Source organism: Hypanus sabinus, chromosome 10 (assembly GCF_030144855.1).
Source record: "Hypanus sabinus isolate sHypSab1 chromosome 10, sHypSab1.hap1, whole genome shotgun sequence".
Taxonomy (NCBI): domain Eukaryota; kingdom Metazoa; phylum Chordata; class Chondrichthyes; order Myliobatiformes; family Dasyatidae; genus Hypanus; species Hypanus sabinus.
This window is the reverse complement of record NC_082715.1, coordinates 144700475-144772563: the sequence shown is the minus strand read 5'-3', so window position 1 is coordinate 144772563 and position 72089 is coordinate 144700475. Positions and strand designations below refer to the sequence as shown.

At 43.2% G+C, this 72089-nt stretch overlaps 1 long non-coding RNA gene across 2 annotated transcripts; it reads right to left on the bottom strand.

Moving 5' to 3' along the window:
* Positions 1-20645: 20645 nt before the first annotated feature.
* On the bottom strand, positions 20646-66603 carry LOC132401196 (uncharacterized). 2 transcript variants are annotated; one of them, XR_009514527.1, is made up of 4 exons: positions 66397-66603; positions 54003-54104; positions 26749-26875; positions 20646-22967 (listed from the first exon to the last, which is right to left on the bottom strand). It is a non-coding gene; the product is annotated as an uncharacterized LOC132401196 (long non-coding RNA). The 2 variants fall into 2 exon arrangements; XR_009514526.1 differs by lacking the exon at positions 54003-54104.
* Positions 66604-72089: the final 5486 nt, after the last annotated feature.

The window sequence follows — 72089 nt, the reverse complement described above, 5'->3', positions numbered from 1 at the left end:
CAGCCCATATCAAACTCGCCCCGAGAAAAAACAGCTTCCATCTTCAGCATCTTCTCCACTAGCCTGCGTTTCCACTCCAGCGACACTGGAGAACCCCAAAGTTAAAGGCTTCAACGGTCAGCTCCTTTCGATGCTCCAACCCCTCCCTGTTAGGAGTCCTCACTGGTGTGCTAGACTTTACCATCACCAGGAACAGATGTGCCAGCGGCATTCCTCTCTTAAAGGTGATTTCTCTTGCCGTAGTGTTCCTGACACTTATGGCTATACGCCTCGCATGTACCACCCCAGTCTCTGCACTTTGGGCCTTACCAGCGCCCCTGCCGGAAATCATGTCTCCCCTTCAAGATCGTCCGGGGCGTCTACTAAGAGGGCTTTGCCCATCAGCTCTCTTGGGAATCTGGGGGTCCCCATCACGAGTGCTACCTCCCCTGGTTGGATCACCTTGGACCTCGCCTGCATACACCACACCATCCATCGTTTACACTCCGGGTCCCACCCTCGGGAGGCAACCCCTTCTTTGAACACCGCTCGAAACACTGGATGTACTGAGAGGGTCTCCAGAAAGTGTTCCCCCCCCCCACTTTCTCCTTACAAGCTCCCAGGAGCAGTCGCACAACGGGGGAGTTAGTCCCCACCAGGAGGACAGCACCATTGGTTTCCACCAGGTCAGGACACACCAACACCAAGGTCTCAATAGCTTCAGTCAATTTAGTGTACAACGTTAGTGCATGTGTGTTGACTACAGGACTTTGAATCGGCAAACTGTCCCTGATCAAGATTCTGTCCCGAGGGCCGAGGACGCGTAAGCCGTTATTGATACGGGATCGCAGGTGACCTTATTGTACCGGTCATTCTACAACCAATATCTAAAGCATTTGCCCGTAACCTCATTTGATGCCCTGCAGATTTGGGGTGTGAGCAAATGCAACACTCACCCAACAGGCTGGTGTATGTCTAGGGGAAAATGAGATCCAGCCACACACCACACCCACGCAGGTGCTGTGGGAATTAAGTTTATGCCTCACGCATGCACACAGTATCAAATTCACACCAGATACTGTTATGAAATACACTTTAAAGATTTTACTAAAACTAAAGGAGTATTATTCAATACAATATATATATATATATATATATATATATATATATATATAAAAGAAAAGAAAAAGCAAAAGGCGCCAGCTTATCAAAGTTCAGTCAGCTTAGTGCACAACGTTGGAGCTCAACCATCGAACCATTCGACCCCTCGTCACTTTCCTCCAACCTCCATGTCCTTGCACCTGAGACCACCCCCGGTGGTCGACTGAGCAGTGCAGCGCATGTCCACCTTCCTCGGCGTCTTCTTCCTGCCTCCCCTGAAAACCCGCGAAAACCCCCCAAGCTCCCAGCCTCACAAGACAAAATAACATTCCCCATTGGTTAACAATGAATACAATCCCCATATCAGCAAGTCTAAAGCTAAACAACTGTGAGGGAAACACTTATCAGACAAAGAAGCATTCCTATTCTTAACAAGCCAAAGAAGCCATTTCGAGTAACATTGGCAGGACATTGTACACTTAACAAATTAAGAGACCATGGCATTACAGAAAGATACTCACATTAATAGAGCAGTGCCAGACAGGCCAGAGGAAAAGAGTTTTCTGGTTGGCTGCCAGTGGCTGGTGGTTTTGGGAGCACTTCTTTGTACATTATATGTCAATGATTTGGATGACAGAATTCAATAGGTTCAATAGCTACGTTTAATGTCAGAGAAATGTGTATAGCATATATCAGGAAATTCTTTTTCTTTGCTAACATACATGAAAACAGAGGAGTGCCCCAAAGAATGCATGACAGTTAAACATTAGAAACCCAAAGCCCCCCAACTCCCAGCTCCCACGCTCAAGCAGCAGCAAGGCAATGACCCCTCCCACACCCACCAACAAGAAAGCATCCGTGCCCTCCACTGAGCATTCAAGCATGCAGCAAGCATCAATAAAGACACAGATTTGCAGTACCCCAAGAATTGATAGCATTGTTGCCAAGTTTGCAGACGATATGAAGGTAGGTGGAGGGGCAGGTAGTTTTGAGGAAGTAGAGAAAGACTTAGACAGATTCAGAGAATGGACAAAGAAGTGGCAGATGGAACACAATTTCAGGAGGTGTATATGCACTGTGGTGGAAGAAATAGAAGTGTAGACTATTTTATAAATGGAGAGAAAATCCAAAATTGTGAAGTGTAAAGAAACATAGAAAATCTACAGCAGAATACAGGCCCTTTGGCCCACAAAGTTGTACTGAACATGTTTTTAACTTAGAAATTACTTGGCTTACCTATAGCCCTTTATTTAACTAAGCTCAAAAAGCCTCTTAAAAGACCCTATTGCATCCGCCTCCACCACCGTTGCTGGTAGCCCATTCCACACACTCACCACTCTCTGATTAAAATACCTACCCTTGACATCTCCTCTGTACCTACTCCCCAGCACCTTAAACCTGTGTCCTCTTGTGGCAACCATTTCAGCCCTGGGAAAAAGCCTCTGACTATCCATACGATCAATGCCTCTTATCAACTTGCACACCTCTATCAGGTCACTGCTCATCCTCCGTCACTCCAAGGAGAAAAGGCCGAGTTCACTCAACCTGTCTTCATAAGGCATGCTCCCCATTCCAGGCAACATCCTTGTAAGTCTCCTCTGCACCCTTTCTATGGCTTCCACATCCTTCCTGTAGTGCGGTGACCAGAACAGAGCACAGTACTCCAAGTGGGGTCTGACCAGGGTCCTATATAGCTGCAACATTACCTCTTGGCTCCTAAATTCAATTCCACGATTGATGAAGGCCAGTTCGCCATATGCCTTCTCAACCACAGAGTCAACCTGCACAGCTGCTTTGAGTGTCTTATGGATTCGGACCCCAGGATCCCTCTGATCCTCCACACTGCCAAGAGTCTTACCATTAATACTATATTCTGCCAAAGAGACTTAGAATTCCTTGTATATGATTCTGTAAAGGTTAATTTTCAGGTTGAGTTGGTGGTGAAGAATGCAAGTGCAATATTAGCATTCATTTCAAGACTAGAATATAAAAGCAAAGATGTAATGTTGAGACTTTTTAAATCATTGTTGAGTCCTTACTTGGAGTATTGTGAGCAGTTTTGGGCCCCTGATCTAGGAAAGAATATGCTGACATTGGAGAGGTTTCAAAGGAGGTTCATGAAAATGATTCCAGGATTGAAAGGCTTGTCATATGAGGAGAGTTTGATGGCCCTGGGTCTCTACTCACTGGAATTCAGAAGAATAGGGGGTGACCTTATTGAAACCTATGGAATGGTGAAAGTCTTTGATAGAATTGATGTTGGGAAATGCTCCTATGGAAGAGGAGTCCAAGACCAGATTACCTAACCTCAGAAAAGAGGTGTATATTCTTAGAATGGAGATGAGGAGGAATTTCTTTAGCCAGTGAGTGGTGAATCTGTGGAATTCATTGCAATATGCAACAGTGGAGGCCAAGTCATTGGGTATTTTGAAGGCAGAGTTTGATGGATTCTTGATTAGTCGTGGCAAGAAAGGATAGAGGGAGAAGGCAAGAGATTGTTGAGAGGGAAAATGGATCAGCCATGATGAAATAGGTGAAATGGTCTTCTATCTTATGGTCTGTTCTTACTTGAAGGCACTGATGCAGATCAGGACATGAGAAGCACAGTGGAGCTGCTGGTGGAGATGGTGCCTCTCAGTACCAGAGACCTTGGTTTGATCTTGACTTATTAGTGCTGTCAAGGTTGAAAGTTTAATGTAAATTATATTATCAAAGTACACATATGTTAGCATATACTGTACTAACTTGAGATTAATTTTCTTGCAGGCATTTATAGGAAAATGAAGAACTGCAGTACAATAGAATATATGAAAAACTATAATTAAAGATTGACAAACTAACATGTAAAATCATGCAAATAAAAATAATGCTGAGAACATTAGTTGTAGAGTCCTTGAAAGTGCATCTTTCAAAAAGGGACTGTATTGGTTCCCTTACTGTTTACCCTATATATCTCGGATTTTAGATGCAACACTCAGTCATGTCATCTGCAGAATCTCTGATGATGCTGCAATAGCTGGATGTATAAAGGGAGGATGGGAGGATGGATACAGGACCCTGGTGAAGAACTTTTTAAAATGGTGCAGGCTGGACCATCTGCAGCTCAGTCAGTGAGACAAAGGAGATGTTAATGGACTTTAGGAAGAATAATCCTACACTGCTTCCTGTTACTATTAATGGTGAGGATGTGCCTGTGTTGAGGACCTACAAATATCTGGGGGTGAAGCTGGCTGACAGGCTTGAGTGAAGCACCAACACAGAGGCAGTGTACAAGAAGGGCCAGTGTTCCCTCAACTTTCCGGGGAGCCTGAGGTCCTTTGGAGTATGCAGGCCTCTCCTTCGCATGTTCACCAGTACAATCGTTTATGTGGTGGTGTGCTGGGACAATGGCATCAGCATAGGTAATACCAACAGGCTCAATAGACTGATTAGAAAGGCTGGCTCTGTTATAGGAGTCAAATTGGACACACTGAAGGCTGCAGCATAACGAAGGACCCTACGGAAAATGCTGGCAATTCTAGACAATGTTTCTCGCTCTCCGCATGCCACGTTGGCTGAACAGAGGAGCCCTTTTAGTAATAGGCTATGACAACTGCAATGCTCCAAAGAGTGCTACATGAGGTCATTCTTACCCTCAGCTATTAGGCTCCATAAGGAGTCAACCTATAGCTGGGGAAGTGATGACTCCTTCCTGTTAGACTGTTTGTGGTAACTTATTTTTTATTCTTTCTACTTCTCTTCTAATATTTATATCTGTGAACTTGTAATGTTAGTGTGACACTGTAATTTCCTTTAAGATCAATAAAGTACCTATCTATCTATCTGTAGTTTTTAGAATCAGTCAGTGTAGTGATGAAAGAAGTTATCCACGCCAGTTCAGGCAATAACTGTTCCTGCATATGCTGGTGTGGGACCAATGACTTTTTAACCTCCAGTGTGAGTCTGTGTGAGGTTTGTACAGTCTCCCTCATTGGATGCTGACGTTTTTGAGCCAAGGTTCTTTGGAAGTCAAGAAAGAGGCATAAAACACTTTCCTTACAATAATTTATTAAGCCTTACAAGAACAAAATGAGGGGAAATAAAAGAATGAAGCATGAGTGTGAGAGGGAGAGTGCGAAAGAGGAAAGAGAAAAGAACAAAGAGTCCAATCCAACATGGTTTTGTCCTTTTCTACCAGGTTACCAATTCCATTGAATTTCCATAGATACTAGCTAACTAATGAGATAGTCCATATTCAAGTAATGCGATACCCACCATTGAAACTAAATGGTTACGAAGGAAACTGGAATCTCTACAAAACACATAGAAAACCTATATTCTGCCAAGTTTAAGGTGCTGGGGAGTAGGTACAGAGGAGATGTCAGTGGTAAGTTTTTTACTCAGAGAGTGGTGAGTGCATGGAATGGGCTGCCGGCAACGGTGGTGGAGGTTACTACCTTTGCGGTCCTGCTTTTCAACTTCCTTCCTAACTCCCTGTAGTCTGTTTTCAGGACCTCTTCCTTTTTCCTGCCTATGTCGTTGATACCAATATGTACCATGACCTCTGGCTATTCTCCCTCTCACTGCAGGATATCGTGGACACGATCTGAAATGTTCCAGACCCTGACACCTGGGAGGCAAGCTACCATCCGAGTTTCTTTCCTGCGTCCTCAGAATCAACTATCTTACCCCTTAACTATAGAGTCCCCTATCACTACTGCCTTCCTGTTCAATTGCTCACCTTTCTGAGCCACAGGGCCAGACTCTGTGCCAGAGGCACAGCCACTGTTGCTTCCCCACGTAGGCTGTCCCCCCGCAACAGTACTCAAACAGGAGGACTTAATGTCAAGGGGTACAGCCACAGGGGCACTCTCTAGTATCTGACTCTTCCCCTTCCCCCTCCTGACTGTGACCCAATTATCTTTCTCCCATGGCCCCAGTGTGACCACCTGCCTGTAAATCCTTTCCATCACATCCTAACTCTCCCTGAGCAGATGAAGGTCATCGAGCTGCATCTCCAATTCCCTAACTCGGTCCCTTAGGAGCTGTTCTGTGAACAATTACATATATACAAGTGAATATAGAAAAACACAGAACAAGCATAAGTAAGTTAAACTACAAGGAAGGGAACAATTATACAGTCCAATCCATTACCTTGTTATTGCTTCAGTTTTCCTCCCACATCCCGAAGTCATGTGGGTTAAGTGGCCGTTGGTGAGTGGCAGAGTCTGAGGAGGAGCTGATGTAAGAAGAATAGACTGGGATTACTGAAAATACATTGTTTATAGTCAGTGGGGGCTTAGTGGGCCAGGGATCTTGTCTCTGTGCTGTTTCTCTCGATGACTATAAATTTAAATATGAGTGATAACGTTTTGGTTTGTTTGAAGAGGAAATTAAAATACGATATAGATCTCTAAGTCAAGTCAAACTGAGTTTATTGTCATGTGCACAAATACAGTGAGGTAAAGATACACGGAGAGTCTTGCTTGCAGCAACATCATCAGTCGATACAGACAAAAGATAAATTATACAAGTCATGGAAGAGAGAGAGAAAGAGAAATAAGACTGTACAAAAACAAGAACAATATAACACGCAATCAATGACAAGGCCAGGGTAATGCAATGGTTGGTATAATGTTATTCTGTTATGTAAGCGTAAATTTGCCGGATCAAATAATGACAGCACATCAGTTTATTTCTTCGAGCTCAGCCAACGAGGGAACTTGGTCCCGACATCAGTGGGGAGAAGCGTTCTCATCCCTCCAGCGGTTCAACAAGTTCACTGTTGGCCTTCCAGAACTGTTACAATTTATAAGGCCACCAATACAAATGACAATCAGTTTGATAAGCATTCCAGCCAAATTAATGGACTATTGATACAAAACAACAATCAGTTTGATAGACACTCCAGCCACTTTAATTAAAGAAAGAATTGTCCTACCTGGTTTGTTGGAGCAAGAACTTAATTACAAACATAAGAACATCCACCAATTTATGCTTCAATCAAGAAAGAAATGTCCTGTCTATAATTTCCATCAGGTACCACCTTTTGTCGAAACCAAAAGGTGTAAAAACTCAGGAGACATCATATGTGGATCTGTGTGAACTCGCTCCAAAGAAGCAGCTGTGAGACATTATTCAAACACACTGCAGTCACTCACAAAATACACAGACATAGTTTGTACTTAACCCATTATTTACAGGAATCTGAGAGTCCCCCAATTTCTTTAAACTTTATCACAATGATGATTCGAGCGATCAAGACTACAGTTGAGAGTAAACACTTAAGTTACTTGGAGTATTTACAGTTACAGAGTAATTTGGAAATAATGAAAGTTTGATGTTGTGAGCAATATTTTGAGCCCTGTATCTAAGTAAAGATGTTCAGGCCCTGGAGAGGTCCAGAGCAGATTCACAAGAATCAACTCAGTAATGAAAAGCTTGACTTACACAAAGTGTTTGATGCCTTTGTATTTGATGTAGTTCAGAAGGGTGACCATGAGATCTTATTCAAACCTAGCATATACTATAGGGCCTGGGTAGACTAGATGTGGAGAGAATGTTTCCATTAGTAGGAGAATCTAGTATCTGAGGGCACAGCCTCAGAAAAAAAGGGATGTCCCTTTAAAATTGAGATGCAGAGGAGCTTCTTCAGCAAGAGGGTGGTGAATCTGTGGAATTTCTCGAGACAGAGGACAGTGTCATTGGGTGTACTTAAGGCAACAATTTGGGATTTTGATTGATAATGAGGTTAAGAGATTCAGAGAGAAGGCAGGAGACAAGGTTTGTGAAAAATCAGCCATGATTGAATGGCAAAGCAGACTATGGGCCAAATGGTGTAATTCTGTTGCAATATCTTATCTTATGAGACCAGACATTGTCCTTGTGTCTGCATGTGGTGATGCTGGAGCTGACAGTCCCATGGGAAGATCACATGGGAGAGGCCTTTGAAAAGAAGCTATCTAAGTTTGTCGGACTGGTCAGCAACTGCCAGCAGGCTGGATGGAGAGCGAGGTGTCTCCCAGTGGAAGTTGGTTGTAGGGGATTCGCAGCCCATTCCTCAGCCAGACCCTACAGCAATTTGGGCATCGAGGGAGAGAGGAAGAGGAGAGCCATCCGCAGTACCACCGATGTGGTAGAGAGGGCCTCAAGGTGGCTATGGCTCGAGAGAGAGAAGCCATGGAGTCAAGTGTAGCTAGCCATCTGGACACAAGCTGGGGTCTGATCAGCCCCGGCTGGGTCACCCGGAGAAGGGTGTATGATGTTGAAAGACCCGAAACACCCAATGATTCCAGGAACATCACTGATGATGTGTCCAGAAGCACCAGCAGATGTATGCACACAGCATCTTATGATGGTGGTAAAAGTCTATTTCATCTTAAACACAAGAGATTCTGCAGCTGCTGAAAACTTTGAGTAAGGACGGTAAAGACTTAGGGACTGATGACCAGTGTATAGAACTTAGAAGAGGAAAAGACAGGCTGGCCACTGAAAAGACATAAACATAGAACATGGACCCTTTAGCTCACAATGTTGTGCCGAATCAAAACCCCCCATAGCCTAATGCCTCCTACCTACACAATGTTCATATTCCTCCATACATCCATGTGCCTATCCAAAAGTTTCTTAAAAGCCTCTAATGTATTTTCTCCTACCACCATTTCAGACAGCGCATTCCAGGCGTCCACCACTTTGAGTAAAAAACTTACCTGTCACATCGCTTTGAACCTACCTCCTCACATGGTCAATACATGCCCACTGGTATTAGACATTTCAACCCTGGGAAACAGATACTGCCTGTCTACTCTGTCTATGCCTCTCATAACCTTATAAACCTCTATCCGATCTCCCCTCAGCTTCTGCTGCTCCAGAGAAAACAACCCAAGTTTATCCAGCCTCTCATGATAGCACGTGCCCTATAAACCAGACAGCATCCTAGTAAACCTTTTCTGCACCCTCTCCAAAGCCTCAACATCCTTCCTATAGTGGGGTGACCAGAATCGAATGCGATACTCCAGACATGGCCAAACCAGTGTTTTAGAAATCTGCAATGTAACCTCTTGAATTTTGAACTTAGTGCTTTGACTAATAAAAGCAAACATTCCATAAGCCTTCTTAAACACCTTGTAGCCACTTTCGAGGAGCTACGACCTTGGATCCCAAGGTCCCTTTCTTAGCAACGCTATTAAAGATTTTGCCCTTAACAGTGTACTGATTTGTAGTATTTGCCTTACCAGGGTGTAACACCTCGTATTTATCTGGGTTAAACTCCATCTTCCATTTCTCTGCACATAGCTGCAAATGATCTATATCACACTGTATTCTTTGTCAGTGTTCAACATTATCGACAACTCCACCAATCTTGATATCATCCACAAACTTAGTAAGCCATCTATCTACATTTTCATCCAGGTCACTTATATACATCACAAACAGCAAAGGTCCTAGCACAGATCTCTGCAGAACACCATTAATTACAGACCTCCAGCTTGAATAAGTCTCTTCAACCACTACTTAGTGTCATCCATGTGCCAGACAGTTCAGAATCCAAACAGCCAATTTGCTGCAGATCCCATGCATCTTACCCTTCTGGATTAGCCTCCCATGAGGGACTTTGTCAAACACCTTACTAACAACAGCGTAAACAGCATCCACTGCTCTACCCTCATCAATCTCTTTCGTCGCCTAGTCAAAATACTCAATTTGTTCATAAGACACAACCTACCCCACACAAAGCCATGCTGGCTCTTCCTAATTAGGCCATAGGTTTCCAAATGCTCATATATTCTAGGTCTAAGAATATTTTCCAGAAATTTCCCTATAACTGACATGAGTCTCACTGGTCTATAGGTCCCAGGATTCTCCCTTGTTCCCTTCTTAAATAGAGGCACAATATTAGCCTCTCACCAGTACTCTAGGACATCACCTGTGGCTAAAGAGGACATGATGATACAAGTCAAGGGATCGGCAGTCCTGTCTCTTGCTTCTTTAATAAGCTGGGGTAAATCCCATCAGGGCCTGGAGACTTACCCATCTTAATACTCTTTCTCCTCTTTGACCTCTTAAATGCCCTAAATTATTCATGCATTCAGCACTGATCTCCTGGTCCTCCTTTTCCTTGGTAAACACTGAAGCACTCATCTGTTACCTCACTCACATTCTCCACATCCATGCATATGTTCCCCCCTTTATCCTTGAGTGATCCCACCCACTTTCTAGTTATCCTCTTTCTCTTGATATATGTATAGGTTGCCTTGGGATTCAACTTAATCTTATTTGCCAATGACTTTGCATGGCCCCTCCTGGCCCCTCCTCATTTGCTTTGTTTGATCTCAACTTCTGAAGTTTTACATACTTTCCATTTTCTTCTTGACTAAATTCATCACCCTCTGAACATCAAAGTTCTGTTATCTTTCCAACCCCATCCTTCCTTCTAACAGGAGCATACCTTTCCTGTACTAAAAACCCTCCACATGTCTGATGTGGACTTGTAAGAGAAAAGATGTTCCAAATTAATTCTTCTTAATTCTGCCTAATTCCCTCATAATTTGCCCAACTCTAATTTGAAACTCTCACACAAGGACTATCCTTTTCTAAAGATTACCCTGAAAGTTAAGGAGTTGTGGTCACTGTTCTCTAATTACTCACTCACTGAATGGTCAGTCACCTAGCCAGATGCATTATCCAACACCTGGCCCTGTACTCCTCTCCTCTTGTTGGAGTCCACATTTTGGTTTTAGAAACCTTTCTTGATACACTTAACAAATCCTGCCCCATCTAAACCCCTTGCTCTAAGGTAGAACCCAGTGAGGGAAGTGGGATGATGGGATGATGGGCAGACAAAACCAGGTGGGGAAGAGAGAAATGGGAGAGTTGAGACAGAGGCTGATGGGTGAAAGGGGGAACACATGGTGTGAGGTGGACTGGTGGGTCGATGGGAAGATAGAACCAGGTGGGAAGGGGAGAATGGGGTCTCTTGTGGTAGAGGCTGGTAGGTGAGACAGGAAGACATTAGCTGCATGCTGGAAGTACGAAACTGTCAGGGGGCAGATGTGTGTGAAGTTGCCATTACACTGGAGAAGGTTGTTAGGAAACTGAGAGCTGAAGGTAGATAAGCCACCTGGACCAGATGGTATACACACCAGGGTTCTGAAAGAGCTGGCTGAAGAGATTGTGGAGGCATCAGTAGTGATCTTTCAAGAATCAATTGATTCTAGCATGGTTCCAGAGGAATGGAAAATTGCAAATGTCACTCCACTCTTCACGAAGGGACAGAACCAGAAGAAAGGAAATTAAAGGCCAGTTAGTCTGATCTCAGTGGTTGGGAAGATGTTGGAGTTGATTGCTAAGGATGTGGTTTTGGGTATTTGGAGGCACATGATAAAAGGGGCATTAGTCAGCATGCTCTCTTCAAGGGAAAATATTGCCTAATGAATCTTTTGGAATTGTTTCATGAAATACCAAGCAGGATTAACAAAGGAGAATCAGTGGATGTTGTGTACTTGGATTTTCAGAAAGACTTTGAGAAGGTGCCATACATGATATTGCTTATGTACAATGTCCTGTGTATGTTACTCAAAATGGCTTCTTTGGCTTGTTAAGAGTAGGAATGCTTCTTTGTCTGATAAGTGTTTCCCTCGCAGTTGTTTAGCTTTAGACTTGCTGATATGGGGATTGTATTCATTTGTTAACCAATGGGGAATGTTATTTTGTCTTGTGAGGCTGGGAGCTTGGGGGGTTTTCGCGGGTTTTCAGGGGAGGCAGGAAGGACACGCTGAGGAAGGTAGATGTGCGCTGCACTGCTCGGTTGACCACCGGGGGTAGTCCCAGGTGTGAAGATGTGGAGGTAGGTGATAGGTGAAATGAGATAAAAGTGAACAGCTGACAAATGACTACAGATTGACAAAGGAACAGAAAAGACTGCATAACAACAAAGAAATCCAAATAGACAGGTATGTGAGTGATAGTGATAGGCAGATGAGGGATGGTAATGAGAGGGAAGCTGTGGAGAAAGAACCTGGCTGGGTGGACTGGTTGTATGTTGTCCCCTGAAGATGGGAAGAAGGAATCAGCTCACATTCTTCCATACCCACTCCTTGTCAGTTCATTTCCTGATTCCAACCTTAATTAAGAGATTCTGCAACTGGAAGGCATAGATATGTTCAGTGTTAGAAGGATGAGAATGCATTTAGAAAAGAAAATGATTTCATTCAATGAGTTACAGGGCCAAGAAATACACTAGTCATGGAGTCACAGTGTCATTGTATCATAGAGCTACACTGCAGGGGAGCAGTTGGTCTAACTCGTCCATGCTAACTAAAATATCTATCTACTCTAATCTCATTACCTGTGTTGGCCAATATCCCTCTGAACCATTTTTATGCAAGTGACTGTCCAAATATCTTCGAATTGTCTTCCTCTGGTAGCTCGTTCCACATACCCATCATTCTTTGTGTGAAAAAGTTGCCCCTCATGAATCTTTACATCTTTACCCCTCTCATTTTAAACCTGTGCCTCTGGTTACAGACTCTCCTCCATTGGGGGAAAGTAGTGCAGCGGGTAGCACAACACGATTATAGCTCAGGGCGTTCTGGATGTGTGGGTTTTCCCTTCATGCTCCAGCTTCCTCCCAAAGACATACCAGGTAGGTTAATTGGTCATTGTAAATAGTCCGATGATCAGGTGGGGGTTAATCGGTGTTGTGGGGTTGATGGGGCAGCATGGTTGAAAGGGCCAGAAGGGCCTACTCCACACTGTATTGCTAAATAAAAATAAACAAATTATCTTATGAACCCAGGTTTATATAAACCTGGCGGAGCAGACTCGATGGGCTGAATAGCTGACTTCTGCTCCTTTGACTTATGGTCTTACGTATAACGTCAGCCCTCAGTCTTCTATACTCCAGCTGAGAGTTGTGAGGCGAGAGTAACTACAAACTGAGAACATAGAGCAGTGCAGCAGATTCCAGGCCCTTTGGCCCATTATGTTATGCCAACCTATATCAACCTGCTCCATAATCAATCTAACCATAGACATAAGACATAGGAGCAGAATTAGGCCATTTGACCCATCAAGTCAGCTCCGCCATTTTACCACAGGTGTTTTATTATTCCCCATTCTTCTGCTTTCTCCTTCTAACCTTTGACACCCTTGCTAATAAAGAACCAATCAACCTCTGCTTTGAATATATCTAATGACCTACAAAGATGTCTGTGGCAATGAATTCAGTAGATTCACTATTCTCTGGCAAAAGAACCCTCCCTGACCGATGTAAACCTGTTCCACAATTAATCTAACCCTTCCCTCCTACACAGCCTATAACCCTCCATGTTTCTTATATCCATATACTGATCTGAGAGTTTTTAAATTTCCCTATGTATCTGGTAGCACATTCCAGGCAACCACTGCCCTCTGTGTGAAATAACTATCTCTGATATCTCCCTTAAACTTTCCTCCACTCACCTAAGTTGAAGACTATTTTTAGCTAGTATATGAGTATAATGAGCTGAATGGCCACCTTCTCCGAGAATAATTATTATAAATGTTTTGCTGGCAATGCAGAACAAATTTTGAGTTTATGTCTGCATGATTACATAATTTGTGCCTTTCATGTACAGTATTGTTCGAGTTGCGTTAGACTCTGAAGCCATTTGGTCACTAGCTGGCTTCTCCTCTACAGCTTATATCTTCTCAGCTCCTCCCGTAATGTTTCCAAATTAATTCTGCTGCAATCTGCTGCCTTTATTTTATCATCCCAGACTTCAGTGTAGAACCTGATGACACTGCGATTGCTTCTCTTCAAGTATTCCCTGCTCTCCAATTTGTCCACAGGCTCATTACACTACTAAATATTAAATGAAGTACATTTCCTTTATTGTCCATTCTTTTTATTAAAGCAGTCAGCAGCAGAAAGCATTCCTGTATGAATTCATTTCTCCTCCTCCTCTTCCTTCACCAAGACACTGCAATCATGGAGAAACAGTATCAGTATGAGGAGATATCAGGGGTAAGTTATTTACTCAGAGAGTGGTAGGTACATGGAATGGGCTGCTGGCAACGGTGGTGAAGGCAGATATGTTTGGGTCTTTTTAAGAGACTCCTGACAGGTATATGGAGCTCAGAAAAATAGAGGGCTATGGGTAACCCTAGGTAATTTCTAAGGTAATGACATGTTCAGCACAGCTTTGTGGGCCGAAGGGTCTGTATTGTGATGTAGGTCTTCTATGTTTCTATGATGCTGGCTCAATTGGAAAGCATATCTGATATGGATAGATTGAGCGAGTTCGGGCTTTTTTCTTTGGAGCATAGGAAGATGACGATATAGGTGTGCAAGATTATGAGAGACATGGAAAGAGCGGATTCCAGAGACTTCTTCCAAGACTGAAATGGCTAAAATGAAGGGGCACATTTGTAGGATGAATGGAGGAACATATGGTGGGAATGCCAGAGGCAGGGTTTATACAGACAGAGTGTTGGGTGTGTGGAATGTCCTGCCAGGTAGTAGAGGCAGATACATTAAGAGACTCTTAGAAAGGCATATGGATGACAAAAAAAATGGATGGCTATGTGGGAGGGAACTATAGGAATCGGTTAAAAGGTCAGCACAACCAATGAACCAAAGGGCATGTATTGTGGGAACAGAAGATGCTGGAAATTCAAGCAACACACACAAAATGCTGGTGGAACACAGCAGGCCAGGAAGCATCTATAGGAAGAAGTACAGTCGATGCTTTGGGTCAAGACCCTTCATCAGGACTAACAGAGAAAAGAGATAGTAAGAGATTTGAAAGTGGGAAGGGGAAGGGGAGACCTGAAATGATAGGAGAAGACAGGAGGGGAAGGGATGAAGCTAAGAGCTGGGAAGTTGATTGGCAAAAGGGATACAAGGCTGGAGAAGGGGAAGTATCATAGGACAGAAGGCCTTGGAAGCAAAAAAGGGGGATGGGAGCACCAGAGGAAGAGGGAGGGCAGGAAAGGAGTTATTCTGAGAGGGAGAGAGAGAAAAATTAAAAATTAAAAAATAACAATTAGGGATGGAGTAAGAAGGGGAGGAAGGGCATTAACGGAAGTTAGAGAAATCAATGTGCCTGCCACCCCACTAAGGATAGGGTTCCTCTTGTCCTCACCTACCACCCCACCAGCCTCTGTGTCCAACATATAATTCTCCGTAACTTCTGCAATCTCCAATGGGATCCCACTAGCAAGCACTGCTTTCTGCAGGGATCGCTCCCTACGTGACTCCCTTGTCCATTCACCTCCCCACCATCCCTTCCCACCGATCTCCCTCCTGGCACTTATCCTTGTAAGCAGAACAAAATGCTACACCTGCCCTTACACTTCCTCCATCACCACCATTCAGGGCCCCAGACAGTCCTTCCAGGTGAGGTGACACTTCACCTGTGAGTTGTCTGGTGTGATGTACTGCGTCCGGTGCTCCCGGTGTGGCCTTTTATATATTGGTGAGACCCGACGCAGACTGGGAGACCATTTCGCTGAACAGTTATGCTCTGTCCGCCAGAGAAAGTAGGATCTCCCAGTGGCCACACATTTTAATTCCATGTCCCATTTCCATTCTGATATGTCTATCTATGGCCTCCTCTACTGTCAAGATGAAGTCACAATCAGGTTGGAGGAACAACACCTTATATTCTGTCTGGGTAGCCTCCAACTTGATGGCATGAACATTGATTTCTCTAACTTCCATTAATGCCCCTCCTCCGCTTCTTACCCCATCCCTAATTTTTAATTTCTAATTTTTTTTCTCTCTTTCCCTCTCACAATAACTCCTTGCTTGTTCTCCATCTTCCTCTGCTGTTCCTCTTGCAAGGCCTTCCGTCCCATGATGCTCTCCCTTTTGCAGACTTGTATCCCTGTTGCCAATCACCTTTCCAGCTCTTAGCTTCACCCCTCCCCCTCCTGTCTTCTCCTATCATTTCCGGTCAACCCCTCCCCCTCCCACTCCCACTTTCAAATCTCCTGCTATCTCTTTTTTCCGTTAGTCCTGACGAAGGGTCTCGACCCGAAATGTCGACTTTACTTCTTATAGATGCCTGCCCGGCCTGCTGCTTTCCACCAGCATTTTGTGTGTGTTGTGCTATATTGTTCTATGTTCTACCCTATCTTTCTAAAGAATCTTTTACAAAGTTCCTTTATTTAAATTAGTCGAAATGCCTCCTTTATTTGTTGGCTCCTTTCTCTTTAGATTCCACGCTATTGACAATTTGTTTCCTTCCCACTTTAATCACCTTCCTATTGTGCACCTGTTACCACATGAGAAGACTCTCCTGTCCTAGGAATGGGTTAATGAGCATAAAGACCCCATTACCCTTGCAATTCTCTCTACTTCCTCTCCCACTGGGTAAAAGATAAAAACGACTGAAAGCACATGCAGGTTCAAGGCAGCTTTTGTGCTGCTGCTTTAAGACTATAAAATGGTTCCCTAGTACAATAAGATGAACCCTTGGCCTCACACTGTTGATGTCAAGGTCAAGAATGTTCACCAAACCCTCTACTTCTTCAGGAGGCTATAGAAATTTCCCATGTCCCCTTCAACTTTTCCCAGCTTTTATTGATTTACCATTCTGTCTGGATGTATAATTGCCTGGCATGGTAGCTGGCCTGAACATGACCATGAGAAACTGCAGAGTGTTGTGACACAGCTCAGGAACGAGTCTCCCCTCTGTCTAAACTCCTCACTGTCTCAATAAAGTAGGCAGCATCATCAAAGACCCCACCTACCCCAGACATTCTCCCTTCTACTCTACGTGACAAAAATAACTCAACACTAATACAAACACCAGACATTTATATCAATACCATAGTGGAAAATGACAGGATTATGTGATTAGCTTGTTCCAAATTGGTGGTGGGTGACTACCTGTCACTACCCACCAAACACCCCCCCACTAACCGTGTTCCCTTTCTGCTACCCCATTTACATTACTGCTCATGTACCCCTGAAGGAGGAGAATTGGAAAAGCAAATACAGGTCCAATAATTCCTGTCCTGTTCCATCAGGTAACTGGTTGCAGTCTGGAAGATTTATTTGGTGATAAATGCCAACATTAAATTTTCAAGGTATGCTGTTTTTAATGGGATTAAACAAAGAGAGTGAGAGATGAATCTTCCTAAGGAATTCAAGGAGTTGGTGAGCTTTCTTGACTGTGAAATCAATGAGGTTGACCAGGACTGGCTATTGGTGATAGTGGACAGACACACCACGGAAGCTGCAGGTCTCTACCCTCTCAGCCTCAGTATCACTGATGTAGACTGGACCAATTTTCTGAAGTCAATGACCAACTCTTTTATTTTGTTGACATACCAACTTTTCTTTGATTTCCATTGTGCCTATACTTGTTGGGGTTTGGAAAGATAAGAGGTGATTTTAGGGGATTTTAACAGAATAGATACCGAGGTGTCTGTTACTTGGATGATCTAAGGCTGGGTTTTACAACACAGGGTTGTGTTTTATGATGGTATATCAAGCTCCTCAGGGTCAGTAGTCAGTGATGGGCGTTAGTACTGAGTCCAGTGGTGGAGCAAGAGGTTACACAAGCCACTGTTACACCTCCAGCTCATTTCTAACTAACACTTTTCAGTATGTACTATCAGAAATCTAAAGTGTGCTGAACAAGGTGTATCAGATTAGCCTGCAACTCTCTACAGTACCCACTCGGTAAAGAGAGGCAAGATGTGGTGCATCGACGTTGCTTCTCTTCCCCAGACACTGCCTGACCTGTTGAGCATTTGTAACATTTTATTTCAGAATTCCTTCATCTGCAGTGTTTAATTTTTCGATTGAGGATGATCATTTAGACCGGTCTCTACAAGAAAGGTCATAGATTCATAATAGCATGAACCTAGGTCTTTCAGCACAATTGATCCATGCTGATCAAGATGCCACATCCAAGCTAACCCCATTTGCCTGCATTTGACCCATAATCTTTCAAACCTTTCCAATCCATCTAAGTGTCTATTAAAAATTGTTATTGCATCTACCTGAATCACTTCTCTAGCAGCTGATTTAACAAGACAAACTTTGTGTAAAAAGTTGTCCCTCAAGTTGCTCTAAAATCTCTCCCCTTTCAACATGATACCCCAACTCTGGGAGAAGGACTGAAGGAGCTCACCCTAAAGGTAAATTGGTGCTTTGGTAGCTTAGCAGTTAGCACGATGTTGTTACAGCTTGCAGCATTGGAGTTCGGAGCTCATTTCCAATGCTGCCTATAAGGAGTTTTATGTGAATGCACACACAGGTTTCCTCCAGGTACTCAGATTCCTTCCACAGTCCTACTGGTTAGTTGGCTAATTGGTCATTGCAAATTGTCCCGTGATTAGTCTAAGGTTAAATGGGTGTTTTGCTGGGCAGTGCAGCTCGTTAGGCTGGAAAGGCTTGTTCCATGTTGGATCTCTAAATAAAAATGAATGAATTAATTAAAAAGAAAGACATAGAAGTTGTTTAGTACGGTCAAGTATTCCACATCCCCCTTTTAGAGCTTTTTGTTAATAATTTTCATCTATTCATTTGCAGTACTTTAAAGCACTTTCAGTATTCTTGGAATTACATAAAACTAAATAATTACTTGCCAACAGATTTCACTGTATGTTTTGATGTACACATGATAAATAAATCAGAATCTGAAATAGCATGCATTGTGCAATGATGTACCGGTGGTGGGGCTGTGAATGTTTATTATCACGGATGGAATGCCATTCAGATGGACCTTTTCATCCTGATAGAATACAGTAAAAAAAACACGTCCCACTCACTGAGTCCTTAAACAATACAGAATTCAAATCAAAGTTATTATCGCTGACTTAAATAACATGAAAATTATTATTTGTCAGTGGCAGTACAAAGCAAAGACATAAAATATTATAAATTACAAAAAATAATGAATAGAACAAAAAGAGAAAAATAAATCACACTTATGGGCTCGTGGCCTGTTCAGAAACTTCATGGTGAAGCTGTCTCAGAATTGTGTGGGTGAGTCTTTAGACTCCTGTGCCTCTACCTTGATGGTAGTATTGAGAAGAGGATAAATGATGGAAGCCACCTTCTCAAGATGCTGCCTCTTTAAAATGGCCTTGATGGTAGGGAGGGTTGTTTTGGCTATGAAGCTGGCTGAGTCTACACTCTTCTGCAGACATTTGCGATCCCATGCGTTGGAGCCTCCTCACCATGTGGTCACGTAACCAGTCAGAATGCTCTGCAATGTCCATCTACGAACATTTGTCAGAGTCTTTGATGACACACCAATTCTCCTCAAAATGCCAAAGAAGTAGAATTGCTGGCTTGTCTTTGTGACTCCATCAATGTGCTATTCCTGTTTGTCTCAAAAAATATAAGCCCAGTTGAACTTTGATGTACAATAGCAGTCCACACACAGTGGTATTTGGCAAAGACATGCCCGTGCTAACAATATATTTATATGGGGCTCTGCTTTTGCAGTTAAATACTACCTTTTGTTTCATTTATATTAGGAAAGTCGTTACAAAATGACAATGACATTAAACACCATTATCAGAGCCTGAAGTCTGAACTTCTTCAAATTGTCAACCTAAAGCTTGAGATACACACAAAATGACAGAAGTGTGAAGTGAGTTGAGGTTCTGTTTGAGCACTGGAGGGCTAATATGGAGAACTTAAACCGATCCCAAAATCAGTGATGAACTATCACCAACAATGGGCCATGTCCTTGATCTGGACGAAGTTGCTGGGCTGCAGGGAGGGGACTCATCGGATTGGTCCCTGAGAGGTCTGCAGAGATAGCGTGATCCAGCTTGCCCTGCCCTCCTGCACTGTGTGGTTCTATGAGTCTGAACTTACACACTGTTCAGACTCACAAGGAGCACGATTTGGAAATAGATTTATAGAACATAGTACAGGAACAGACCCTTCAATCTATGGTGTTGTGCCTAACTAATTAAACTATTCCTTTCTGCCTCTGGAACTCCACATCTATCCATTCCTGCATATTCATGTGCCTATCTAACTCACCACCACCCCTAGCAGAAGCTTGCGGGCATCCACCATGCTCAGTGTATAAAACTTACCCCCTCACATTTTCCTTTAATTTTACCCTGTCTCACATTAAATGCATGCCCTCTAGTTCTAGATACTTTGACCCTGGGAATAGATATCAGCTGTCTACTCTTTCTTTCCTTTTCATCATCTTATGAACATCTGTCAGGTGTCCCCTCAGCCCCTGTGAGATTTTATTCTGCATTCTGTTATTGATTTTCCCTTGACTACCTTGATATATTGATTGATGAAATGAGCTGCATGGATGGCATGCAAAACAAAATTGCTCACTGTACCTTGGCACATGTGACAACAATAAATCTATTTAAGTGAGCTCTGGTTCTCACACACAGATCAGATCAGGCTGCATTTGTGAGAATAGAATCAGAGTTCACATCAGGACACAAGAGAATGCAGACGCTGGGAACTGGAGCAGAAACAAATATTCTAGAGGAACCCAGCAAGTCAGGGAGCATGTGGAGGGAAATAAACTGCTGATGGATCTGGTTGAGATGAAAATTTTGACTTACCAGTTCCTGCAGTTTCTTCTCTGGTGCTGAAGGCAAATACATCCATGATCACTTTATTAGTTACACATGTCTATTTGCTCGTTAATGCAAATATCTAATCAGCCAATCATGTGGCAGAAACTCAATGCATAAAAGCAGGCAGACATGGTCAAGAGGTTCAACTGATGCTCATGCCAATCATCATAATGGGGAAGAAATGTGATCTAAATGACTTTGACTGTTGGTGCCAGATGGGGTGCTTTGAGTATCTCAGAAACTGCTGATCTCATGGGATTTTTTCACACACAACAGTCTCTAGAGTTTACAATGTGAAAATCAAAATCTATCCAGTGAACAGCCATGCTTGTGCACAAACATCCCTTGTTAATGAAAAAGTTCAGAGGAGAATGGTCAGACTGGCTCAAGCTGACAGGAAAGCAACATTAACTCAAATAAACACACATTAGAACAGTGGTGTACAGTAGAGCATCTCTAAATGTACAACCATAAATCATATGATATAGGAGCAGAATTAGGCCATTTGGTCCATTAAGTCTTCTCCACATTTCATCATGGCTTATCCATTTTTCTCTAAGTCTCATCTCCTCTGTTCTTCCTGTAACCCTTAATGCCCTGACTAATCACAAATCTATCAACATCTGCCTTAAATATACCCAATAACTTGGCCTCCACAACCATCTATGGCAACAAATTCCATGGATTCACTACTGTCTGGCAGATAAAATTCCTCTTCTCCTCCATTCTAAATGGATGTCCCTCTATTCTGAGGCTGTACCTTCTGGTCTTAGACTTCCCCACCATAGGAACCATCCTCTCTACATCCAGCCTCCTGAGGCCTTTCAAGATTTGATAGGTTTCAATGAGATCCCCTCACATTCTTCTGAATTCCAGTGAGTACAGGCCCAGAACCATCGATCATTCCTCAGGCAATAAGTCTTTCGTTCCTGGAATCATTCTCCTGAACCTCCTCTGAGCCCCTTCCAACATCAGCACATCTTTTCTTAGATAAAGGGCCCCAAACCAAAAATGATTGTAACCTGTAGGAATTTTCACAGTACTGCTGCCACAGAACAACACATTTCTTGACATTAACACCTGGTTCTGATCATCGGAGAACCAGAGCCTCTGCCTGATCGAGGGGCCACTCACTTTGCCTCTGATCCTAAAGTAAATCATTATCCTGCTGGTAGCAAGGGTGAGGGAGACAAGTTGTGTGGGGTAGGGGGTGATTATCAGGAGAATTGTGGAGGTGGAATTTATTGCCATTATTTTTTGCAACAAAGTTTGAACCAGAGTAGAAAATGTATCTTTATATAATTCCAAAACTTGATGCAAATACTTAAAAGCAAGAAAAATAAAACACTTTTGTAGGTGGAGCTTGCATCTTCAGAATCAATATACTATTTATTAAATGACATAAAAGTCCATGTAAATATTTAAAAGACACTTAGGCAGAAGCATGGATAGGAAAGATTAAGGAGGAGATGAGGCAAAAGCAGCTAACTTAAATGGCTACCTTGGTCAGCATGGGCCAGTTGGGCCGATGGGACTATTTCTGTGTTGTAATATCCACAGTTCCTTTTCTCCCACAGATGCTGCTCAACCTGCTGAGTTTCTCCAGCAGATGCTTTGTTGAGCCAAATTCCAGCATCTGGACACTCACGTGTCTTCAGCATGTAACGTCATGGTTTTTCTGGAATTCTCTGGAATTCTAAAATCAGCGGATGACAAATCTGTGGAATTCACTGCCACAGACGGCTGTGGAGACCAAGTCATTGTGTGCATTTAGAGTGAGTAGGTTCTTGTTTGGTAATGGGGGGGGGGGGAGGTGTTTAAGAGTATGAAGAGAAGGAGGGAGAACAAAGTTATAAAATTGAGTATGATTGAATGGTGGTGAATTCTGCTCTTGTATCTCATGGTCTTATGGTGCCTGGAACAGAATGCCAGTGGAAGTGTGGAAGCAGATGTGGTAACAACGTCTAAGAGGTGTTTAGACAGTCAGGGAATGGAGTGATATGGACCGTGTCCAGGCAAATGGGATTAGTTTGATCAGCAGTGTGTTTGGCACAGACATCACGGACAAGGGCCTGTCCCTGTACAGGCAGTGAATAGACCATGTCCAGGTAAATGAAATAAGTTTGATTGGCTTGTGTTCAGCACACACATCATGGACTAAACTGCTATCCCCGTACCATTCTTCTGTAGTCTGTGTATTTACTCCTAGCTCAGTACGGACCTCTAATATACCTTTAACCCTCAGGTTCGGCCAGTGGCGTTAGTCCAGGGGAAGGCTGTCTCCAGCCCCACCAAACTTGTGAAGTCTTGCTTGTGTGGATGCTGCGTGATAGTTCCCCCTGTACAAATCAGTACCACAAAATAAGAAACAGTACTCCATGTGCAATTAAACAATTGAGCTTTATAATTCTTAATTTGACTATAGGGTTAGTGAAGAAAAACAAAACGAAAAGGGCCCATTTTAATGAAACAGTCTAACGTGCACATTGGAGCTCACAGTTTTCCCATCTATTAGTTCTCCACCGATTACCCGCGGGCATCGTCGACTCTTGACCCCATTCCGTGTCCACTCAGTCCTGCAGTCTATGACCTCTCCGGTCTTGCATCTTCTCTCTCCATCTTGCCGAACAAAAGCCCGCAAATCCCTCACTCTCAGGCGCACAAGAAAGAACTCCCCTCATTGGACGCTGCACATTCCTCGTTATCTCTAGTCATAACCCAAACACTGCTGCTACAGGGAAACCATCACACTAGCAGTGAAACCTTTCCCGGGGTGTTACATACCATATTCAGGGAACTCTGTGGTGAGAAAGGCTTGACCACTGTTAACACAAAGTCTGCACTGAGGGACAAGTGGCGAGGGTCAGAGGAAGCCTATAAATATTTATGGACGTCACTCTGAATACCATTTCATGTAGAGTTCATCTCATCATGATGCACATTCAGAAAGCAGAACGTTGACACAACTGTGTTCAGTGTTTTATGAATTACTCATAAACAACCCAAGGTTCTTGCGGACAGAAGCCGGGGTCTAGGCTAGCCGAGTAGTTTTACACTGCTAGTCACTCAGAGCTGGAACACGCTCTCAGAACTGCAAACTCATTAGTGAGCTCTGAAAGAGAACTAGACAGGTAACAGATTGGGGAACATTACAGCTCTGGTGGTGCAGGGCTTGGAAGCTGTGTTGCTCTTTCAAACAGCTGACTGGTCTTTGCTGTATCTTTTCAGGATTTGTCAAGACCCCTTTTGGCATTCTCTCACTGCTGACTCTTTCAGCAGCTGTGAGAATACTTGTTACAGTTGGTTTCTGGTATTGTAAATAATATTAACAGAGGCAACACCTCATATTCTGTCTGAGTAGCCTCCAACCTGAGGGAATGAACATTGTTCTCCACCTTCCTTTAATTTCTTTCCCCACCCCCTTCACTCCTTTCCTACTCCCCATTCAGGTTTTCCTTCTCACCCCTTCTCTTCTCCTCACCTGCCCATCACCTCGCTATGGTTCCCCGTCTCCTTCTTCGTCCACTGTCCTCTCCTATCTGATTCCTTCTTCTTCAACCCTTTACCTCTTCCACCAATCCCCTCCAAGATTCTTACTTCATCCCCTTGGCCCTCACCTGGTTTCACCTATCACCTGTATTCCATCCCCTCTCCCCACTTTCTTATTCTGGCTTCTGCCCCCTTCTTTTCCAGTCCTGATGAAGGGTCTCGTCCTGAAACGTCGACAATTTATTCATCTTCATCAATGTCATCTAACTCGCTGAGTTCCTCCAGAGAGTGTGTGTGTGTGTGTGTGTTGCACAATATTTTTCATTGGTAGGATCTCGTTACAAAACTCTGTGTCAAAGTTTGAGTCTGTGGGCATGTGTAAAGCACACAAGTGGAATAGTGATAGTGATAGTTAACATCAGAATTAACTTATTCCCTGAACCAATCTGTGACAAGCATCTCAGGTTCATTGTGTTGAAAGTACACTGACTGGTCTCATCAGGGTCTGGTATGACAAGTTCAATGCACAGGAACGTATGAAGACGTAGAGGGGAGTGAACTCAGCCCAGTACATCTCTGGCACAACCCTGCTTACAGCCGTAAGAGGGCAACATCCACCATCAGGGAATCCCACCATCCAGGCCAAGCCATCTCTCATAGCAACCATCGGGTAGGAGGTAGAGAAGCCTATAGTCCCACATCACCAGGTTCAGGAACAGTTACTTCTCTTCAGCCATTCAGTTCTTGGTCCAACCCCCACAGCCCGAATCACACTTTGACCACTTTAACTTTGTTTTTGTTCTTCCTTGCAAAATTGTACAATTTTTGTATAATTTATGTATTTTGTGTGTTAATGCTGCATATATGCTGCCGAAAGAAGCTGCAGAGGGTTGCAAATTTAGTCAGCTCCATCTTGGGTACTAACCTACAAAGTGCCTTGGACATCTTCAGGGAGCAGTGTCTCAGAAAGGCAGCGTCTATTATTAAGGACCTCCAGCACCCAGGGCATGCCCCTTTCTCACTGTTACCATCACGTAGGATGTACAGAAGCCTGGAGCCACACATTCAGCAATTCAGGAACAGCTTCTTCCCATCTGCCATCCAATTCCTAAATGGGCATTGAACCCTTGGACAGTACCTCAGTTTTTTAAACATAGTAACATAGAAAGCCTACAGCACAATACAGGCTCTTTGGTCCACAATGCTGTGCTGAACATATACTTTAGAAATTACCTAGGGTTACCCATAGCCGTCCATTTTTCTAAGCTCCATGCACCTATCCAGGAGTCTCTTAAAAGACCCTGTCGTGTCTGCCTCCACCACTGTTGCCTGCAGCCTATTCCATGCACTCACCACTCTGCGTAAAAAAACTTACCACTGACATCTCCTCTGTATCTACTTCCAAGCACCTTAAAACTGTGACCTCTCATGTTAGCCATTTCAGCCCTGGGAAAAAGCCTCTGACAATATCTCTCATTGTCTTGTGCACCTCTATCAGATCACCTCTCATCCTGCATTGCTCCAAGGGGAAAAGGCCAAGTTCACTCAACATGTTATCATAATGTATGCTCCCCAATCCTGACAACATCCTTGTAAATGTCCTCTGCACCCTTTCTATAGTTTCCACATCCTTCTTGTAGTGAGGTGACCAGAACTGAACACAGTACTCTAAGTGGGGTCTGACCAAGATCCTATAAGGCTGTAACATTACCTCTCAGCTCTTGAACTCAGTCCCATGATTGATGAAGGCCAATACATCATATGCCTTCTTAACCACACAGTCAACCTGTGCAGCAGCTTTGAGTGTCCTATGGACTTGGACCCCAAGATCCCTCTGATCCTCCACACTGCCAAGAGTCTTACCATTAGTACTATATTCTGCCATCATATTTGACCTATGAAAATGAACCACCTCACACTCATATGGATGGAACTCCATCTGCCACTTCTCAGCCCAGTTTTGCATTCCGTCAATGTCCCACTGGAACTTCTGACAGCCCTCCACACTGTCCACAACACCCCCAACCTTTGTGTCATCAGCAAATTTACTAACTCATCCCTCCACTTCCTCATCCAGATCATTTGTAAAACTCACAAAGAAAAGGGGTCCCAAAACAGATCTCTGAGGCACACCACTGGTCACTGACCTCCATGCAGAATATGACCCATCTACACCACTCTTTGCCCTCTATGGGCAAGTCAGTTCTGGATCCACAAGCAAGGTCCCTTTGGATCCCATGCTTCCTTACTTTCTCAGAAAGCCTTACATGGGTTACTTTGTGAAATGCCTTGCTGAAATCCATATATTAAATGAATATATATTATTTCTGTGTTTTGCACTATTTTTAATCTATTCAATATACGTATATTGTAATTAATGTACTTATTTATTATTATCATTATTTTGTTTTTTTCTTCTATATTATTTATTGCATTGAACTGCTGCTGCTAAGTATCAAATTTCATGACACATGCCAGTGACAATAAGCCTGATTCTGATTTATAATGTTATGTGCCTGTGCGTTTGTGTTGTATGTCTTCATTTTCCTGAAATGCCTGCAAGAAAGTGAATCTGAAGGTAGTATATGGTGACATATATACAGCATACTCTAATAATCATACTAAACTTACTTTGATTTTGATGCTGTTGCAGGCTTTATTTCCATTGCACCTGTGCACACGTATTCAAGCATGTCCGACTTTGTGCTTCAGCTGTAACAATGCACTTTCCACGTGAGTGATTGATCTGTGAGATCTCCTTGGAAAAATAAATTGTAAAAATGTACTGTGTTGTTCTGTAAAAGAATGTACTGAATTGAAACACATTTTTCCTTTAAAGCATTATGTTAAGTTAAAGATAAAAGTAAATCAGTTGCCAAGAGCCTTGGAGAACGGTCGGCTGAGTTATTACTCTGGAGAGTGGCAGCGACATTCTGCAATGCTGCAATGGCATCTCCTGTGCTCTTCTGGTAATGAGAGCTCCCCTCACACCATTAACAATAAGTTCCTGCATCAACACCTTATCTCCAAGGAAGATGGACCTCAAATCAAGCACACCCGTAATCTCTCCCACCCAGTCACTACTTTATAAAGAGCAGACGTTCAAAAGAGGAGCGAGGAAAATAAATGAAATTGAGATAGTGATTGTCAGGAATTAAGAGTATAATGGAACTTCAGGGCCACTTAATGCTTTTGAAAGGTCAGACGTGATCGCAGAAGAAAATGGTAGCTTTCAGATGTGCACTGTGAATGACAATAGATGGCATCTAACTGCCAATGTGAAATCTGTGGAATTTGAATATTATGAAGTTTTTATTAGAGTTAATAGATATTTTATATTATTTATTTGCTTAAACTATACAACAAAAACCAATAAGGAAAGATATATCTTATGATAAAATGGACCAGTTCATTTTTAAAATACCTTCATCGACACAAAAAACAAGAATGGTCATTTTCCAGGAGGGACAGCATGTGGTCCATTAGCTCTGAAGGTCAAACATCCCCAAGGGCCAGGCAAGAAGAGAAATTGTTTGGCACACTCAGGCTTTGATAGTCCAGAAGTCTGTAATAGGTGAACCTTCAGCATGTGATATTTGTTGCTTTCAGGCACATTCAAGCAGACTCGCACTCTCACTGCTGTGGAACTACTGAGTAAAGCTGCTACATGGTAATATCTAGTGTCAACTGAGGAGATTCCTCGCTGCGCCATTTGGGCTTTGGCTCATACAAACCAAGCAGTGTCATTTTGCTTCCAAAATCCCAGCAGTTTCAAAGCGACCACATTGGTCAATGTGTTCAAAAACTCTGGAGTCGTCCTAGACCATCAGGGTCACCAATGTGGGTTTTCCCGAATAAGAAGGCAGAGGTACTTTACATTTATTGTTTTGTTTTCAAAGAACTCTTGATGCTGCAAATGCCTGATCAAGTTTGCATAGCCCTCATTAATGTAATTATCAATGACTATATAAATAAAATGGCTGATAGTCTGCACTCAGTCAGGCAAAAGTGCATAGTTCCTCATCCTTTCTCTGCCTCAATAACCCAGTCAGCAGGGCCTCCAAATCATGCACGCCCATGGCAGTCAAAGAGACAACAGTGGTCTGTGCTTTTACTATGCTTGCTTTGGTATGAGTGCCAGGAAGTGTCGACCACCTTACAACTTCAACAGTGCCAGCACATTGGGACATCAGATGTCTGTGAACACTATAGATTCCAGCTGCCAAGGCCATCCACTGTTCATTATGGTTGTACTTTTAGGGTGATGCTTGCTGTGTGACACGGGTGCTCAAGTGAGTGTGCTGCCAGCATCGCCGATTGATGAGCAGGCAAAGAGCAACAAAACATTCACTGGAAGCCACCAAGGATCCAGACTTATGGAACACGACATCTGACACTCTGCTTCAGAGGGCGACATTACACTTGTGCCTTTGTCCTGGCTAAAATGGCTAGATCTCTGCTTGACACAGATTTGTTGTGTGCCCAGGGACCGATAGTTGATCCTAAGAATGCTGGCTTGTGAATGTCAAGGACTTTGGGTCGTTACCTTACTCCCCCAGGAAGATCCCCAAATGCACATGGGCCGCCTCGTGTGAATTCACTCAACTGCTGGGCAAATTTCCAAACCTCACCAAGCCCACATTCTCCATTACAGTTACAAAATGTGGAATTGAGCACCATCTTTCCACAAGTGGCCCGCTGGTCCATGCCCACACACGTAGACTGGACCCAGAAAAGCTGGCAACCGGGAAGGCTATTTGCCAACATGAAATGGCTTGGCATTGTCTGCAGGTTACTATTGGGGTGCCTAGGCATGACCCGAGTAGCAGCAGTACTCTCAATGGATGCAATTAAATATTCCCATTTCAGCCTGATACAGCTAAAAAGCACCACTGCTTCCAAGGTCAACACAGTCAACAAGGACGTCAATGTGTATAAATGAACTGTCACTGGTTAAAACTGACGGAAGCAACACTTGGAAGTGCCCTTGGAGGACACCTCAGAGGAAGTGTGGGCATAGATCAGGATTACAAAGGTATTTAAGCAAACAAAGTTTTAAACTTCCTATACCAACTATATTGCTGGCAAATGTGAAATCTGGTGAATAAAACTGATGATCTCAGAGCCAGGGTGCTAAATCAGAGGGACATTAGGACCGTGTGTGTCCTTTGTTTCGTGGAATCCTGGCAACCCTTTCTGTACGGATGCAGCGATCCTGATCGGCGGGTTTACTATACACCGTCATGATAGATCTATAGAGTCTCTCAAAAGCAGAGGTGGAGGAGTATGCCTCATGATCAACTCTTCTTGGTGCACAAATATATCAGTGTTGTCCCATTTCTGCTCACCAGACCTGGGATATCTAGCGTCAATCTTTTTACCTACCACAGGAGTACTCTGGGGTCATTTTGGTAGCAGTTTACATTCCACCACAGGCCAATGTCAAGCAGGCTTTAGATGATCTGAGCAATGGCATCAACATGCATGCAACAGCGCGTCCTAATGCCTTCACCATTGTTTCGGGAGATTTTAACCAGGCCAGTCTGAAAAAATCACTAAGGAACTACCATCAACAGATCACTTGCGATACCAGAGGAAACAACACACTGGACCATTGCTACACCACCATCAAGAATGCCTACCATGCTATTCCATGCCCTCACTTTGGGAAATCTGATCACTTGGCTGTACTTCTACTCCCTGAGTACAGGCAGAGACTAAAGACTGGAGCACCAGCAGTGAGGACCAAGAAGGTTTGGACAAGGGAGACACAGGAGTGCCTATAGGACTGCTTTGAATTGGTAGACTGAACTGTATTCAGGGATTCATCTTCAAACTTGGATGAGTATGCTGCAATTGTTACTGACTTCATTAAAACCTGTGGATGAACGTGTGCCTACAAAGTCTTACTGTACATCCCCAAACCAAAAGCTATGGATGCACCAGGAGGTACAGCATCTGATGAAGGCTAGATGTGTGGCATTCAAGTCTGGCAACCCAGGCCTGTACCAGAAAACCAGGCATGATTTGCAGTGGGCTATTTTAAGGTCGAAGAGACAATTTCAAATGAGGTTGGAGGTGAGATCGGATGCATGGCAACTCTGGCAGGGTCTGCAAGACATTACTTCCTATGAAGTGAAACCCAATAGCATGAAAGGCAGCGATGCTTCACTACCAGATAAAATCAATGTCTTCTATGTACACTTTGAAAAGGAGGATGCAACTTCAGCTGTGGAGATCCCTGCTGCACCTGATGACCCTGTGATCTCCATCCCAGAGGCTGAGGTTAGACTGTCTTTAAAGAGAGTGAACTCTCACAAGGTGGAAGGTCCTGATGGAGTACCTAGTAAGGCTATGAAAACCTGTGCCATCCAACTAGCGGCAGTATACAAGGACATTTTTAACCTCTCACTGCTATGGGCAGAAGTTCCCACTTGCTTCAAAAAGGCAACTATTATACCAGTGCCTAAGAAGAATAATGCGGGCTGCCTTAATGACTATCACCCGGTAGCACTCACATCGACGGTAATGAAATGCTTTGAGATCGTAGTCATGACCAGACTGAATTCCTGCCTCAGCAAGGACCTGGACCCATTGCAATTTGCCTATTGCCAGAAGAGGGCAATGGCAGACGCAATCTCAATGGCTCTCCACATGGCTTTAGACCACCTGGACAAAACAAACACCTACGTCAGGATGCTGTTTATCGACTATAGCTCAGCATTTAATACCATCATTCCCACAATCCTGCAGCACCTGGGCGTCTGTATCTCCCTCTGCAATTGGATTCTCAACTTCCTAACTGGAACATCGCAAACTGTGTGGATTGGTGATAACATATCCTCCTCGCTGATGATCAGCACTGGTGCACCTCAGGGGTATGTGCTTAGCCCACTGCTCCACTGTCTATATACACATGACTGTGTGCTAGGCAAAGCTCAAATACCATCTATAAATTTACTGATGATAAAACTGTTGCTGGTAGAATCTCAGTTGGTGATGAGAGGGTGTACAGGAGTGAGATATGCCAACTAGTGGAATGGTGCTGCAGCAACAACCTGGCACTCAATGAAAGAGCTGATTGTGGACTTCAGGAAGGGTAAGATGAAAGAACACATACCAATCCTCATAGAGAGATCAGAAGTGGAGAGAGAGAGCAGCTTCAAGTTCCTGGGTGTCAAGATCTCTGAGGATCTAACCTGGACCCAATATATTGATGTAGTTATAAAGAAGGCAAGACAGTGGCTATACTTTATCAGAAGTTTGAAGAGATTTGGCGTGTCAACAAATACACTCAAAAGCTTCTGAAGTTGTACCATGGAGAGTATTCTGACAGGCTGCATCACTGTTTGGTATGGAGAGGCTACTGCACAGGACTGAAAGAAGCTTCAGAAGGTTATAAATCTTGACAACTCCATCTTGGGTACTAGACTACAAAGTACCCAGGACATCTTTAGGGAGCAGTGTCTCAGAAATGCAGCGTCCATTATTAGGAACCTCCAGCACATGGGACATGCCTTTTTCTCACTGTTACCGTTAAGTAGGAGGTACAGAAGCCTGAAGGCACACACTCAGTGATTCAGGAACAGCTTCTTCCCCTCTGCAATCTAATTCCTAAATGGACACTGAACCTTTGGACACTACCTCACTTTTTTTTAATATACAGTATTTCTGTTTTTGCACATTTAAAAAAATCTATTCAATATAAATAATTGATTTACTTGCTTATTTATTATTATTATTGTTATTTATTTTATGTATTTTTTTTCTCTGCTAGATTATGTATTGCATTGAACTGCTGCTGCTAAGTTAACAAATTTCAAGTCATTTGCTGGTGATAATGAACCTGATTCTGATTCTGAGGTTCAATCGTCCCTGGACTCACCCCTCCCTAAGCCCAATGGTGTTTGCCACCCATGTGACATTTACTGATGCCTTAATGAGGTTACTACCCCTGGTTGTTACCTGGTCCCACACATCCAAGACTTTTTGGCACGTTTAGCCGGAAAGTTAATTTTTTCTGACGTTGACTTACATCGGGCTACCATCAGTGCCCGTGTGCTCAGAGGACATGCCCAATACAGTTGTGATAATTCCTTTTGGCCTCTGAGTTTCTGGGCATGCTGTTGGGGCTGAAACTGCAACACAGACTTTGCAACAGCTGATGGATTCTGTATTAAAAGACTGGTTATTTTTTTTGTTTACCTGAATGACATATTTGTTGTCAGTACATCTAAATCTGAACACGTATCACTTCTCCGCACACTTTGAGCACTTAAGCCAACACGGGTTGATTATTAACCCTACTAAATGCCAGTTTGGGTAGTCAACCACTGACTTTCTCAGGATTGCATCTCCGCAGAAGGTGCAAAACCCCTACCTTCAGAAGTTACAGATTTCCCACCACTACAGGAGCTTTTAGGTGCAGTGAGTTTCTATCAGGGCTTCATTCTGTGAGCTGCTGAACTTGTGCTTCTTCTGTATAGTGTGCTTAAAGGCAATGTACCTGATTGTGTGTTGGACTGGACAGTGACATTTGATGACACAAACGAGTTCTTTCCAATGTAACCCTACTGGTGCACCCGCTCCCCAATGCCACCACAGCCATTACTACTAAAGATTTAGACTACCCTGTGGGTGCTGTGCATGAATGGATGGTTGGAGGCGTGTAGCAACCGCTCGTCTTCTTCAGCTGGCAGGTCCATTCCCCCCGTTTGATCCTGAGCTTCTCAGTCTCTATCTGGCTGTCCAGCATTTCAGTTTTCTACTAGAGGGTCGCCACTTCACAGAATTCATTGGCCACAAACCCCTTGTACAGTCACTAGCTAAAATATCAGACCCTTGGTCTGTACGGCAGCAGCTCCAACTGAATGACATGTCCAAGCTCACAACTGCTACACAACACATCAAGGGGGAAAACAATGCTGTGACAGTTGTTGAGGACATACACATAGGAGTTGACTATGCCAGCATGGCAGCTGACCACGCTACTGACCCAGAGGTCCAGGCTTGCCAGACAGTAGTCATGGGCCTGCAAGTGGCTGACTTTCAATTTGGGGAAGCTGGGGTTTCTCTCCTGTGCGATGTCGCAACCGTTTGCCATCATCCCAATGTGCCTGCAAACTGGAGGCTTACTGTTTCTAACTCCATTCATGGCCTCTCGCATCTGGGCTGGAAGGCCTCACAGAAACTGTCTGCACTAAAGTTTGTGTGGCATGGCTTTAGAAGTGGCATGCGTGATTGGACTGTGTGGAATGCCAGCTGGCAAAATTAACTGTCATGTTTTAGTATCATTAACACCTCTTGAGATCCCTGAGAGAAGGCTTGACCATGTCAATATGGATCTGGTTGGTCTTCTTCCCCCCCACCCCCTGCGGATTCACGTACCTCCTTACCATGGTGGGCCATACCACCAGGTGACCAGAAATCGTCGCTCTGGCATCGACAATGACCACAGGCAAGGGTCGGGAGTTCATCAGCATCAAGGTTGCTCTGCTTGGAACCCCATCTGATACTTCCTGAGACCCCGGTTCCCAACTCACATCAGACCTCTGGTGTGCAATGGCCCAGAACCTTGGCGTTAGGCCTCATCGCACCACGGAGTATCACCCACAGTCTAATGTCCTGTGCAACTGGTAAAGGCTCTGAGGGCTTCCCTGATGGATAAGTATTGGCAAGAGTGTCTCCCACGGGTTCTGATGGGGCTCATAAACGTCTCCAAGAGGATCTGTAGTCATGCGTTGCTGAGTTGGTGTACAGGCAGCAGTTACCAGGTGCTTTTATTCCTGATACCACAATCCCCTGGTCGGCCTCTCAGCAGCATTCCTCCCTCCTCAGTAAATTTAATCCTTTTGTACCTAATCCTACCTCCCATCATGGCTTGCAGCACTCTTGGGTTCCTGTTGATCTACACATCGCCTTGTTCGTTTTTGTCTGCCACAATGCAAACCTACATCCCCTTAGGCCCCCTTACAATAGCCCGTTCTGTGATTTGGAATGGAGAGGAAAGATTTTTATCATAGATAGGAGGGGTAAAGCTGAACGTTTTTCAGTAGATCATCTTAAACTAACCCACTAAGAGTTGGAGGATTATGCCATGCCCGTGCACTTGCTGTCACATCATGATGTAACCACGAGCATGTCAACACACCTCTGGACAAGCCAGAGGCACCTGCTGTTATTCCACCCATGGAACACAGGACCTGAGCTGGGAGGCTCATCTGATGCCCAGACTGACTCACAATGTCTGTTTTGGTGAATTCTGGGGTGGGGTTGGGACCCTGTGTAGGGTAATGTAAGGGATGAAAATATATGCATAATTCACAACCATCTACATTGAGTCAGGGTTCACTTTAAAAAGTTGGTCTGATGTGAAGTTTGTTTTACCACACTTAATGTTCTGTGTTGGTTGACAATCAGAGTTGTATCAGTTCCCCTTAAATGTAAGATACCACTGCTGTTTTATTTACAAAAACCTACACAGCCTTTAACATAACTTTGTGACCACTAGAAGCTGCAGAGGTTAGTGGACACAGCGCAGCTCATCACAAGAAGCAGCCTCCCCTTTAAGGACTCTGTCTACACTCGTTACTATCTTGGAAACACAGCCAACATAATCAGGGATCTCACCCACCCCAGACATTCTCTCTCCTCTCCCCCATCAGACAGAATATATAAAAGCATGAAAGCCTGTATCACCAGGCTCAAGGACAGCTCCGATCCTGCCGTTATAGGAGTATTGTGGACCTCTTGTACAACCAGATGGATTCTCGGCCTCACAATCTACCTCACCATTTCCTTGCACCTTATTGTTTACATACACTAGACGTTCCCCGTAACTCTGTCAGAAAAAAGCTGGCCCCTTTGATCTCTTTTAAATATCTGCTCTTTTACCTTAAACCCATGCCCCCTCATTTTAGAAACCCCTCCCCCGGGAAGAAGACTGTGGTCATCCACCTCTCAGCTGGCATCCCTGATATATCTACAAATGTGGTGAGGGTTTCAACCGCTCTCACCCTTTCATTTGGTGAGTTCCAGACATCTACATCAGTTGGGTAAAAACTTCTCCACTACTGCAGCTCAATTTGTTCGACATGTCTCAAGGCATTATTTGGACATGTTCTGATACAGAACAGAAACAAAGAAGCCTAACCTCCTTCTAAGTGTAATAGTTAACATACAGTAATTGACTGAATGACTCATCTTCAGTATCCCTAGCACAGATAGCATGGAGACAGGCCGATATTGTCATTACCCTAACCATCCTTTCTGCCACCTTCATTTCAGCTGAAGAACACTTTCCCAGTTCCGATGAAAGGTCTTTGACTTGATTAACACTGTTTCTTTTTCCATGCATGCTGCTCGACCTGGTAAGTGCTTCAAACACTCTCTCTTAGCACTTTCAATATATGATGTTAGTTTTACATTCTCTTCACATCTTAGGTGCCTTCACTCCATTACCATTGAAGAACAACTTCAGGTTTCTCCAAAAGAACTTTAGAACCAGTATTAATTGTTTGCAAAGTCTGAACTGACAGTAAATTTGTTAACTTACAGGAAGCCAAAATGGAGAGAAAGCCACTGAAAATAGGAGCAATAAATTCCAATAAATCACAATGGTGCTCAGTCTCTATTTTGCTTCAACCTTGTTGTGGCTAAATACCCATTGGTTTTACATTATGACACTCAGAAATACTTGCACAAACCTTGCATTATATCTTCTAACACTTCATTTCCTTAATGACTTCTCTATTCTTGGCTAAAAGAACATCTTCTGCTGCCGATAACAACCTGTTTCTTGCTGTAATAATGAATACAAAATGCTGGAGGAACTCAACAAGTCATGCAGCATCTACGGAGAGGAATAAACAGTCGAGATTTCAGACCAAGACCCTTCATTAGGGCTGGAAAGGAAGGGAGGAGAAACCAGAATAGAATGCTGTGCAAGGGAAAGGAGTACAGGCTGGCAGGTAACAGGTGCCCCAGGTGAGTGGTGGGGGAGGAAATGGAAAAAGAGAGAGGGTAGGTGACCTGAAATGACAAAGGAATTGGGGGTTATTTATTTAGAGAAACATGTGATTGAGTTTTGGGGAAGAAAGATAAGAATACCTACAGCCGCAACATTAACCGTCCTTATTCTGACCCGCTGATTCCCTCAACATTTTACACGTTGCATCACGTTTCCATCATCTCCAGTCCGTCATGTCTCTATAAGTCCTAACTTTTCCTACGTCTCAGGAAAGGTCACTGACCTGAAAGTTTTAAATCTTCCTCCCTCCACAGAGGCTGCCTAACCTAATGAGCATGTCAAACATTCCCTGAATTTATTTCAGATTTCCAATATCTGCAGTAGCTTGCTTCACCATTAGGACGTCTTTGGGCAATGTTAACAAATTCCTCTTATTCTCACGTAGCTTTGCTAGGTAATGGGTATTTTTTTTTCTCAGCTCTAGTATTAATGGGAAGGAAATATGGGTAGCCATGGCATTTTGTGGATGGAAAACCAGCAGCCAAGTCAGAAGAACAAGAGAAACTCTAGCATTCACCTCATGGCCATGCAACATTGGCTGATGTCTATGCTGATTAACTTCAGAAATGAGAATGAAGTCTGCCTTGACCAAATACAGCCTTTGGGTGCAATGAATGGAAGTATTTGTTGAAAATAAAACATAAAAAGAGATGAATTATAGGCAATACATTTGTGTTTAAGTTCTCTCACATGACTCATCCATCTATTTTACTCAGTAAAAGAGATTTATTAAAGCTTAAAATGAATAACTTATTTAGAGTCATTGCAGAACAGCAGGCATGCAGTGAGTGTTGCAAAGAGCAAGGACGAAAGGATGGATGAGTCACAGGGTATTGAGATTAATCAACTCAGAATACACAGACCAAAGCTATCCTACAGGTGAGTCTTGATGAAGAGCCTCAGCCCAAAACATTGGCTGCTTATTCACTTTCATAGGTGCTGTCTGACCTGCTGAGTTGCTCCAGCATTGTGTGTGTTGCTGTGGATTTCCAGCATCTTGTGTTTATGGGTGAGATCTGCTTCCACCTTGTATTTAAAGTCCTTTGGCACTGTTTTCCACAGTTTTATACACTGTTATTTGGTTTGGGACATTGGTACAACTTAACACATTGTCAGCTAACACTGTGTTTCAGAATCAGAATCAGATTTTAATACTCAGACAGGGAGCAATGATTAGCATTGTGCCAGAGTTCCGTGAGTGTCAGGGAGCAGGGGTGAGTGCCATTGCTATTGCAAAGGAATAAGTACTAGGAAAACTGAAAGGTCTTAAGGTGGACCAGTCACCTGGTCCAGATGTCCTGAGAGAGGTTGCTGAAGAGAAAGTGAATGCATTGGTCATGTTTGTTAAAGAATCATTTAATTCTGGGATGTTCCCAGAAGACTGGAAAATTGCAAATGCCACTCCACTCTGAAAGAAGGAAGAAGACAAAAGAGCCCAACCTCAGTGGTTGGGAAGGTGTTGGAGTTGACAAGTGTTGACAGGTGTTGACAAGGTTTTGGGATTCTTGGAGACTAATGATAAATAAGTCAAAGCCAGCATGGTTTCTGTAAAGGGAAATCTTGACTGACAAATTTGTTAGAATTCTTCAAGGAAGTAACAAGTATGGTGGACAAAGGAGAGACAGTGGATATCATTGGATTTCAGAAGGCATTTGATAAGGTGCCTCACATGAGGTTGCTTAATAAGATAAAATGCTATGGTGTTATAGGAAAGATAATGGCATGGTTAGAGGAATGGCTGACAGGTAGGAAGCAGTGAGTGGGAATAATGGGGTTTTTTTTTGGTTGGCTGCCAGTGACTAGTGGTGTTCCTCAGGGGTCAGTATTGGGACTGCTACTTTTCACATTGTTTGTCAATGAGTTAGATAGTGGAATTGATGGCTTTGGGGCAAAATTTGCGGATGATACGAAGATAAGAGATAGATGGAGGGGTAGGTAGTGCTGAAGAAGCAATGCAATTGCAGCAGGACTTTGACAAATTGGAAGGAAGAATGAGCAAAAAATTGAATATTTGTGGCAGATGGAATACAGTGTTGGGAAATGCATGATAATAGTTTTTGGTAAAAGGAACAATAGTGCTGACTATTAGCTAAATGGGGAAAAATTCAAATACAGTATCAGAGATGCAGTGGGACTTTGTGTAAGACTCTCAAAAGGTTAAATCACAGGTTGAGTCTTTGGTAAAAGAAAAGGCAAATGCAATGTTGCCATTTATTTCAAGGGGAATAGAATATAAACACAAAGAGATCACGCTGAGGCATTTCAAGAGTCTGGTCAGGCCATACTTGGAATATTGCCAACAGTTTTGGACCCCTGATCTCAGAATGAATATGTTGTCATTGGCCAGTGTCCAAAGGAGGTTCATGAGGATGATTCCATGAATGAAGGGGTTAACATATGAGGAGCATTTGGCACCTTTGGGACTGTACTCACTGGAATTCAGAAGCATGCATGGCAATCTCATTAAAAACTACTGAATGTTGAAAGGACTAGATAAGGTGGATATGGAGAGGTTGCTTCCTCTGGTGAGGGTATGCAGAACTAGAGCACAGCCTCAAAATTGAGGGGCAACCTTTTAGAACAGAATTCAGGAGGAACCTTTTTAGTCAAAGAGTGGTGAATCTATGGAGTGCTCTGCCACAGACTGCAGTGGAGTCAAGTTGATGTGTATAATTAAAGTAGAAGTTGATAGTTTCCTGATTGGTCAGGCATCAAAGGATATGGCAAGGCCATATGGGGTATGGAGTATGGGGTTTTGTGGGATCTGGGATCAGCCATGAAGGAATGGCAGACATACTCAATGGGCTGAATTGCCTAATTTTACTGCTCTGTCTTACGGTTTTATGGAGCTACACCTAGGCTGGTCTGTATGTAACTCTGGGTCTATAGAAACCATGCACCAAATTCTTATGAGGCCTCGCTGAGTGGAATTGGAGACGTGTTTCCCAGTCCCAGGCAAACAAGGCTTGACTAAGTGGAAGTGGGATGTGTTTCTCAGTCTGTGTTATGTCCATCCAGTGGTCGCAGTCTCTAAAGAAGCATTTGGGCCATTCGGGAGGTAGCTCAATAAAATCCTGATTAGACTACATGGCATATTGTGTTCAGTTCTGCTTGCCTCATTATGGGAATGGTGTTGAAGCTTTAAAGAGGGTGCAAGGGACTGGAGTGAAGATAGATTGTACAAGCTGGGGCTTTTCTCTGGAGCAGAAGAGGATGAGAAGTGACTTCGTCGAGGTGTACAAGATGATGGGAGGTGGAGGTCAAATTGGTAGCTAGAGATATTTTCTTAGGGTGTGAAAGGAAAATAGGAAAAGGGGTGGGACAAAAATTTAAGAGCTAAAAGTTAAGAGCTCATGGCATTATAGGAAAGCTACTGGCATGTTTGGAAAATGCATGGTCATGCACTTTGGTAGTAGAAATAAAAGTGCAGACTATGTTCTAAATGGTGAGGAAACCCAAAAATCTGAGATGCAAATAGACTTGGGAGTCCTTGTGCTGAATAGCCTAAAGGTTAACCTGCAGGTAGAGTTAGTGGTGAGGAAGGCAAATGCAATGTTAGCATTCATTTCAAGAGGTCTAGAATACAAGAGCAGGAATGTGATGCAGAGACTTTATAAAGCACTGGTGAGGCCCTGTGAAGCACTGTTCATAAACTATTATGAACAGTTTTGAGCTCCTCATCTAAGAATGTGCTGGCATTGGAGAGGGTTCAGAGGAAGTTCACAAGGATGATCCTGGGAATGAAAGGGTTATCATAGGAGGAACTTTTGATGGCTCTAGGTCTGTACTCACTGGAGTTTAGCAGTGTGGTCCATCACCGGCACAGCCCTCATCACACCATCTACAAGAGGCACTGCCTCAAGAAGGTATAATCTCTCATCAGGAATCCCCAGAATCCCGGTTGTGCTCTCTTTCTACTGCTACTGTTGGGCAGGAGTTACCAAAGGTTGAAGTCCCACACCACTAAGCTAGGGTACAGTTACTCCCCTTCAACCATTCAGTTCATAAACCAACAGGCACAGTCCTAGTCCTCCCTCAGCAGTGGAACATTGTGGACCACCTCTTGCACTACCATAGAGCTGTCTGATTGTGATTTTATTAGATGCGAAGGAACACACACAAAGTGCTGGAGAAACTCATCAAGTCAGGTAGCATCTATAGAGAGGAGTAAAGGGTCAATGAAGGGTCTCAGTCCATACTGCCTGGTATGGAGGCTCCAATGCACAGGAATGAAAGAAGCTGCAGTATGCTGAAGACTCAACCAGTTCCATCATGGAAGCAGGTCTCCTCACCATCAAGGACGTATTCAAAAGGGGATGCCTGAAGAAGGTGGCATCCGTTACTGAGAAGAGGACGTGTCCTGAATGTTGATGTTGGTACTTTTACCATCCAGGACATGTCCTTTTCTCAATATTACCATCAATGGGTAGGTAGATACAGGAGCATGAAGAACCACATTCAACATTTTAGGAACAGATTCTTCTCCTCTGCCATCAGACTTCTGAATGGTCCATGAACACTACCACAACTCTCCTCTTTCACATTAAAATCTATCTCTCTATTGCAACTTATAGGAATGTTTTGTGTACAGCTGCCACTAAACAACACATTTCACCACTCATGACAGTAATAATAAAGCTGAATCTGATTTATGGTGGGAAGAAACTGGAGTACTCAGAAACACCCCACATAGTCATGGGGAGAATATACAAACCCCTTACAGACAGCAACAACAGCTGAACTCCAATCACTGGCACCATAGAGCATTGCCACCATGCCATCCATCTACCTTGGAACTACACTTAGAGGAATCCTCTCCACACCACAGTAACACATCTGATCAGTCTAAATATGAAAAATACATCACAATATTAAGTTTTTTCACATATAAACCAATTGTGTCATCACCCAGATACAGACCTTTAAATCTGATTTTTGAGAAGAATGCTATCTTTCTCCATTAAATACATTGTGAAATCTTGCTAATAGAGGTAGGGTTCAAACCAATGTTAATTTAAGTGCAATTGGCTTGGCTGATTTGAGTATGGCCTATATTGTAATCTTATCACTGACAGCATGCAAACAAAGCCTTGCACAGAGCTTCATTTCATCAATTCAGTTGCAGAATACGTTGCAAATAACAACTTGCAGAGATTGCATCTGAAACATTATCTTCTTGTGAGGACACAATGGAGCAGGGTCATGTATCCAACTGGCACTGGGGTTTGTCATTCATTCCAAATAAGGCTGTCTCTACAGACAGTGGAGAGCTCTACTCGTTCAGTGTAATGCTTAGTACTTGAATCTGGGTTCAGCTCTCTGAGACAATTTATTGTTTTTATTAGTTCTGTGCAGCAGGTAAGTTTCATCCTCTTTCACCTATCACCTCCCAGCTTCTCATAGTATTGGTATTACCTTCCCCCGTCTCCACCAATCATCTGCCTTCCCTCCCACCCCCTCAACCTGGTCTCACCTGTCACTTGCCAGTTTATACTCCTTCACTTCCCCCAACCTTATTTTTCTGGCTTCTACCCACTTCCTTTCCAGTCCTGATGAAGGATCTTGGCCTGTTTATTCCTCTCCATAGATACTGCCTGACCTGCTGAGTTCCTCCAGCATTTTGTTTGTGTTGCTCAACGTATTTATCCAGGTACACTATTTAAATGTAGAGAAAAAATTGAGAATTTTTATTTGGTTTGTCTGATACACTATCGTGGATATGACATAACATCCAACAGCTAGAGCACACAAAGATCTGTATTCTCTACACAAACTCTGCATCCACCTCACACACAATCCTATTTTCAACCATTGTGTCCAATTAATCCCAAGATGAGTTTCTCATTCCAACACAGAGGACCCCCATCCCCACTTCCTAGATTCCTACTACCATCATTGGGAGTATCACTCTTGAAATAAGGTGTGCATGGATTTTCAGAAGAGTTCCAATAAAGTACGACAGAAGAGATCTGGTTAAGAAGATCACAGCACATACAGTTAATATACTGATATGTATAGAGATTCGGTTATTTGACAGAAACAGAGAGTGAACAAACAGATCTCAGGTTGGTAGGCTACGACTGGTGAGATAACCAAAGGATTGGTCCCTGGGCCCCAATTATTGACCATCTATATAAATGATGTGTTTGAGGAGACCAAGTGTAATATATCCAAGCTTGCTGACAATACAAATCTATGTGGGATCATGAGTTGGTGTGAGAGAGGGTTCAAGGAGATAAAGACAACTTGAGTGAGTGAGCAAAGATGTAGCAGATGGAGTATAATGTTAAAAAAGTGGTTATCAGGTTTGATGCATGAAACAGAAATGTAGAGTATCTACTAAATGATAAGGGAATAGATGTTGCTGACCATAACATCACACGAGCACAAGATATAGGGTATTTTTCTATGACTCTATGGTGGTATGAGTAGAATTTGGTCTTTCACCCATGCTGTCTTCTCCACCATTCATGTTGATCCAAAAGAAGACATAGCTGAAAAATCTAGGACTGTGACAGTTCAGAATATTTACTCTTTATGATTCAGTCTTACTGGTACAGTATTTTGCAAACAGCATATGGTGCACCTCAGCCACTGGAAACATTTTCACTCCTGTCAGAGGGTTGTAAGTTGATTTCCTTAGAACCCAGAGGAAACCACAAGGAGGATGTCCAGAGACACCTTACAGAACCATGCTGGAATTGAACTCCAAACTCTGTTGCACCTTGAGCTGTAAGTGTCGCACTAACTGCTACACTACTGACTACATTATCTATGGCCTGTTGCTTTGAAATTGAGAACTCTACATGGACTGTTGCCACAAGAAAGCAGAATCCATCATTAAGAACCTCCATCATTTAGACCATATCCTTTTCTCACTACCCACATTAAGCTGGAGACTTCAATCCCAAACCAGCAGATTCAGGAACAGTTATTAAGCCTACAACCGTCAGGCTCCTGAAACAGCAAGGATAACTTTACTCACCCTGACTCTTGAACTGATTCCACAACCTACAGACTGACCTATTCTGATAGCCACAGTACTCATGCAGACATTCCAAGCCAGGACCTCTGAAGCTCACTGGCTGTTTGATAAACTCACGCTGTTTTAAGAAAACATGCCGTACTTTGTTCACTGTGGGACCTTGAATAGATCACTATTAGATCGTAATGATGTCAAAATTGTGTCTCTCACAACAGATCTGAGTAGGTACTGATCATAATTATGAATTCCACTTTCATAAGAACTTAGTTACACAGGGGGCTTCATAAATCTGAGGTCTGTTCACTCCGGAGAGGAAATAAAAAGGTGATCTGATGGAGCTGGAGGGTACATGAATTAAAGATCCAGGATTTAGGATTCAAGATTAGTTATGATCATTCTGCGGTACACCAGTTAAAAGGAGAATAAAATGATTGTTACTCTGAACCCAATGCAGCATAAAAATACATAATAAGCATAAAGAATACAATAAAACAGCAATATATAGAAAACATAAGATTAGCTTATCTACATAGATTATATGAACATAAAGTGAAACTCGGTATCAGAACATAAGGTAACTCAGACAGGAAATGAGTAGTGGTGGTGGGGTGGGTTAGTGGGTGGACATGTTGATCACTCTTACTGCTTGGGAAAAGAAACTGTTTTTGAGTCTGGTGCTCCCGGCATGGATGCTATGTAGCCTCTTCCCTGATGGGAGTGGGACAAACAGTCCATGAGCAGGGTGGGTAGATCCTTCATAATATTGGCGGCCCTTTCCCATCACCATTCTGTGTATATGTCCTTGATGGTGGGTAGGCTGGTCCCAGTGATGGGTTGGGCAGTTTAACTACCTGTTGTAGAACCTTCCTGTCGGCCGCAATGCAGTTTCCGTATCACACTTTGATGCAGCATAGACATAGACATAGAATAGTACAGCACATTACAGGCCCTTCGGCTGACAATGTTGTGCTGACCCTCAAACCCTGCCTCCCATATAACCCCCCACTTTAAATTCCTCCATATACCTGTCTAATAGACTGTTAAACTTCTTTAGTGTGTCTGCCTCCACCACTGACTCAGGCAGTGCATCCACGCACCAACCACTCTCTGAGTGAAAAACCTTCCTCTAATATCTCCCTTGAACTTCCCTCCCCTTACCTTAAAGCCATGTCCTCTTGTACTGAGCAGTGGTGCCCTGGGGAAGAGGCGCTGGCTGTCCACTCTGTCTATTCCTCTTAATATCTTATACACTTCTATCATGTCTCCTCTCATCCTTCTTCTCTCCAAAGAGTAAAGCCCTAGCTCCCTTAATCTTTGAGCATAATCCTTACTCTCTAAACCAGGCAGCATCCTGGTAAATCTCCTCTGTACCCTTTCCAATGCTTCCACACCCTTCCTATACTGAGGCGACCAGAACTGGGCACAGTACTCCAAGTGTGGGCTAACTAGAGTTTTATAGAGCTACATCATTACATTGCGTCTCTTAAACTCTATCCCTCGACTTATGAAAGCTAACACCCCATAAACTTTCTTAACTACTCTATCTACCTGTGAGGCAACTTTCAGGGATATGTGGACATGTACCCCCAGATCTCTCTGCTCCTCCACACTACCAGGTATCCTGCCATTTACCTTATACTCTGCCTTGGAGTTTGTCCTTCCACTTCTCCAGGTTGAACCTCACACTTCTCCAGGTTGAACTCCATCTGCCACTTCTCAGCCCACTTTTGCATCCTATCGATGTCTCTCTGCAATCATAGACAATCCTCTACACCATCTACAACACCACCAACCTTTGTGTCATCTGCAAACATGCCAACCCACCCTTCTACCCCCACATCCAGGTCGTTAATAAAAATCACAAAAAGTAGAGGTCCCAGAACAGATCCTTGTGGGACACCACTAGTCACAACCCTCCAATCTGAATGTACTCCCTCCACCATGACCCTCTGCCTTCTGCAGGCAAGCCAATTCTGAATCCACCTGGCCAAACTTCCCTGGATCCCATGCCTTCTGACTTTCTGAATAAGCCTAACGTGTGGAACCTTGTCAAATGCCTTACTAAAATCCCTGTAGATCACATCCACTGCCTGGTCACCTCCTCAAAAAACACTATCAGGCTTGTTAGGCACGATCTGCCCTTCACAAAGCCATGCTGACTGTCCCTGATCAGACCATGATTCACTAAATGCCCATAGATCATATCTTTAAGAATCTTTTCCAACAGCTTTCCCACCACAGATGTAAGGCTCACTGGTCTATAATTACCTGGACTATCCCTACTAACTTTTTTGAACAAGGGGACAACATTCGCCTCCCTTCAATCCTCCGCTGCCATTCCCGTGGACAACGAGGATATAAAGATCCTAGCCAGAGGTTCAGCGATCTCTTCCCTTGCCTCATGGAGCAGCCTGGGGACTATTCCATCAGGCCCCTGGGGACATCCGTCCTAATATATTTTAACAACTCCAACACCTCCTCTCCCTTAATATCAACATGCTCCAGAACATCAACTTCACTCATATTGTCCTCACAGTCCCCTCTCAGTGGTGAGTACCGAAGAGAAGTATTCGTTGAGGACCTTGCTCACTTCCACAGCCTCCAGGCACATCTTCCCACTTTTATCTGTAATCGGTCCTACCTTCACTCCTGTCATCCTTTTGTTCTTCACATAATTGAAGAATGCCTTGGGGTTTTCCTTTACCCTACTCGCCAAGGCCTTCTCATGCTCCCTTCTTACTCTTCTCAGCTCCTGCTTAAGCTCCTTTCTTGCTACCCTATATTGCTCAATAGACCCGTCTGATCCTTGCTTCCTAAACCTCATGTATGCTGCCTTTTTCCACTTGACTAGATTTTCCACTTCACTTGTCACCCATGGTTCCTTCACCCTACCATTCTTTATCTTCCTCACTGGGACAAATTTATCCCTAACATCCTGCAAGAGATCCCTAAACATCGACCACATGTCCATAGTACATTTCCCTGCAAAAACATCATCCCAATTCACACCCGCAAGTTCCAGCCTTATAGCCTCATAATTTGCCCTTCTCCAATTAAAGATTTTCCTCTCCTCTCTGATTCTATCCTTTCCCATGAAAATGCTACAGGCCAGGGAGAGGTGGTCATTGTCCCCCAGATGCTCACCCACTGACAGATTTGTGACCTGACCCAGTTCATTACCTAATACTAGATCTAGTATGGCATTCCCCCTAGTCGGCCTGTCAACATACTGTGACAGGAATCCATCCTGGACACACTTAACAAACTCCGCCCCATCTAAACCCTTGGAACTAATCAAGTGCCAATCAAGATTAGGATGTTAGCATGTCAGGATGCTCCCAACTCCACCTCTATAGAAAGAAAGGGTCAGTTTGTGATACCTTTAGTGGATTATTCTGGTGTGAATAAGCCAAACCCAAGAGATGTAAAATGTAACAGACATACGGTTGTAGTTTGGATAAAAATTTAATGGTTCATCTGTTCCCCTTCAGCATGTTCTTCTCAAGATCATGATTGTTGTAGGAGCTTTGGATTCTTCCTACAGCCAAAAGATGTGCCTGTAAAAGCCATTAGCTCTTATAAAAACTATCCCCCCCCCCCATTGTAGTTAAGAGGCAAGAGAATCAAAGGGGAACTATTGAGCAAATCTAGGGCTAGAGAAGAAATGAAGTTGTGAATGCGAATGACAAGGTTGTGAATGGGAGTGATGAGGTCCCTTTGTTGGAATCTCCAATCAGATTCAGATTCATTTATTTATCAAAACATATACATCAAAACGACAGTGAAATGCATCATTCACATTAACAACCAACACAGACTAGGGATGTGCTGGGCAACTTGCTAGTGTCACCTCCCATTCTGGCACCAACATAGCAGATCCACGTTGCTCAGAAGAACAACACAAGCAATATCAGCACAACAGCAGCAACAAAACATCAAAAGCAAAACGAGCCCCTTTCCTCCCTCTCACCCACACTGACAGCCCACAATCCCGGGATAGATCGTCTCCTGAGTCCTTGGCCCTGGACTCTCAAAGCTAGCAGGTATTGGACCTGGACACATTTGCAGACTCGTACGCATCGGGTCTCTGACTGTGGGGTACGCTGACACGAAGGCTTTGACTATCAGGCCTCAACTTCTGGATTCATCAACCTTTGGACCTCAGCTTCCAGACTCACTGACTTCAGTCTTCAACCTCTGGTATTGACTTCAATAAGTACATTTAATGTCAGAGGAATGTATACAATATACATCCTGAAATTCTTTTTCTTCGCAAAGTCTATGAAAACAGAGGAGTGCCCCAAAGAACAGATAACAGTTAAACGTTAGAACTCCAAAGCCCCCGCCCCAGCTCCCCTTTCCAGGCACAAGCAGCAGAAAAGCAACGACCCCCTGTCCCCACCAGCAAAAAAAGATCGGCTGCCTCCACCGAGCACTCAAAGATGCAGCAAAGCATCAAGAAAGACACAGACTTACTGTACCCCAAATACTACTCGTTCCCCCAATAACTTGACATACCACAGGCTCTCTCTCTACCTACTAAGGGAAAAAGAGGTGTCCTTGTTTCACAGCAATAGAGGAGACATAACAAACAACTTGCTGATTACGGTATTAAAAGTCTGTTGCGACGTTTTATCGACGCTCTGTGCCCAGAGAATTGGCCCCAGAAAAACTCACGTCTTTGGATACACAGTCAGCAGCTAACTAACTCCTATTATAGTCCTTTGTACCTAATCTAGTATTAATCTAGCCCTTCTCTCCTGCATAACAATTCATTTTTCTATCATCCATGCGTCTGTCTAAGGGTTTCTTATTTGCTTCTAATGTATCTGCCTCTACCACCACTTCTGGCAGCTTGTTCCACGCACTCACCACTCTGTGTAAAAAACCTTTCTGGTGATATCCGCTTGTCTGTGTGTGGTGGGTCGGCAGGATAGGAGCTTATTTTTCTCTTGTTGTTGTTTGGGCTTGTGTTGTTCTGCTGAACATGGTGGGCTTGCTATGTTGATGCCATCCCACAACCCACACGTCCTTGGAATGTGGGAGGAAACCAGGCGGTCTCAACTCCTTCCAGACAGCAGCGAGTCTGAACCCAATTGGTGATTGTCTGTGCATGCTAAAGCACACTCTAACCACTTTGCTACTGTGGCCCCTGGGTCCCTGGGGTGTGGACTGACATGACTGGCTGCGCTATCCTGATCTTGTAAATTGGTGTGGGCAATTAATGTGGGGGTTTAACTGCTGCACTGGTGAACCCCCACTTGTGTCATGTGAGCTTGCTTAAGACAATGTGTGCTCAAAGTCTTGATTTTACCCACTGCCACTGGGTCACGGCCTGGCTGAAGGAATGAGAAAGATAAAGAACCCTTGTCAGGATGTGATTGTGAAATGATTCAAATGTGGTCAAATTCCATCTGGCTCATTAACATCCTTTAAGGAAGGAAATCTGCCAATGTTCACTGGATCTGCTCTCTGGGCATGAAATGTAATGCAATCAACTCCTAAATATACTCAGTCTCACAAACCATTGAGTTCAAGAATGACTCGAGGAGGGAAATAAATGCCATTGATGTCAGTGTCCCCTGAAGAAATAAAGAAATAACTGTGATAACAGAAAATTAAACAATGTGTAGCAATATCTCACAGCAAAATTCAAAGCCAGTACACTGTCATATCACATGTGGTTTCTGTTTTGATTGAATTCGATCAGAATCTAGAAGTCTGGACATGAAACTATACTAGATTCAGTACCAGAGTTAAAAGATATGAATTTGAAAGCAAAGCTGGATCTGTTTTATACCTGGTAGAAACAAATTATCAAGCTGGGAACTGTTTCCTGGACATTGGAATATTATGACCTGGAATTTACAGACCATACCTCCATGAAACAATGGATTGGTTCAATCTTGGATATATATATATATATATATATATGTAATTCAGTTTTGTTTTGTTCTCCATATTTATTTATCATGCATTTCATTTTAATACTGCCGTAAACCTAATTCTAATTCTGATTCTGATGAGGAGTGATACTGGAGAGTAGGAGAATAAGGAGAAATTTGAAAGGGGTATAGAAAATTAAAGGGTTAGAGATAAAGTTAATGCAAGCAGGCTTTATCCACTATTGGGTGAGATTAGAATTAGAAGTCATAGGTCATAGGTTAGAAAAATGTTGTTACACAGAAGCAGTACATTGTAATACATAATGAACGATAAAATTAGATTATATAACTATAAACTATAAGATTAATTACAATTACAGTGGATTCTTGTTAATTGAGTCACCAGTTAATTGGGGTAGCCACTTACTTGGGTCAACTCTTATAGAATAAAAACTAATTGGGACAATAACTGGGGTTCGCTTTGTTTGTTTGGGGCACTGTCTGCTTAATTGGGACAGGAGATTGTGGCTAAACAACTCCTACCTAGCACCAGTCATGTGCACTTGCTGTGCTTAGAGCAAACAGTTCTTAAATAATGTTAGCTGCAAGGGTTTGTGTTCAAAAAGCAGTGGTTTTTGTCGCAGATAGTTGTGAGAAATAAGCAGTAAGACAATTGAGAACTTTTTCTCACTGTGGTTTCAAGAAATCAGGCTCGGAGATGCCAGAAATGGCCAGAAGTAAAAATGAAATGACTTCACTACTTCAACAAGTAAGGGACAACTAAGAATTTGAAGGTCTCAACAATCATCTTGAATATTACAATGAAAATGAAGATTTGGAAGATGAAATCATTAAAGATTGTATGAAGCTAGTCCACTCTTTACACAAGGATGTTTGTGCTGAGTTAGTCCATTTACAGTCAATCAAAAGAACATGACAGCGCACACTATATTAATTCCTCTGCTGATAACTATTAGGAACTAACAAACAGCCTAGTATTATTGTAGTGGTATTGAGTGTGTTCTAACTTGTTCTGTTTTTCATTTAAATACATAATGTGTTACTCATTAAATGGTAATTTGTCTTTTTTATATCTTTATAGCTATTTCCATGAAAGTTCAGCTCACTGGGGCACCCGCTTACCTGGGACAAAATGTACTTGTCCCAATACATCCCAATTAATCAAAATCCACAGGTATATATGAAACCCCTCTTTACCGGGCATCTTTAGAGACGCAATACTCACAGAATGCAGGAGGAACTCAGCAGGCCAGGCAACATCTGTGGAAAAATTACAGCTGATGTTTTGGGAGGGTCTCAGTACAAAACTTCAACTGTACTTCTTTCCATAGGTGCTGCCTGGCCTACTGAGTTCCTCCAGCATTTTGTGTGTTGGTTGGATTTCCAGCATCTGCAAAATTTCTCTTGTTTGTCTCGAGAGATGTGTTCATTAGGCACTCGCTAACAACCACTAGACCCAGAGGTGAGAGAACCACCTTTATCAGACTATACGTCCAGGGTCGGTATGACTTGGGTCGCAGCAAAACCAGGAAGCTGGGATGTCTTACTGACCCAAACCCCAATCTGTGTCAATACCATGTAAGTACTGCCCCCATGCAAATAGCCATCAGCAAGAAATAACATCATACACTGCATACAATTGTAAGAAAGTATATTTACAAATGTCAGCCTTGTCAAACAGATGGTAGAAAAAAAGAAAAGAAAAAAATAAAAAGGCCCATTAGAGTTAACCTAGTCCAAATGTCTAGCTCCAGCAAAAAAAGACCTTGACCCACACCAGTGTCCATCACAAAAGCCTCTCTGCCCAACGTTCTCTGGAACTGTCTCCTAAATCCTTCATCCTGATTGGCTGACACAACATTCCTAAGGGGAACAACATAGCCTCTTATCTTTAGCTCAAACCACACAGCTGAAAGCAGAACAGACTTCTCTCACAGCCCTGCTAAAGTGAAATACCCACAGCATAGCAGTAAAAATCTTAACCAGGATTTTACGTATATATAATTAACTTAAATAAGAAGTGCAAACAGACAGCAAAAAAAGGGAAAGAAATATTGAGTTTGTGTATATGGATTTATTGCAATTCAGAAACCTGAATGGAATTAAGCGTAAGAAGCTGTTTCTGAAATGTTGAGTGTGTGGAATCTGGTGAATTTTTGACCTCCAGATTCTTTTTGGGAGTCCAAGAATGAGTGAAAACTTATTGCTTCACAGTGATTTATTTTTAAGGTTAAACAAAGGAACAGATAGATACCGAGCATATAAACTAAAGAGAAGGATTGAGATGAAGACAAAGACAAGATGGCAAGTTTTGCAGAGGCTGACACTTCTATACTGAGATAAGGCAAATTCCTGAGAACTTACAAGTGCCAATTAAACGCTACAGGCATATCAAATTTACTTACCACCTAGCCAAGGAAAATTAAAGGGGATATATCGTTATATAACTGCTATGCCACTTTGCCCCCAGTTGGTGGAGACAGACACCATATATAGTAATTACATTTTATTCTTGCATTAATTCAATTAATACCTTATTAAAAGCTTAAAAAACACTCAATTCCCACAAGTGTGAGGGTGAAAGGTGAAATGTTTAAGGAAAGCCTAAGGGGGAACTTCTTCACTCAGAGGGTAGAGCAGGCATGGAACAAGATGCCAGTGGAAGTGGTGGATGCGGGTTCAATTGTATCACTCAAGTGATGCTTTGTATAAGAACATGGGTGGGGGGGGGTGAGTGTACAGAGGGCTATGATCTGACTGCTGGTCGATGGGTCTAGGCAGAATAACGGTTCAGCATGGACTGTGTGTGCCAAATGGCCTGTCTCTATGTTGTAGTGCTCTGTGATTCTATGCGTTAACCTGAAATAGCATTATTATGTCAGTCCAAGCAGAATTGGTGAATGACATCACTGTTATTATCGTCAGAGCAGGCATGTGGCATCAGGAGGAGATGTTCGAATGGATGCAGAGGATGGGCTCTGGGCGTAAAGTCTGGCATGAGGCATCAGGAGATGTTTGAATAGATGGGCTCAATGTAAAGTGATACACTTGTTCAACTCCACGCAGCCTCCATTGATTCAGAGAGGATCCTTTTTCCACTGACAGCTCACAAGCTCATTTCTGCTGACTTAGCTCAAGCAGATTCTGAAATATGTCAGAAAGTATTTGAATCGAGGCCTTTCCCCTGTGCATACAGAACAACATAATTCAATCCAATCCACGGACAGCCATTGTAGTGAGACACCACTCCCAGCTGCATAGGAACTGTGGTTTGCAACAAGATGTATAGCAACGAGCCGTGATCTCCTCTAATTGACATTGTGTCTGTGTGCCACACGTTGTAATACTACAACACAAGAGGAATTGTGCCAATTGGGTTGGATAAAGCTGCAGAAGATTGTAAACTCATGCAGATCCATCATGGTACTAGCTTCCCCCCCATCAAGGACACATTCAAAAGCTGATGCCTCAAGAAGGCAGCATCCATCGTGGACCCTCACCATCCCGGACGTGCCCTCTTCTCATTACCACCATCTGTATAATTTTATTTATTTATTATTGTAATTTGTCATTTTTTAATGCATTGCAATGTACTGCTGCCACAAAGCAACACATTTCTCACCAGATGCCAATGATATTAAATCTGATTCTGATGCAAATTCAAACCAGAGAACAATATGGACATTCACAGGTCTCGGCTTTCTGTACCATGAATTAACATGTGTATGAGGGCTCTCTCTGTCAAAATCCCATGCAGCAACATTCTATTTATGGAGCCTTTGAAACAGCAAAGATGTGCTTCAGAAAGGTGAGAACATCACCAACAGTGTGTCCTGATCCAATCATGAAGTACAATGGCTGATTAACCATATTAATTATTTAGTTGCTATTGACTGAGGGATCAATACTGCCCCAATACACTGGAGACAAGGATCAAGGATTATACGCCAAATATATTGACATGTATAGTCAGAGTGCAACATGCAGCAAAATAACAATCAACAATTATAGAGAATAAAGAATTATATAAAAATAAAGTTAGAGGTTAATGATGGTGAGGCCAAGAGTTCATCTTATCAGACAAGAGGTCCATTCAAGAGAGTGATGGCAGCAGCATAGACACTGTCCTTGAGCCTGTGGTCGGTGCTGTCAGGGTTTTGAATCTTCTGCCTGATCAGTGAGAGGAGAACAGAGAATGTCTGGAGTGAGTAGGATCTTTGACTATGCCGGCTGTTTTACTGAGGCACCGAGAAGTGTAGACAAAGTCCACAGACCAGAGGCTGGTCCCCACACTGAGCTGTGTCCACAATCATCTGCAGTTCCTTGTGCTCACATCAGGAGCAGTCGCAATACCAAGCTGATAGCATTCAAAGATGGAATGATTTTATAGTGCATTATCTATCAAGTTTTGTCAATGCATTGTATGAAAACACAGCAACACTCTGGAAAAGACGCTGATTGAAAGGAAAGCACTGTGACTGGTTGCATCATGGCCAGGTAAGGGAACTCCCATGTATAGGAACCCAAGAGGACACAGAAGGTGTGGGACCTAGCCAGTTCCATCATTGAGGACGTTTACTAGAGACATCTCGGGAAGGTGACATCCGTCATTAAGGACCCCACCATCCAGGCATGGGTTCTCTCCATTGCTACCATCAGACAAAAAATACAAGAGCCTGAAGACCCACACATCAAGTTCCAACAGCAGCTGGTTCTGCATTGCCACTCTGTTTTTTAACCAAACTAAAAACCAATATTGCCTCAGACAAAGTATATTGGATCAACTTGCATTCATGCATTATATTTATTCTGTCATGTAAATTTTATGTTAATTAATGCTTATGTAAATCATATTTGTTCTATTTGTTATGTAAGGTGCTGTTACTGTAAAGCACTAACTTCTGCGGTATTTTAACCTAGGTCTATGACAATGAACTTGAACTTGAAACCTGAGGCAGGGACATACCAGTTTTCAGCCGGAGTGGCTATTGTTGATGATTCTTCTCCCATTGAATTCAAGAATTAGTCCTCTGCTTTGTGAATTGTGTACTGCTTGCTGGGGAATACACTGCAGGCCAGAAAACAACAGTGGAGAATTAACTGCTTAGATTGATGACTTCTCATTTGGTGAATGTTTCAGCTTTGAATCTTCATTTACCAATCAGGAGTTACTAATCTGAGCCATGCTTTAAAAGGCTAAGCCCTAACTGTGCCAGAAATGCACACAATTTGGTGGGGAAAGTGATGAAGCTCACAGATTTCAACCAACATTTGAGATGTTACAGTATGTTGTATGAAACTTTGGTGAGTCTGTAGGATTTTGTGAATAAAACATGCAAGAATCGTTTTATATGCTTATCAAAAGTTGCAGTACTTTACTTCCATTACAAACAAACCAAGAGCAGTCGCCTTAAACTGACCTCATTATGTCGGTCGCCGTTTCTCAAAGTGAATGCAAAAGTGCAATAACAGTGTTTGTGGATTATTGTAGACCACCTTCTATTATGAACAATATGTGTCATCTGTTACACATTATGTTACCCTAACACAGTCCCCCCTCCCCCAGAATTCACCAAAACCACCATAGCAAGCTCGGAGTAACAGCAGATGCCTTTGGCTCATCTACAGATGTGTTGACACACACAAACACATGGTCATGTTGCGATTCAGGAGGTATGATAGTGAAACCTGCCAGGTCCAAATGAGTGGAAGAGAGACCTCAATGACTCTCTCAGTAATCCTAATAATCCTTTGTAAGGTCTTGTTGTCAGATGTCTCAATGGTGCTCCTGTAAAAATTGGTTTGGGGGGGTGGGGTGGGGAGAAGAGCTTCATTCACCTCGAACTCCTCGGGTAGTGAAGAAGCTGCTGTGCTTTCTTGATTGTTGAGGTGGTGTTGAGGGACCAGTTGAGATCGTCTGTTATCTGCACTTCCAGAAACTTGGTGCTCCTAACTCTCTCCATGGAGAAGCCATTGATGTGCTGTGAGGAGTGGTCATCATCTTCCTAAAGTCCACAATGATCTCTTTAGTCTTGAAATATTGAGATTTATGTTGGTGCCAGCCGCTCCACCTCCTCTCTGTACACTGTCTCTTCATCGTTGCTGATGAGGCCAGTTACTGCTGCATCATCAGTGAACTTGATGATTCGGTTGCAAATGAAACTAGCCGGACAGTCCTGCATCAGCAGCACGAACTGCAGTGGGCTGGGCAGATCGCCAGTGCTCAGAGTGACGGAGCTGGAGGTATTCCTGCCAACACAGCCTTTCTTCCAAGAAGTCCAAGGTCCAATTACAGAGAGAGGTGTTGACACCAAATAAGGCCAGTTTACTCACTAGCTTCTGAGGGATGGTCATACTACACATGGAGCTGGAGTCAATAAACAGCTTCCTGACATATGAGGCACCATTTTCGAGATGGGACAGGATGAAATGGAGTGCAGAGGCTACGGCATCATCAGTGGACTGATTTGAGCGATAAGCAAACTGGTAAGGGTCCAAGCTCGAGTAAGCTTCTTATGGGACAGTATGGTAGCATAGCAGTTAGTGTTAAGCTTTACATCACCAACGATCTGAAGTTCAAGTTTCAGTACCTATCACTGTCTTTCAGGAGTTTGCACATTTTGCTCATGACTGTGTGCATTTATCACAGATGCTCCAATTTCCTTCCACGTTCCAAAGACATATGGGTTAGGATTAATGAGTTGTGGGCATGCCACGTTGCCGCTGGAAGCATGGCGACCCTTGTGGGCTGCCCCATGTACATCCCTAGATTGAACTAGTTATAGATAAAAACAATTCATCTCAGTGCATGTTTCGATGTACATGCGACAAATAAAGCTAATCTTTAGCATTTAACCTTTAAGCCATCTGGTTCATCAAGCCTGCTCCTCTGTCCATTAAGATCCTGACTGATCACCTGCCCAATCTTCCTCAATTATCCCTGCATCCCTTGTTTCACTTATTGTTCAGAAATACACTCAGTGGCCACTTTATTAAGTACTCCCTGTATCTAATGAAGTGGCCACTGAGTCTATGTTCATGGTCTTCTGCTGCTGTGGCCCATCCACTTTAACATTCGACATGTTGTCATTCAGAGTTTCTCTTCTGCACACTGTTAAAATGAGTGGTTATTTCAGTTACTGCTGCCTTCCTGTCAGCTCAAACCAGTCTGGCCATTCTCTTCTGACCTGTCATTCACTGGGCATTTTTTGTATTTCCACACCTTTCTCTGTAAGCTCTAGAGATTGCTGTGTTAAAATTCCAGATCAGTAATTTCTGAGATGCTCAAACCACCCCATCTGGCACCAACAAACATTCTATAGTGAAAGTCACTTAGATCACATTTCATCCCCATTCTGAACAATAACTGAAGCTCTTGACTATATCTGCATGCTTTTATGCTTTGAGTTGCTGCCACATAGTTGACTGATGAGACATTTGCATTAACAAGCAGGTGTACTTAATAAAGTGAGCACTGAGTGTACAGGTTTTGAATTAACCCAATGACTGAGTTCATAGGGTTCTAGAATTGAACATTCCAACCCTCTTCCCCATTCAAATATACATGAAAATAAACTCAATTTGACATTATCTGCAGTCTCTTGTCTCTCAACTATTGAGAACTTTCTGAATAAAGCTCTGGGCTGTGGTGACAAAGCAGGGGAATGAGCATGTCTGGCAGCTGGCCTTGGGGGCTCAGTGACGTACGGGAAAGGTCTTGGATCTGGCTCACTCAGGACTCTTCAGAGAACTTAAGCAGCAGTTACCGATTTATGGTGGGGGTAAATGATAACCCAGGCAAAGAGCTGATTGAGGGGTTATGAAAGACAGTGACTGATGTATTCTTACTGGAGGTTAAGGCACTTGGTAGGTGGAAGGTTCAAATCTAAGTTTTATTGTCAAAGGCAAGGCACTGGTATTGATATTGGTTTGTTTCTGTCACATGTACCACGATACAGTGAAAAGCTTCTCTTACATAGTTTATACAGATCAAATCAATACACCGTATATTGAGTTAGAATGAGATGGAACAGTATCAGTGCAGAATAAAATGTAAAAGCTACAAAGAAAGTGCAGTGTAGGTAAACGATAAAGTGCAAGATCATACAATGTAGATTGTGAAGTCAAGAGTCCAACTTATCATACAAGAAGTCCATTCAAGAGTCTGATAACAGTGGGATAGAAGCTGTCCATGAACCACAAATGACCAATCTGCTTCATTAATAGATCTAACACTTCAGAGAGTGATTGAGAGTTAATTATAAAATGAATAAGATAAACATTCGAAACACAAAAATCATTCACCCCTTCTCGTCTACCTGGCCATTTAATGAAATTATAGGGACCAATGTGACAGAACATGTTGGTAATACTAGCTCTCCCACTGACCTTGCCCCTTTGCCCAGTTATTCTCTCCTTGTTCAGTCCCTGGCAGTTCACACACTTTGCCCTCTCATTCTGCAGTTCTTGGGAGGTCACCACTTACACACCCCAACACTAAAACAATCGCTAGCTTGGCTAATCAAAACAATCCCTTCAATTAACGTGCTCTGCTGGTTTATAACTGATAAAAAATAAGGATTCCGGACACAGGCATCCCACACAGTTTCATTTATTTTCACTCACATCGTTACCTCAGTTTGTAGACAGTGGGACAGCCCCAAAAGGCCCAAGGAACCATTTGGGGCATCCTAAAATAATGCCTGTGTTAGTGGGAGCAGGCACACCACATCCTACACAGGCAACTCCACTGGTGGGGAGGCATTATTCTGTCATATCCATCTGAGCATGTGGATAAAGATCTTTGGGTTTAACTAAGGCATTTGTTGTCGAAGATGTCTGTGGACTATTAGAACCCTCCTTTAAAATATTCCCATTCTTCATATGAAATAATTATTTTGTTCTGGTCACGTGATTATAATCCCCTCCCCACAAACCAATTGTAGAATTTCTTGGTTCTTCCAAAATGCTGGAGAAACTCAGCAGGCCAGGCAGCATCAGTGGAAAAGAGTATTGTTGATGTTTCAGGCCGAGACCCTTCAACAGGACTGGAGTAAAACAGCTGAGTAGATTTAAAAGGCAGTGGGGAAGGGGAGAGAGAAACACAAGGGGGATGGGAAATGGTGAAGTGGGGTGGTGGTATTGATAGAAAAGGGATCCAGTGTTTTCCCAGCGTATATGCTGAATAAACTCTTCTCGGGCTTCCAGCTGGGTACAGGTATTGATTGTCATCGCAATGCCGGTTGTAAACTCTGCCATCTTCAGCAGGGATGATACCTGGGCATGTTTCATCCGATGGTATTTATGCCCCTGTCATCTGTCCTTACAGAGGTTGCAGATTTAAACCCTCAGTCTGGCTTTGCTGGAGTCGAGAGATGTGGAGGTTGGAGAATAGTTATAGCGGAAAATTAATGATAATGTATGTCGTGGAGAAAGCCTCTGTTATACTTGTAAAGTTTTATACAAGTATTTGTCTGCTTATAAATATTTTTCTCTTCACAACTTTCGGGCAGTTTTTGCACTTGTTCCTCTGGCACTAAAAAAAATGCATTTGCACTAACATGCTGTTGCGGCTTACCACCTGTGTTTTTTTTCCAACTGGTCCCCTCAGCGGGCTCACCTGAGAACGAGGTATACCAATCTTCCCAGCACATTCCCTCACTCATCTTGGTTTATAATATTCACAGTAACTGACCCTTCACAGCCTTCAGAAGAGAATTCCAGGGATATACCACCCTCTGGTTGAAGAAGCATCTTCTCACAGAACATACTGTAGAACATTACAGCACTGTATAGACCCTTCAGCCCACAATGCCGTACTAACATTTTAGCCTAATCTGAGTAATCTAGATCTTCCTTCCCACATAGCCCTTCATTTTTCTATCATTCATGTGCCCCTCTAAGATTCTCTTAAATGTCCCTAACGTAACTACTACCCTGGGCAGAGCATTCCACACACCCACCACTCAGTGTGTAAAAACAAAAAAAATCTCTTACTTGTGATACCCCCCTCTATACTTTCCTCCAATTTTGCCCCTCCCCTTTTCCTATTTTCCTTTCCCACCCTGAGAAAATACCTCTGGCCATCACTTGATCTCTGCCTCCTATCATCTCGTACTCCTCATCCTCTTCTGCTCCAAAGAGAAAAGCCCAAGCTTGTGCAATCTATCCTCAGAAGATCTGCAACTCCAATCCAAGCAGTGTCCTGGTAAATCTCCCTTGCACCCTCTTTATAGCTTCAACACCCTTCCCATAAAGAGGCAATCAGAACTGAACACAATACATCAAGTGTGGTCTAATCAAGATTTTATTGAGCTACCTCCCAAATAACCCAAAAGTTCAAGGAATTCTTTAGAGACTGTGACCACTGGTTTGACATAACCCAGACTGAGAAACACATCCCACTTCAACTTAGTCTGGCCTTGTTTGCCTGTGACTGGGAAACACCTCCCCACTTCCAATCAGTGAGGCCTCATAAGAATTTTGTGCATGGCTTCCAGGGATCGAGAGTTACAGATAGACCACGCGAGGTGTGGGTTATGGTCATAAGACAGAGCCACAGAATCAGGCCATTCAGCCCCTCGAGTAGGTTCACCATTTCATCATGGCTGATCTCAAATCCCATTCAACCCCTCTCGCCATATCCCTTTGATGCCCTGACCAATCAGGAATCCATTAACTTCTGCTTTGAACATAGTCACAGACCTGACCCCCACTGCAGTCTGTGACAGGGCATTCCACAGGTTCACCACTCTTTGGCTAAAAAAGATTCTCCTTGCTTCCGTTCTAAAAGGTTGCCCCTCACTCTTGAGGTTGTGCCCTCTTGTTCTGGATACCCTCACCAGAGGAACACCCTGTCCACATCCACCCTTTCAACATTCGGTGTGTTCCAATGAGATCCCCACACGTTCTTTTTTTTAAAAAAATTTTTTATTAGTTTTTCAAAACATTTTACAAATTAAAAACCCCAAATCCCAATGAGGAACATTAAAACAGTGCAAAATTAAGCATACAATAACAATATGCTACAAAGGAAGAGAATTTAGCAAAAAAAAAGCACCTGAATTAAAGACAAGTAAGCTTAGTGTCCTCCCCAAGCCCCACAACACAAGAAAAAACAACAACAACTCCAGACCAACCACAACACAATATAGAGAGTATAAGTCGGGACAGCCAAACTCCCAGACTGTGAATACACTCAGCAACAGAGGGTAATAATGCCTTCTACCAGAAAAAAAAGGAGCTGAAAGCAAGAAAGAAAAAAAAAACCTAGCCAAGAGGAAGGTTATGAAAGTACTCGGTAAAAGGTCCCCAGACCTTATGGAACTTTAGATCCGAATTGAGAACTGAATAATGAATTTTTTTGAGGTCCAGACAGGCCATGATGTCGGTAGGCCATTGAGCATGAGTGGGCGGGGCAACATCTCTCCATCTGAGGAGGATCAAGCGTCTAGCCAGGAGAGAGGCAAAGGATAATATTTGGCATTTGGTCGGACCCAGACATAAATCTGTCTCGCCCCAAAAACCGAACAGAGCAATTAAGGGGTTTGGTTCTAGGTGCTGATTCAGAATACACGATAACGTAGTGAAGACATCTTTCCAGAATTTCTCCAAGCTCGGACAGAACCAGTACATATGGATGAGAGAGGCCACGCCCCTCTTCCATTTATCACAGAGCCGACTAACGCTAGGGTAGAATCGAGATAGTTTAGATTTAGACAAATGGGCTCTATGAACAATCTTAAACTGTAAAAGGCAGTGGCGAGCACAAAGAGAGGTTGAGTTAACCGATTTGAGAACTGAATCCCAGCTCTCCTCAGATAAGGAGATATTTAAATCCTGCTCCCAGGCCATTTTGATTTTATCCATGGGGGCCCGTCGTAAGGCTGCTAGTTTATCTCAGATGATTGATATTAAGCCTTTACCTAGTGGATTCATGGAAAGAAATAGGTCCATAGCATTTTTCGCAGGCATTTCAGGAAAGTTAGGAATTAAAGGAGCAATAAAGTGTCGGATTTGGAGATATCTGAAAAAATGAGCATTGGGCAGATTGAACTTAACAGAGAGCTGCTGAAAAGAAGCGAAGTGATTATCAATGAAAAGATCTTCAAAATGTCTAATGCCCTTCCTATACCAAACCTGGAATGCTGAATCGTATGTAGTAGGTAAGAAAAAGTGATCATGAGCAATAGGGCTGGAAACGGAAAACCCCTGGAAACCATAGCATTTCCTGATCTGAGCCCATATACGCAAAGTGTGTCTAACAAGAGGATTAGCTATTGATCTGGGCAGACTACTAGGGAGTGCAGAGCCAAGAAGTGCAGAGATAGATAATTCTTTAGTGGAGCTCAGCTCCATCGCCACCCAGTTAGGGCATTCGGGTTGGCCATGGAAGAAAGACCAGAAGGTAGCACAACGTATATTAGCTGCCCAATAATATAAACGAAAGTTAGGTAAAGCTATGCCACCCTCTTTTTTAGATTTTTGGAGATGGATTTTATTAATTCTAGAGCGCTTATTCTGCCACAGATATGACAAAATAATAGGGTCTAAGGAATCAAATAAAGATTTAGGAATAAAAATTGGGACAGATTGAAATAGGTATAAAAATTTGGGGAGAACATACATTTTAACAACATTAATATGACCTACCAAAGACATAGATGGAGGTGACCATCGTACCAGACTCTGTTTTATAGCATATGAAAGATTGGCAAAGTTTTCACGAAAGAGATCTTTAAACTTCCTTGTGACTGTAATTCCAAGATAAGTAAATTGATTATGGACTACTTTAAAAGGGAGATCATGAAATGGTAGTTCTTGTGCTTCTTTATTAATTGGGAGAAGTTCACTCTTATGTAAATTATAGCCAGAGATCTGGCTAAACTGGTCAGGAAGTGAAAACATTAGAGGTAAGGATATAGATGGATTTGAGAGAAAGAGTAATAAGTCATCAGCATAGAGAGAAACCTTATGCTCAACACCCCCTCTCCAAATCCCAGTCAATTCAGGGCAGTTTCAAAATGCTATCGCCAGAGGTTCCATAGCCAAATCAGGGAGAAAGGGACTTAAGGGGCATCCCTGGCGGGTGCCACGTTTGAGATTAAATACTTGGGATTTCTGAAAGTTGGTTAAAACAGAGGCAGTAGGACACAGGTACAGCAATTGGATCCAAGAGATGAAACTTTGATCAAGGTCAAATTTTTCTAAAACTGCAAAAAGGTAGTTCCACTCTATATGATCAAATGCTTTCTCCGCATCGAGGGAAATAACACATTCAGGAATCCCAGTTGGTGGTGAGTATAAGATATTAAATAAACGGCGAATGTTAAAAAAGGGAAACGGTTTTTAATAAAGCCTGTTTGGTCATCAGAGATAATGGAGGGAATGATGGTTTCTAATCTATGAGCCAAAACTTTAGCTAAGATCTTTACATCAACATTGAGCAGAGAGATCGGCCTATACGAGGAACACTCTGTTGGGTCTTTGCCCTTTTATAAAAGAAGAATAATAGATGCCTCACTGAAAGAGGGTGGCAATTTGCCGTAATTAAACGAGTCAGATAATACTGAAAGTAACTGAGGAGAAAGAAGAGAAGAGAATGATTTATAAAATTCTACAGGGAACCCATCAGGTCCAGGAGATTTCCCTGAGGACAGTGCAGAAATTGAAGTAGATATTTCTTCTAATGACATAGGCACATTGAGTTTGGCTTTGAAATCAGATGAAAGTGAGGGGATATTCAGATTCTGTAAAAATTGATCAACAGAGATATTGTCATTCAGAGATTCAGAAGAATAAAGCCGAGAATAAAAATTTTTAAATGCGTCATTAATTTCTAAATGATCCGATGTAAAGCCTCTGTTCTCCTTCCGGATCTTTGTAATATGTTGTTTGGCTTTGGAACGCCTCAGCTGATTGGCTAGGAATTTACCAGACTTATCCCCATGAATGTAAAACCCCACACGTTCTTCTAAATTCCAGTGAGTACAGGCCCAAAGTTGCCAGATGCTCCTCATACATTGTCCTCTTAATTCCAAGAATTATTCTTGTGAACCTCAACTGGAATCTCTCCAATGGCAATACATTCTTTTTGAGATCAGTGGCCCAAAACCATTGACGATATTCCAACTATAGCCTGACTGGAGTCTGACAATGCCTCAGCATTATCTCAGTGATTTTATTTTCTATTCCCCTTGAATGCCAACATTGCATTTTTCTTCTTTACCACAGGCTCGACCTGTGAATTCACCTTCTAGGAGTCTTGCACAAGGACTCCTAAGTCCCTCTGCATCTCTGACGTTTGAATTTTCTCCCCATTTAGAAAATAGTCTGCAATGTTGTTCTTTTTATCAAAATGCATGATCATGCATTTCCCAACACCGTAGTCCATCTGTCAAAAAATTCCACTTTTTGCCCATTCTTCAGATTTGTCTACATCCTGCTGCAATCGCATTGCTTCTTCAGCACTAGCTATCTCTCCACCTATCTTCATATCATACACAAACTTTGTCCCAAAGCCATCAACTCTACTATCTAAATCATTGAAGACCTAATGATACCCACGACCTCTCCTTTGTCCACCATACTTATCACTTCCTCAAAGAATTCTAACAAATTTGTCAGGCAAGATCTCCCTTTACAGAAGCCAAGCTGACTTTGACTTATTTTATCATTAGTCTCCAAGTACCCCAAAAGATGCTTAATATTGGACCAATCCCTTCCCAGCCACTGAGGTTGGGCTCTTCTGTCTTCCTCCTTCTTTAAGAGTGGAGTGACATTTGCAATTTTCCAGTCCTCTAGGACCATGCCAGAACCAAGTGATTCTTGAAAGATCATAACCAATGCATCTGCTATCTCTAGCAACCTCTCTCAGGACTCTGGGATGTAGTTCATCTAGTCGGGCTGACTTATCCACTTTAAGACCTTTGAGCTTGCCTCGCACTTTTTTCTTTGTAATCGCAATGGTACTCACTCTTGCTCCCTACCACTCACGGACCTCTGGCATACAGCTAGTGTCTACCACAGTGCTATTTATTTCTCCCTCACTACTACCTCACCAGCATAATTTTCCAGTGGTCCAATATTAACTCTCACCTCCCTTTTACTCTATATATAAGTGTAAATACTTTTAGTATCCTGCTTTATATTATTAGCTACTTTGCCCTCATATGTCATCTCTCCCCACCTTATAACTTTTTTAGTTGACTTTTGTTGGATTTTAAAATTTTCCCAATCATCCAACTTCCCACTCACCATTGCTCCCTTATATGCCATTTCCTTGACTTTTTTACAGTCTTTAACGTCATGGTTGATGAGCCCTGCTATTTGAGAACTTCTTCTTCTGTGGAACATATCTATCCTGCACTGTGTGAACTATTCTCAGATACTTCAGCACCTCTGTTCTGCTGTCTCCCCACCAGTATCCTCCTCCAATCCACCTGAGCAAGCTCCTCTCTCATGCCTCTGTAATTCCCTTTATTCCATTGTGAGACTGATACATGTGACTTGTGCTTCTCCCTCTCAAATTCTGTATGAATTCAATCATATTATGATCACTGCCTCCTAAGGATTCCTTTCTGTTAAGCTGACAAATAATATCTGAGTTATTATACAACACCCAATCTAAGATAGCCTTTTCCTGAGTTGGCTCAAGCACAAGCTACTCTAAAAAGCCATCCTGTAAGCATTCAGCAAATTCTGTCTCTTGCAATTCGACACCAACCTGATTTTCCCAATCACCTTGTATATTGAAATTCCCCGTTGCAATTGTGATATTGTTCTTATTGCATGCTTTTTCCAACTCCCTTTACAATCTCAACCCCACATTTTGATTACTATTTGGAGGCCTATATATGATTCCTATCATGGTTTGTTTAAACCCTTGCAGATTTTTGACTCCACCCACAAAGATTCAATATCCTCTGACCCTATATCACCTCTTTCTCAAGATGTTATTCCATCTCTTACCATCAGAGCCACTTCACCGCCTATGCCTTCCTGACTGTCCTTCCAGAACAAAGTATATCCTTTGATGTTAAACTCACAACTATGATTTTCTTTCAGCCACAACTCTGTGATGCCCACGTCATATTGATCAATCTCGATTTGCGCTATGAGTGCGTCTATTTTATTCTGAATGCTACATGTATTTAAATATAGCACCTTCAGTCCTGCATTCTTCACCCTTATGAATCTTGCCTCTGTGGTACAATTTAAATTGTTTCTCTGTCTGCAGTTGTTCACAATCTTTGGCTTGTACTTCCTAACATTCATGTTACATCCATCATCTACTTGAAAACCTGCTGGTTCATCCTCAGCTCTATCCTCCCATCATCCTACCATATTGGTTTAAACCACTAGCAAAGCTCTAGCAAACTTGCTAGCAAGGATATTGGCTTTGCTGTGAAACATTGTTATCATGTCATTTACGTGCAGTGAGAGTGTAGCTGGATCCTCAGTCTAAGATGGCACCCAAAACCCAAAGCTCAAATTCAAGTTTATCGTCCCCTGACTACAGAAACACAACCAAATGAAAACAACATTGTTCTGAACCACAGCGCAGCCACAAAACATATATCACCATAAATAAGTTAATATAATTCAAAATGCATGTGGGGTGTGTAGCAAAGGTAAACAATAAACAGCTTGGCATTTGCATCCAGACAGCACCCCTTCACTGCTACACTGTGCTCATATGTCTACAGTAGAACCTGGTCTCTGACATGCAAGATTATCAGGCGAGTGACACCTCTTTAGCACTGCCATGCTCACTTCTCTCCCTTTCTTTCTCTATCTTTATCTATCCTTCTATCTCTTTATTTCTTAATAGTACATATTTTCCCTCCATTTCTTTGTATTTCTATATATCCAATTCAGAAACGCTCATTCTCTGTATTTCCGCCTGTCTATATTTCTACATCTCTTTATCTCTCCATCTCTCAATATTTCTCTCTCAATAATATTCTGTCTCATTCTCTATATCTTTCCATCTGTCTTATGGTCTTTCGGTATCTCTCGTTGTGTCATTTTATACATATCTGCATCTCTGACTTTATCTTCCTCCCAGTATCTCTGTCTTTGTGACTCTGTATCTCTGCATGTCTCTCCATTTACAACTCTCTAAATTTGAAATCTACCTATTTATTTCTCCGCATCTCTGTTGTTCTCTCTATATCTCTATAAATCTACTTTCTTCACTCTATATCTTCCTAACTCTTTCTCTCTGTCAACATCTATCTGCTTTTCCCTCCTCCACACCCCCTTTCTCCTCCTCCTCTCTCATACACTGTCACCCTCATCCCCCCTCTCTCACATACACATACATCTCCCTCTGTATTTATAGGAGATGAGCAACTTACTGTAGGTCTTCCCATCATTTCCCGTTGCAGATTTGACAGTGTGGCATTATTTTACAGATTGGAGGTGATAGAATGTGAAGTCAGATGGAAGATGATTGAATGGTATTGGCCACAGGCCATGTATCCACCCATGGAAAAGCTGGCCAGGACAGGCTTATGCTGGAGGACCTCGGGGGTTTTGTGGTTTTCCAGAAGAGGTGCATTTAGCAAGGGACTGGGTTAATTGTTAACATTTTGTGCTTATTTACACAGCCGTGAGTTTTGAATGAACACTCCAGCATTTTACTAATGATTAAATATTCCCAAGGGCTCCTTGTGAAATCAATTATGATGGGGCACAGTCAAATGCCCAAATGCATCACTAATTTGAATAGTGTAACAGCTGTAATAATTAAACTGTTTATAGTATTTGGATTGGATTAAATACAAACTTTATTTTTGTTCCATCCACCTGCCGAATATCTGCTGACGACTCAATGTCATTTCCATTATCCCGATCCCGACCCACCCACCTACAGAGTGTGTGCTGACGACTCAATGTCATTTCCATTATCCCGACCCACCCACCTACAGAGTGTGTGCTGACGACTCAATGTCATTTCCATTATCCCGAACCACCCACCTACAGAGTGTGTGCTGACGACTCAATGTCATTTCCATTATCCCGATCCCGACCCACCCACCTACAGAGTGTGTGCAGACGACTCAATGTCATTTCCATTATCCCGATCCCGACCCACCCACCTACAGAGTGTGTGCTGACGACTCAATGTCATTTCCATTATCCCGACCCACCCACCCACCTACAGAGTGTGTGCTGATAACTCAATGTCATTTCCATTATCCCGATCCCGACCCACCCACCTACAGAGTGTGTGCTGACAACTCAATGTCATTTCCATTATCCCGATCCCGACCCACCCACCTACAGAGTGTGTGCTGACGACTCAATGTCATTTCCATTATCCCGACCCACCCACCTACAGAGTGTGTGCTGACGACTCAATGTCATTTCCATTATCCCGATCCCGACCCACCCACCTACAGAGTGTGTGCTGACGACTCAATGTCATTTCCATTATCCCGATCCCGACCCACCCACCTACAGAGTGTGTGCTGACGACTCAATGTCATTTCCATTATCCCGACCCACCCACCCACCTACAGAGTGTGTGCTGATAACTCAATGTCATTTCCATTATCCCGATCCCGACCCACCCACCTACAGAGTGTGTGCTGACGACTCAATGTCATTTCCATTATCCCGATCCCGACCCACCCACCTACAGAGTGTGTGCTGACGACTCAATGTCATTTCCATTATCCCGACCCACCCACCTACAGAGTGTGTGCTGACGACTCAATGTCATTTCCATTATCCCGATCCCGACCCACCCACCTACAGAGTGTGTGCTGACGACTCAATGTCATTTCCATTATCCCGATCCCGACCCACCTACAGAGTGTGTGCTGACGACTCAATGTCATTTCCATTATCCCGATCCCGACCCACCTACAGAGTGTGTGCTGACGACTCAATGTCATTTCCATTATCCCGATCCCGACCCACCTACAGAGTGTGTGCTGACGACTCAATGTCATTTCCATTATCCCGATCCCGACCCACCTACAGAGTGTGTGCTGACGACTCAATGTCATTTCCATTATCCCGATCCCGACCCACCCACCTACAGAGTGTGTGCTGACGACTCAATGTCATTTCCATTATCCCGATCCCGACCCACCTACAAAGTGTGTGCTGACGACTCAATGTCATTTCCATTATCCCGATCCCGACCCACCCACCTACAGAGTGTGTGCTGACGACTCAATGTCATTTCCATTATCCCGATCCACCCACCTACAGAGTGTGTGCTGACGACTCAATGTCATTTCCATTATCCCGACCCACCCACCTACAGAGTGTGTGCTGACGACTCAATGTCATTTCCATTATCCCGATCCCGACCCACCCACCTACAGAGTGTGTGCTGACGACTCAATGTCATTTCCATTATCCCGATCCTGACCCACCCACCTACAGAGTGTGTGCTGACAACTCAATGTCATTTCCATTATCCCGATCCCGACCCACCCACCTACAGAGTGTGTGCTGACGACTCAATGTCATTTCCATTATCCCGATCCCGACCCACCCACCTACAGAGTGTGTGCTGACGACTCAATGTCATTTCCATTATCACGATCCCGACCCACCTACAGAGTGTGTGCTGACGACTCAATGTCATTTCCATTATCCCGACCCACCCACCTACAGAGTGTGTGCTGACGACTCAATGTCATTTCCATTATCCCGATCCCGACCCACCCACCTACAGAGTGTGTGCTGACGACTCAATGTCATTTCCATTATCCCGATCCCGACCCACCCACCTACAGAGTGTGTGCTGACAACTCAATGTCATTTCCATTATCCCGATCCCGACCCACCTACAGAGTGTGTGCTGACGACTCAATGTCATTTCCATTATCCCGACCCACCCACCTACAGAGTGTGTGCTGACAACTCAATGTCATTTCCATTATCCCGATCCCGACCCACCCACCTACAGAGTGTGTGCTGACGACTCAATGTCATTTCCATTATCCCGAACCAACCACCTCCAGAGTGTGTGCTGAAGACTCAATGTCATTTCCATTATCCCGATCCCGACCCACCCACCTACAGAGTGTGTGCTGATGACTCAATGTCATTTCCATTATCCCGACCCACCCACCTACAGAGTGTGTGCTGACGACTCAATGTCATTTCCATTATCCCGATCCTGACCCACCCACCTACAGAGTGTGTGCTGACGACTCAATGTCATTTCCATTATCCCGATCCCGACCCACCCACCTACAGAGTGTGTGCTGACGACTCAATGTCATTTCCATTATCCCGACCCACCCACCTACAGAGTGTGTGCTGACGACTCAATGTCATTTCCATTATCCCGATCCTGACCCACCCACCTGCAGAGTGTGTGCTGATGACTCAATGTCATTTCCATTATCCCGATCCCGACCTATATTGTTCATCAGTTCCCTTGTTTTGCTTTTTAGTCCAAAATTGGTGCATTGAAGAGACTCGTTGACTAAAATCTAATACATTGTTTGAATCCTGTACCCCTGACATCTGACATTTGCTGACATCTTCATCTGCTCCCTGCTTCAGTCTAAGATCCCCTCGTGTTTTAAGAAGGCAACGATAATCCCTGTGCCGGAGAAAAGCAGGTTTGCATGCTTGAGTGACTACTGACCTGCGGCTTTGACATCAATGGCTATGAAGTGCTTCGAGCGATTGGTTACGGCATACATCAACCATAACCTACCGGTCAACCTTAACGCTTTGCAATTTGCCTACGGGAGCAATAGGTCAACAGCAGATGCCATCCCTCTGGCACTACATTCCTCCTTAGAACACCTGGAGAATAAAGACGCATAAGTAAGGCTCCTTTTCATCGACTACAGCTCTGCCTTTAATACCATCATTCCAAATAAACTGATTCCTAAGCTCCAGAACCTGGGTTTTAGCACTCAGATCTGCAGCTGGGTCTTCAACTTCCTCACAGACAGGACCCAGGCTGTAAAGTTAGGGGACAAGCTCTCCTCTACAATCACTCTGAGCACCAGTGCCCCACAAGGCTGTGTACTCAGCCCCCTGTTGTACTCACTGTACACCCATGATTGTGTAGCCAAGTTTCCATCAAACTCAATATATAAGTTTGTTGATGACACCACAATTGTAGGCCACATCTTGGCTAATGATGAGTCTGAGTACAGAGAGGAAATTAAGAAACTGGTGGCATGGTGCGAAGAAAATAACCTATCCCTCAACATCAGCAAGACGAAGGAATTGATTGTTGACTTCAGAAGGAGTAGCGGACCGCATGACCCCATCTACATCGGTGGTGCGCAGGTGGAACAGGTCAAAAGCTCTAAGTTCCTCAGGGTGAATAACACAAATGACCTGACTTGGTCTAACCAAGCAGAGTCCACTGCTAAGAAGGCCCACCAGCACCTTTACTTCCTGAGAAAGCTGAAGAAATTTGGCCTGTCCCTTAAAACTCTCACTAATTTTTATAGGTGCACCGTAGAAAGCATTCTTCTAGGGTGCATCACAACCTGGTATGGAAGTTGTCCTGTCCAAGACCGGAAGAAGCTGCAGAAGATCGTGAACATAGCCCAGCACATCACACAAACCAATCTTCCATCCTTGGACTCACTTTACACCACTCGCTGTTGGAGCAGTGCTACCAGGATAATTAAGGATAAGTCCCACCCAGCCAATACACTTTTTGTCCCACTTCCCTCCAGGAGAAGGTTCAGGAGCATGAAGATCCATACGGCCAGATTTGGGAACAGCTTCTTTCCAACTGTGATAAGACTGCTGAACAGATCCTGACCCAGATCTGGGCCGTACCTTCCAAATATCTGGACCTGATTTGCACTACTGTACCTTCCCTTTTCTATTTTCTAATTATGATTTATAATTAAAATTTTTATTATATTTACTTCGATTTGTACTTCATGGAGCGCGAAGCACAGAAACAAATATCACTATGATGATTGTACGCTCTAGTATCAATTGTTTGGTGACAATAAATTTGTTTTGGTACCAAGTCGGTGTCTCTCTGCTACCAGCGCTGCTTCGGTTGTGATGACTCTTTGGCCCACGATGTTGTGCCGATCTTTTAACCTATTTTAAGACGAATTTAACGTTTCTCTCCCACATAGACCCCATTTTCCTCTCATTCACGTATCTTTTCAATGTCCCTAAATGTCTAATAGCACCCCGGCAGTGTGTTCCACCTTCCATTGAGATCTAGCCTGCTTCCCTTAAACCCGATAGTCATACATGATTTATGGTTATGATGGGGGTTCAGGAGAAGACTGACTCCTCAGCTGGAAGGATGGGTGTTCTGTTTCCTCTGGGTGCACTAGAAGGCAGATGGCATGCTTGCCTTTGCTATTGAGTTCAAGAATCGGGAAGAGTCAAGACATCGCACTGCTGGAAAGTGACACTGAAGAGGTGGTAATGGTAGTGGGAGGAGGCACAAAGAAATAGCGGAGGAACTTGGTAAGAATTTTGCATCAGCCTTCGCAGTTTTCACTACACAAGATGCCAGCCGTATGCCAGAAATGCGAGGGTGTCAGGAGGCAGAACTGACTGGTGCTATTACAAAGGAGAAGGTGCTTGGAAAGATGAACGGTCTGAAGCTAGATAAGTCAGTGGACCAGCTGGACTACACTCCCGGGGTTCTGAAAGAGGCGGCTGAAGAGATTGTGGGGGCATTAAAGTTTCAAAGTGCACTTATTAGGTAAGAATGTATAAATTATCCCACCTTCAGATTTGTTTGCTTACAGGCAGTCACAAAGCAAGGCACCCGAAAGAAGCCAATTAAAAGAAATAAGACCAACACCCCCTAGAGTCCACAGGAAAAAAAGAAACATAAAACAATTCATTTAAAGTGAACAACAACAACAGTATTCTGAACCAAACCGGGTCCTTGGATCCAAAGCCTCGGTATTCATCTCATCATATCTGCAGGGCCAGTCGCCACAAAGTTCATTGGCCAGGGGCCGTATCACAGTCTTAGCATCACGGGGAAGCCCCAGACTATCTGGACCAGAGTTTAAATTGTCCGAACCACACACTAGGACCCGGCCCCACTGCTGGTAAATCGTGC